The 72,089-nt window shown below is 45.9% G+C and overlaps 1 protein-coding gene across 1 annotated transcript; it reads left to right on the top strand.

Annotated features, from left to right (window-relative positions):
- Positions 1-15,887: 15,887 nt before the first annotated feature.
- Positions 15,888-63,720, top strand: LOC142246634 (uncharacterized). The gene is made up of 10 exons (XM_075319701.1): positions 15,888-16,011; positions 45,556-45,624; positions 48,052-48,166; positions 48,678-48,814; positions 50,759-51,130; positions 51,985-52,123; positions 53,260-53,360; positions 53,644-53,802; positions 53,919-54,045; positions 63,324-63,720. The coding sequence occupies exons 1-10, from the start codon at positions 15,888-15,890 to the stop codon at positions 63,325-63,327; spliced, it is 1,347 nt and encodes a 448-aa protein (XP_075175816.1). The 3' UTR covers positions 63,328-63,720.
- The last annotated feature ends 8,369 nt before the right edge of the window (positions 63,721-72,089 follow it).

Here is a 72,089-nt window from a genome sequence, read left to right as displayed (position 1 = left end):
ACCAGAGTCGTCTAAGACCACCGCTGGAACCTTAACCTCACGGACCCGCGGATAGGTTTCCAGGGGGTCAGGTTGTTTGGGTAGCAGATTATTGGGATCCGGGACATTGGGACTGGACTGTCGCAGGAAGGGGCTGCAACGGAGTAGGTTGAGCCTCTATTACCACAAAAACCGGTAGCGTCCCACCGTTGGGCGATGAACTCTTTATAATTCAGTAACGTTTAAGAAAAGTGCCTCCCCTGTGTGGGATGAAAGTTCTAGATAAAGAAATGTTAACCCTTTCTTACTTCTTTTATACAGTTTTGAAAAACAAACAAAAAAAAAAAAAACTAGGATCTGGGGGGAGGGAGGGTAGTGGAGCAAAAAAGGGGATAGATAGTGCAGATAGAGACAGTGAGATGGTAGGGGTCAATGAAGGATTGGGGGGGATGGGACATACAAGGAACGTAGGGAGGCTAGGAGTAATAAAGGTGTTAATAGGATTAAATGTCTACTGGCAAATGCAAGAAGTCTTGCAAACAAAATGAATGAATTGGAGACTCTTATGTCAACCATGGATTATGATGTGGTGGGCATTACGGAAACCTGGCTGGATGAAAGCCATGACTGGGTGACAAACATACAGGGTTATAGTACATTTAGGAGGGACAGGAAAGACAAAAAAGGTGGTGGGGTGTGTATATTTATCAAATCTAACCTAAAACCTGTGTTGAATGATGACATTGGGGGGAACTGCAACAATGTAGAGTCAGTATGGGTAAATGTACATGGGGAGGGGAATAATGGAATAATGGAAAAATGCTAATTGGAGTTTGCTATAAGCCTCCTAACATACCTGAACAAATAGAGGGTGAAATGCTGGAACAAATTGAAAAGGCAGCGAATAATAATAATCGGGTTCTTATTATGGGGGATTTCAACTATCCAGACATACAGTGGGACATAGAATCTTCTGGTTGTGCTAAAAGCTGTAAATTCTTATCTACCATTCAAGACCATTTCCTCTCTCAGATGGTAGATGAACCGACTAGGGGAGATAATTTGCTAGATTTGGTCCTGTCAAATAGACCGGATACAATTTCAGATCTACAGGTCCGGAAGCACTTGGGCACCAGCGATCATAATATGGTAAGCTTCAATGTAATATTCAATAGAACATTTCAAAGGGGAAATGCTAAAACCTGGAATTTTAGGAAAGCTGATTTCAACAAATTAAGGGAAGAGCTTAAATGTGTAGATTGGGACAAAGTCATGGTAACTGGGGATACTGAACATAAATGGGGAAAGTTTAAGGATATACTGCTAGAGTCCTGTAAAAAACTTATACCCTCTGGTAATAAAATGTCCCGGAATAAAAAGAAACCACTATGGATAAATAAGACTGTACAAAGTATAATAAAACAAAAACAAAGGGCGTTTAAAATCTTGAAGGCTGAGAATACAGAAATAGCATTTCAGAAGTATAAAGATATCAATAGGCAATGCAAAAAAGAAATTAAACAAGCAAAACTAGCTACTGAAACAAAAATTGCCAATGACATTAAAATAAATCCCAAAATCTTTTATAAATACATTAATGCCAAAAGGAAAACAAAGGATAGTATTGGCCCCTTAAAATATAATAACAAGTTAGTTATAGAGGACAAACAAAAGACTGAGATATTAAATAGGCATTTCTCATCTGTGTTCACCAAGGAACTGACTGTACCAGGCATCATTCAACAAGTGAAAAATCAAAGTTCACAACCCGATATAATTAATTTAACACAAGAAGAAGTATGCCTACGTCTGACTAAATTAAACATTGACAAATCCCCAGGGCCAGATGGCATTCATCCACGAATATTGAGTGAATTGAGCTCCGTAATTGACAGACCGCTGTATCTCATCTTTTTAGACTAGCTTGCAACAGGGTTGGTGCCTCAGGATTGGAGGATTGCTGATGTGGTACCGATATTTAAGAAAGGTAAGAGGGTAGATCCAGGCAACTACCGTCCAGTAAGCCTGACATCAGTAGTATGCAAAGTTTTTGAGGGCATTTTAAGGGATGACATGCAAAAATATGTTGCAGAAAATAATATAATAACTGACAGACAGCATGGATTCATGAAAGATAATCGTGTCTAACCAACCTGTTGGGGTTCTATGAGGGGGTAAGTGCAAACCTGGATATTGGTAATGCAGCTGATATGATTTATTTGGACTTTGCAAAGGCATTTGATACTGTATCACATAATAGCCTTATACTAAAGCTCCAGAAGCAAGGACTAGGGGAAACTATATGCAACTGGGTAAGGAATTGGCTAAAAGATAGGAAACAAAGAGTAGTCATAAATGGAACATTCTCTAAATGGGCCATAGTCAGCAGTGGGGTACCGCAGGGATCTGTGCTAGGACCAATTCTTTTTAATCTCTTTATTAATGACCTTGTGGATGGGATTGGTAGTAAAGTGTCAGTCTTTGCTGATGACATCAAACTATGTAGGATATTAAAAACTGACCTTGATAGTACAATATTACAAAACGATCTGGATCAGAAGTCAGAATGGGCAGATACTTGGCAAATGAGATTTAATGTTGATAAATGTAAAGTAATGCACCTAGGACGGAGTAATCCTATAACTGCGTATACATTAAATGGAAGTAAACTCGGGACTACAGAACAGGAGAAGGACTTTGGTATTCTCATTACAAATAAGCTGAGCAGCAGCACTCAATGTCAAGCAGCAGCTGCTAAAGCAAACAAGATTCTAGGGTGTATAAAAAGAGAGATTAGATCCCGTGATCCCAACGTATTGTTACCCCTCTATAAATCACTTGTAAGACCACATCTGGAATATGGGATTCAGTTTTGGGCTCCACATTTTAAAAAGGACATTCAGAAGTTAGAGTCAGTTCAAAGGCAGGCAACTAGACTACTACAAGGAATGGAAGGCCTCCCATATGATGACAGGTTGAAAAAGTTAGATATGTTTAGCTTAGAAAAAAGGCGTCTCAGAGGAGATCTCATTTATATGTATAAATACATGTGTGGTCAATATAAAGGACTGGCACATGACTTATTTCTTCCGAAGACAATACTAAGGACCAGGGGGCATTCACTGCGAGTGGAAGAAAAGCGATTCCGACAGCTAAATAGGAAAGGGTTCTTTACAGTTAGAGCAGTCAGACTGTGGAATGCCCTACCACAAGAGGTTGTAATGGCAGATACTATAACAGCTTTCAAAAAAGGGCTGGATGATTTCCTCAGTACACACAACATTGTTAGTTATAAATGACTTTGTGACCAAATGTAGAACTGGTGGAGGAAGGTTGAACTAGATGGACCTAGGTCTTTTTTCAACCTTAGTAACTATGTAACTATGTAAAAAAAATAAACCTCTGGTATCCTGTAGCTCGGGGATGAGCTACATTTAACCAAGGGGGAATGTGACGCCTAGCCTATCAGGTCGTCACAGGACATTGTGCAATCTGCCCTTCTGCATGGTGTCCATCTCCTCCTTGGTTACGGGTCCCTGGCCTTTGGTGTTGCTAAGAACGAGCCAATCAAAAACCCTAGAAACACTCTGCACCACCCCCACCAGACACTCCAATTTTGTAGCCTGAAGGGAATAGGGCCGCCCACTTGGGGGTTTGGTTAGGGAGGGTCAGGAGTGTTAGGAGTAGTCAGTCAGGTGGTGACTTTCGTGAGGAGAGGTCGCAAGTTGTTGGAGGAGGTTAGGAGCTGGGCTCCTCAGTTACTAGGTGGCAGATGTTGGTCTGGGCCTGGTAGGAGCTGGAACCCCAGTCGCAGGGGATCATGTCAAGGGGCACGGAACTGACGAGCAGGGCAGCCAGGCGGCCTTGAGCCATCTCCAGGCAGGGGCCAGGACACGGCGGGGTACGTTGACCCTAGGCCGGGAAGTAGCTTCAAGCGTCGTGGTAATTTACCCGACGAGGGCGAAAACTTCATGATTCGTTCTCCACTGGCTCCAAAATTGGGGTACTAGTGCAACAAGGGGATAGGATTTTCCCAATACACAGTCCAGAAAATCCCAAGCGTGAACCCTGAGAGCAAGCTCACTCTGTTAGCCATACGGGTGAGCGGGACCCGACTAGTTTCACACTACAGGGGCCAACCAGTAAAGAAAGTGCCAAGGAAAAAGTCATAGGCTAACAAGCAACACCATCGGGCACGGGATCCCAGCGTGCTCCCTCCCTGTTACAGTGGTGCTAAGAATTCTGGTTTACAAGTTGTCGGTGTCAGCGTTATTGGACTGAGTGAGTATGCCGTGACCCTTTCCTCCCAACGGCGCTCCCCTCTCACCACCACCAAGTCCCGGTGCACTCTCCCCATACCGACGGAGGAGTTAAACACCTAGCTGCCATACCATCGCCACTGGGCGCTCTCCACAGCAGCGGTGGTATCCCACTTTACCACACATCGTGGGTGGCGTCACGAACTCTATCAACAAAATCCCTTGTAAGTACTGCCCTTTCATTTCGAGTGTCCGCGCGGCCCCTCCCAGGTCCGGAGATCCCTCGAGCTACCGCGGATCCGGATCTGAGCAGCAGCCGGCTGATGGCGCTGGGGCTGTCCACAGGAGTTTTGGAAAGCTGAGTGGATACCACTGAGAGAACTGCAGTAGTATCAAGACCATTTGTTATCCAGCTTCTCTACAAAACCTTTATTCTCTCGCTTAATCATGGGTGGCAAATGAAAAATTAGGACCCAAGCTTTTGTCATGACGTCAAAAGTCAATAGCCCTTTTAAAACAAAAAAAAAATTCTTGTGTTGAAGACGCAATAAGCAAACCGTAAAACAAAAGATTATCACCTTCACAAAAATCTCAAAGTTTGCAACATAGAACAATAAAACACTGAAATCAGTTTTGATCACACTAGATATGAGAGGGCTGAAACTGGCACAATATTTGACCACCCTAAAGGCCTCGTTACACATAGCAATATCGTTAGCGAGATCACTGAAATGTCACAGATTTAGTGACGCAACAGTGACCTCGCTAGCGATCTCGCTACATGTGACACATAGCAGCGACCGCCCCCCGCTGCGCTATCGCTGATCATACCTGAACTTCCTGGTTCACTTTTTGATTATTATTTTCCCGCTGGGCAGCATGCATCGCTGTGTTTGATGCCATGACAATGACGAGAGACCTCATTGGCAAGCCTGGGTGGAAACACTACGCCTCTATCGAGGTCTGAGTTGTCAGAATAGCTGCTGTGTGACAGGGTCCCAACGACCGCCGAGGTCGTTATACGGATCACCGTATCGTTGCTGCGTCGTTAATTAGATCTGCCTGTTTGCCAGCTCACTAGCAACCAAGGAGCGACGTACCAGCGATCCTGACCAGGTCGTATCGTTGTCAGGATCACTGGAACGTCGCTACGTGTAACGGGACCCTTAGATTTGTGGCCAGTTTTTACGAAATCATCCATGCAGACAAAGTTTAAGAAATGCTTGACAAATGCTCATCAATTTAGAGGGCAAGAGTGAGCACATTCTCACCTATTGTGTTCAGATATAAATCAAATTGACGTTCTACATAGAAATGTATTATTAGCTCAGGGATGTTATCTACTGCAGCCATCGATGGGCAAACACTAGTCCAGGCTCCTGTCACTTTCATTAAGGCCTGCACTGGTTTATGATTCTATGGTTGTCTATCAAAAAGCAAAACGTTACAAAAAATAAATAAATAATTTGCAATAAAAAGGAAAATGTAATATCTTCTTGACATTAGGGCTAGGGCTATATGGTGACCTTGTTAACTTGGGGTTGCTGCAATATAAAAGTCAATGGGGGTCACATTGTGACACCTACACTACTGTGACAAGCAAGTAAAAAAAAAAATCAGCCTCGGTTGGATTTTTTGCGTCTTGCTTCACGCGGTCATGGAAGTGTAGGTGTTGCAATAGAATCTTATTCAGTTGTACAGTGCTGTGATATAACAGAGATACAGTGACCAAAGTCACCGTATAGCCCTAGCCTAAAGCTCACAGATAGACTTTCATCTGACTCACGCATTTCCAGTCTACCTAGACACTAATGTAGCACCTACCGGTATCCCTGTGGGGACACTGACTTACTCACCACCCTGGTCAGGTTCGTCCTCCCCCGCACTTCCCTGGCCATCCACGTGTGCTGCTGCATCTTTTCCCTCTCGTGGCCTGTGTACGCAGCCCAGGTCTCCAGGGAGTGTGCTTATGGCGCACACACCGGCCCTCCTCTTAAAGGGCCGGCACATCACTTCCTGGAAATGCCTCTTAGCCTATGGCTGAGAGGCACTATGTATTTAAGACAGCCTCCCATTAGGGGAGATGATTGCGCAACACCTTTAGTTAGTCAGTGTCCTGTTTGTCTAGGTAGTTGTCAGGTCCCGTTATCCCTGTGTCTGTCACCTGTACCTGAGTCTGCCTTCCCATACTTATCTGTCCCTGCCATGCTCACCATACCTGTCCATACCCACCTGCCTCAGACATTCTTCCTGTAGCTGTGTGCATCTGTGTCTATACCAGAGTCCGTCACCTGTCCTTGGGGTCAGCTGCCACAATAACGGTCACTGCCCTTGGAGTGGAACCTCGTGTCCGCCTCGTGGTAGGGACTTAGTTAATCCCCTCCCACTAATGGGTAAGCCCGGATCCCCCCTGTGGTCCACTAATCTCGCTTGTTGCCCTACACCGGCCGCAAGCATTACAACTAACATGTACTTGCATAAGAAGATTCATCAGCCATTTAGAATGGTAAAGGGTGGGCAAGCTGGGTAAGAACCATTAAGAGAGCTATAATGGTGTTGTAACTCAGCACCATAATCTTCTGCATCATGTGAATAAACTTAAGGGTTCGTTCACCAATCCCAGTTAAGCAATGGATTTTTGGATGGAAAGACCAGCTCTCTCCTAACACAACTACCTTTGCGGAGTGCATAAGCAGAGCATCTGTATGATATCTTACAATTTATACTGCCTATGTAACACTCTTCTTTTTTAGAAATATTAAAGGGGAGGAACCAATCCCACGAAATATTATGGATGTCTACATCGCCTCTAACACTGCTTTCTAGCCTGTGGTGTCCACATCGGCAGTTGTTATATTCCTCAGTGTAATATAGGATAATTGGGTTGGATAAGCGCTAAACCCAGGCATAAGCAATCCTGGAAGGTTTTATAGAAGTCAATCAGGCCAAAATTCTCTGAGAATTTAACTTCTGTAATTGTGAAAAAAAAATAAAGCAAAAGCACTACAAGTGTCAGCCCGTCAGAAGAAGCTCACAATAAGCGACAAGTTGACTAAGTCAGTGCCAAGTCCTTCTCTGAATTTACATTATGTAGAGAACTATGTATACATGTACAATACAATATGAACACATACTGTTACTCAACGTGAAGGCTTTGAAATTTGCTGGGGCATTATAAGTATAAAAAAAGGCTGAATAATTTGGAGCATTAACAGATTGATCTTTCCATTCAAAGACATTCCACCTTTATTTCAGTGCCTGCCCTATGAACCTGCTTTGAAGAAAATACAAAGACCCAGAATTTAGAGTTGGGCATTTAATTATAGACCTTTTTTTATGTCAAGGGGAGGGGGGGAGCCACGAACTATGAATACAATTACTTTCTCATTTGTACCAGCACCAGAAGGGTTAACAGAAAGACTTTGGTCTCTGCGGTCCTGCATGGTTTGTATTCTTTTGCTACTGGAGAGGTCTGTTCAAGGCATCTGCTTCCCTGGAAACAGCTTACATTGGATCAATCAAAGCCTTTTCTCCTAAAGAAAGGATCTTACTGTGAAGCCCTCCACCTCTCCTAATCATGCCATCTTAACCGGAACAAGAGGGTACAGCTGGCCATAGCCCCTTTAAAATGAAAAGATCACCCCAACAGTTGTCCCTATGTGTCCATACTTTATCATAACAGTCCTTGCCATGGTATAGGAGCGCGTGAATGTCCCGCTGGCTAATTTTTCTTAGCATCACTGGTATATACTCTAAATTAAAAGGGTCCATCCTAGTGACAATCGCCTTTCAACTCTGCAGGGGACGCTGAAAACTGGTGAAATACCGTAAGAGCCAAAAATATAAGGTCTGGGCTCATAATTAAAGCTATCATTATATTTATATCCTAGAAAGTTGGTTCTGATTTACTAAAAGAACGTGAAACTAGATGACTTGTTTTACCTTCACCGCCTTATTTAAAGGCAATCTGTCTTCGGGTTTTTGCTATGTAAGAGCAGCATGATGAAGAGGCTAAGAGCCTGGTTCCAGTTATGTTTGCTGGCCTGCCCGCTATCATTTTGATAAAATTAGTCTTTTCTTTGCTCCAGATTTAGCAATGCTCAGAATGCTGAGCCCTATATAACTCCACCCACAGCACTGATTGGCAGATTTCTGTGTACAATGTGCATTGGCAGAAAGCTGCTCATCAATGGTGAAGGTGGGGCAGAACCAAGAGGTACAAGATACCAAGTCCTGTAGTGATAATCTCCTGCTTATAAAACACTAATTATATTGAAACACAACACATCCCTAAAATCAGGCTTTCGACCCCTATATCATTCTGCTCACGGATTACATAGCAAAAACCTGCTGACATATTCCCTTTAACCACAAGTTTCTCACACTTCTGGCCGCAGATCTTCAGTGCATACTATCTGGTAGTTGAATTTTAGATACCATAAACATAAAGCCAGAAATAAAAAGTGAAGCCGGCTGGTAACTGGTCTTGTAGTCATCTAACATGGGCAAAACCATAAACACAGATACAGCACCAAAAGAACAAAATTGAATTGTCATCACAAAAGTAGCTGGGGTCAAAACAAGGAGCAATCAAGTCAACTACTGTGCTGGAAGAACACACTACTGAAATGTAGCTGTACTTCATAAGCATAGACTAGTGATGAGCAAGCACCACCATGCTTGGGTGCTCGGCACTCATAATGAGCAGTCGGATGCTTTTGACTTGCGTACCAAGTTTAATGGAAGTTGGGGAAACGTGAGCACTTTTCCTGAATATTTTCCGGAAAAATGCTCCAGTTACGCATTGACTTCCATCATACTCAGTACATGAGTTGAACCCATCTAAGCATCCAACTGTTCGTTACGAATACACATATTTGGCATCGCTACATTTAGGAATGTCCAATGTATTAAAATATAAAATAGTATAATCTGATAGGTAAACAGCATGACAGAAAAAAAAATTATAAACTTCAGAATTAATTTTTTTTGGCCACTGCAAAATTAAAATAAAATACAATAAGAGGCGATCAAACCATCACATCTATCCAAAAGAGGTATCAGTAAAAACATTAGCTTAGGGCGCAAAAAATAAGCTGTCATATAACCCCAAAGTCCAAAAATTGAATACGTTACGGGTCTCAGAATATAGCGCCAAGAGCAAATTTATATTTTTTTCACAAACTTTTTATTTTTTTTCACCATTTAAATAAAAGAAAAACTACCTATATTTGATATCTATGTACTCATACTGACCTGGAAAATCATACTGTAAGGTCAGTTTTAGCATAAAGTGAAAATGGCAAATAAACAAACAGTTCTGGAATCACACTTTCTTTGCAATTTCATTGCACTTGGAATTTTTTCCCGTTTTCTAGTACACTATATGGTAAATTTAATGGCTTCACTTAAAAGTACAACTTGTCCCGCAAAAACACAAGTCCTCATACAGTGATTTTGACGGAAAAATAAAAATGTTATGGCTCTTGGAAGAACGGGAGGAAAAAAACGAAGACGAAAAACAGGAAATCACAAAGTGGTGAAAGGCTTAAAAGAACATCTGAGAGCTAAAAAATTGTTTAAAAGAACTGAAGTCCTCAGTGGTTGATACCTTTTAATGGCCAACTGAAAAGATGGTAATAATAGCAAGGTTTCGAGACTACTCAGGTCTCTTCATCAGGCAGCTAATAAGATTTCTTTTGAAACTTTAGCCACATATTCCCAATCTTTACTAACTTATATTACTGTGCATGCTTAAACTATGTTGACACATCTGATACATTAGAGCCATTGTCTTCTTTATAATCCAGTAGCCAAATATAAAGTATATTATATTTCAACTTCACTCTGTATATAGCAAAAAAACAAGACCCATAAACATGTCTAGTGGATAATAAATAGTAAAGCAATAATAAATGCATAAAATGCATACATAATAAATTACTAATAATTATCATCCTCAGGAAATAAATAAGAACTAGTATAGAATTCATAGACACACAGTTAATGTGAACCTGTTACATTGTACATGCAGCCCAATCTGTGGACAGCATGGTATAGAGGAGAATCTCAGCAGAATGAGAAATGAACTGTTGGAAACGATGTATTTCATTCATTGAAATTGGTGTGTAGGCATATATGAGTCCAGTGGGTGGTCCTACACTATGATTGACAGCTAGCTCTGCATGTGCACTTTTGGAAAACTGTCAATCACTGAAAAGGAAACCACCTACTGGATTTATATATGCGTATATATACCAAGCATTTCCTTACATAAAGTGCAAATTGTATTGAAACTTTTTCCCTAAAAGTGCATATCAATCTGATTAGTTCCTCTTGTTCTGTAATACCCTGTTTTCCTGAAAGTAAGACCTACCACAAAAATAATCCCTAGTAGGCTTGAGTATGCTTAAAATATGAACCCTACTCCAAAAATAAGCCATAGTTGTGGTTACATAAAGAACTGTCTAAGCAGCTAAAAAAAGGTTTAAAAATACAGCAAGACTCTTCATCAAAGAAAGCAGACAGCCTCAAAAGAAAGCAGACAGCCCCAAAAGAAAGCAGACAGCCCCAAAAGAAAGCAGACAGCCCCAAAAGAAAGAAGACATTCCCCACCCTCCAAAAGATTACACTCACCAGACCCTAAACAATTACAGTTAGCAAGTGCCAATGGATGGGCTCTCACACAGAGATCTGCATCGCTGTCAGGTCCCTCGCCCTTCCAGTTGCATTAGGCTCCTTTCACATTGCGTTTTACCTTCCGCTCACAGGTCCCGTCGGAGCATCCGTCCGAACCGCCCCTCCCCCACTCTGCAAAGCGTGTGCCGGACGCATGCGCCCGACAGGGCCATTCACTGTTATGGAGCGCACTGCGTTAGCGTGTGCTCTGTTTTGTGCCATTTTTTGCATATATACGTTTCTGCAAATGGACACCCGAACGTAGTGGACTACGTTCGGGTGTCCGTCTGCAGAAACGTATATATGCAAAAAATATTTTGCGCATGCGTCCGGAACACGCTTTGCAGAGTGGGGGAGGGGCGGTTCGGACGGATGCTCCGACGGGACCTGTGAGCGGAAGGTAAAACGCAATGTGAAAGGAGCCTTACACTGCAGCTCTCACGAACAGATTGGGTACCAGTATCACTCCATGAAAGTGATAACTGCTTCCAGTCACCAAGGGGAGTTAAGCGCCATAGAACGAAGGTGGACCTGAAAGTGATGCAAATTTTCATTTGAGAGAACATTTACTTGCCAACTGTAATTGTTTGGGGTCTGGTAAGTGCGATTCTTTTAGGGGGTGCTAGCTTTCTTTAGGGGTAAACTTAGTACATACAGAATAATAAATATAAGCGGGTAATTTAAACCTTTGTAAATATGGCATGTACCCACCACTATAGAACTGGTGCTGCACCACAAGAATAGTTGATCAGATAAGAAAATATGTATCTGAACCAGTAATCGGATTACCATAAAATATTGATGTCCCAGGATGTGATTACATGATTATATTTGAATAAAAGTTGTTTTTTTTTGTTCAAGAATAAATGTGGATTGTTGTTCATGGGAAAATATAAGACATCCTCTGAAAATAAGCCTTAAGGCCACTTTACATGCTGCGACATCGCTAGCAATGTCGCTAGCGATCGCACCCGCTCCTGTTGTTTGTGCGTCACGGGCAAATCGCTGCCCGTGGCGAACAATATCGCTAGGATGTGTCAAACGGACTTACCTTCCTAGCGACGAACAACCTTTTTTTTAAGGAGGCTGTTCGTGCGGCGTCACAGCGACGTAAATCAGCTGGCCACCAATAGAAGCGGAGGGGCGGAGACCAGCCGCATTCACGTCACTCCCACCTCGTTGCCGGAGGACGCAGGAACGCTGTTTTTTTGTTGTTCTTGGGGTGTCACACGTAGCGAAGTGTGCTGCCTCAGGAACGACGAACAACCTGCGTCCTAAATGATCAACGATATTTGGGAAAGGAACGATGTGTCAACAATCAATGATTTTTGCCGTTTTTCGGATCGTTAGCAGCCACTCGTAGGTGTCACATGCAACAACGTCGCTAGCGACGCTGGATGTGTGTCACGAATTCCGTGACCCCAACGATATCTCGTTAGCGATGTTGTTGCGTGTATAGCGGCCTTTAGAGCATCTTTCGGAGCAAAAAATAACACCCCATCTTATTTTTGAGGAAACATGGTATCTTGCCTACAGATCAGATATCATTTTCAACATGAAAGGTTCACTTTAAATATTGATCTAAGACTATAGGAGGAATGAGGCTGTGATTTATACTAATCATTCCACATATACTGTAGTTTCATTTTGGCAGGACTTTCATGATTTTTGGACCATTCTATTAACATATAACTGAGGACTTTCATAAGAATGTAAACCTTGGTGGAGAGATCTCTGCAAGGCTCTATTGACCATAGGTGGAGTAGAAGGAGTGTTAGTAAAAGCATGTGAATGAAAACAATATTGTCTGCTGCACAATGAACAAAATGTTATGGAATTTGTGGACAAAGGAATCAAAATTCTTCTGTCTATAACACTACTTATCAGGTTCATATAAGGGGCAGACAGTTAATAACGTTAGGCAGGATCACATGGATAATTTTGAAGCATTCTGCATCTTGGACAATAGACTATATTATTGCAGAGATTTAGTTATTGATATATTTTCCACTGTTGGTAAATTAAGAAAAAATATAAATTATATAATAACAATATAATTTATTAAAATATGTGCTACTAAAAGAAGCAAGAAAACGGAATGTACTTACATTAAACAGTCCATCACATGCTGTGTCATGTCCATGTGATAAGGAAGTTCTGCATGTTAGTGTGAAAGAACACAGGAGGATGAGGGAAGCAAATATTAGTTTACGCATGGAAAGGATGGAAAGGATGGTTGACTGAGAAAGGGAATAAGTTAGGTTTATACAGCTGCAAATATGCAATCAGAAGCATCTGAAAAACAAGAAATTTCTTAAGATTGATGATTTCCTCCAACTATTTATTTTAGATCAATGAAGGTAGATAGATAGATAGATAGATAGATAGATAAAAAGAGATTGAAAAAATGTGAGTCTCACTTGCAAGACAGATGGTGAAAAAATGGATTTTGATCATCTTGGATTGATTAAAATTCAGTTTTTGGCACTATCTGAATTTTGAATGACGCCCTTATTTTTTGCCGATTGATACAAATGTGATAGGATGGATAGATAGATAGATAGATAGATAGATGGCTCATACAAAAAAAATTACCAGTACCTCCAAACAGAATAAAATAAGTGGGAATAGATGCAAGCTGTTATAACTGCATAATACACATACAAAAGAAAACAGCAGCACTCTGTAAGCACCAAGATTTATGTAACCATTAAAACTTGAACTGCATTACTGCTATATGAAATATAGTTATAAAAATGAAGGTACTTAGCACATAAATTGGCCAATTCATGAGAGCCCATTAGCCGCAGCAAGGCGTACTTCTTTGACGAGTTCCTAACCTAATATCGTGTCTTTCCTGGGCTAAAAAGCTACAAATTTATGGGTGTGTAGGATCCAGCATTAATCAAAAGATAGCCTTAAGGGGGCTTTACACGCTGCGACATCACTAATGCGGAGTCGTTGGGGTCACGGAATTTGTGACGCACATCCGGCCGCATTAGCGATGTTGCTGCGTGTGACACCGATGAGCGATTTTGCATCGTTGTAAAAACGTGCAAAATCGCTCATCGGTGACATGGGGGTCCATTCTCGATTATCGTTACTGCAGCAGTAACGACGTAGTTCGTCGCTCCTGCGGCAGCACACATCGCTATGTGTGACGCCGCAGGAACGAGGAAGCTCTCCTTACCTGCCTCCCGGCCGCTATGAGGAAGGAAGGAGGTGGGCGGGATGTTACGTCCCGCTCATCTCCGCCCCTCCGCTGCTATTGGGCAGCCGCTCAGTGATGTCGCTGTGACGCCGCACGGACCGCCCCCTTAAAAAGGAGGTGGTTCGCCGGTCACAGCGACGTCGCCGGGCAGGTAAGTATGTGTGACGGGTCTGAGCGATGTTGTGTGGCACGGGCACCGATTTGCCCGTGTCGCGCAACAGATGGGGCGGGTACCCACACTAGCGATATCGGGACCGATATCGCAGTGTGTAAAGTAGCCTTTAGACTGATGAGAAGAGTGCTCAGTCAGAAAAGCAGATAGTCAAAGTCCTCCAATTAATACAAAAACAAAAAACTGAAGAGCGCCTTCAAACAAAATAAAGCAAGTGTGAACAGGTGCAAGCTGCTATGACTGCATAATAAACAAAAAAATACAGCAGCATGCTGTAAGCTAAGTACCTTCATTTTTATAAGCATATTTCATATAACAGAAATGCAGGTCAAGTTTTATATGTTCAATGTTCACATATATCTTGGCACTTACAGAGTGCTGCTGTATTCTTTTGTTTTTGTACATAGATGATAGATAGATAGATAGATAGATAGATAGATGCCCTGTAATTACTAGTTCTGTTTACATGAGATATTGTTAAGTTGGTCAAAATCGTTATCTAGAAAGGAAGAAATAAATATATAACTTTTTTTTTTAAATATTTGAGAAAATAAAATGAAATCTAGAAGCTACATATAGTGTCTCATAGTGTCTGCAGGCAGTTGGAGCTATAAACCAAACAAATGTTATGGAACAAAAAAAGTATACATTCTATATATCCAGGCTGTCCCCACTGGAGGGTCATGAAGGCTCTCATTTGCTGTCAATCACTTTGGAAGTATTAGCATTTGCTGCTACTTTGGAATGTAAGCCTTGCAAAGAGCAAATAGTCTGCTAGTCTGGAGTTATTTAAATAACCAGAGAACACATACTGTTGTTGTGCTTGACCTTAAAGCAGTGGATTAGCGTCTCAATATTAGCTTACCATACCTAGTACTTAGGGCTGCCATATATTAATTAGAAAGCAGGAATTTACTAGCTGAAAGTGTGTTAAATACAATACCACTCTAGTAATAAACAGGGAATTGTAAGCAGTACATTCAAAGGTTCTACATAGATCAGCCCAGGCTTTTAATAGGTAGCAATGACACCCAATAACCAATAGTTGCTAATAACCTGCAACCTTTCTGTGTCAAAAACATTTTTTAATTAAATAATAATTGCTGCACTTATAATAAACAAAAGGTCATACCACACGGTAATCACATCACATAGAACGAATATGGAAAATAAAAACCACATTTTTTTTTCAACAAGATTATGTGCCCATATATATATATATATATATATATATATATATGTTTCCAGCATTGCTGCCAAGGTTAAAGGGGGTCCACGTCTCAGTGCTTAGACCACACACTGCATCAAATTGGTCTGCATGGCTGTTTTAACAGAAGGAAGCCTCTTCTATAGATGATGCACAAGAAAAGCCCTCAAATAGTTTTCTGAAGTCAAGCAGACTAAGGACATGGATTACTGGAACCATGTCCTTTGGTCTGATGAGACCAAGATAAACTTATTTAGTTCAGATGGTGTCAAGCATGTATGGAGGCAACCAGGTGAGGAGTACAAAGACAAGTGTGCCTTACCTACAGTCAAGCATGAAGGTGTGGGTGTCATGGTTTGGGGCTTCATGAGTGAGGCAACCATGAATGCCAACATGTACTGTGACATTCTAAAGCACTGCATCATCCCCTCCTTTTGTATTACAACACAACAGAGACCCCAAACATACCTGCAAGATGACCAATGCCTTACTAAAGAAACTGAGGGTAAAGGTGCTGGACTGGCCAAGCATGTCTCCAGACCTAAACCCTATTGAGCATCGGTGGGGCCTCCTCAAACAAAAGGGGGAGGAGCGCAAGGTCTCTAACATCCACCAGCTCTGTGATGTCGTCATGGAGGATGGAAGAGGATCTAGCCTCTCCTGTGAAGCTCTAGTGAACTCCATGCCCAAGAGAGTTAAGGCAGTGCTTGAAAATAATGGTGGCCAAACAAAATATTGACACTTTAGGCACAATTTGACCATTTTCACTAATGGGGTGTACTCACTTTTTGTTGCCAGACATTAATGACTGTGTGCTAAGTTATTTAGAGGGCACCAAATTTACACTGTTATACAAGCTGCACACTGACTACTGTACATAGCTATATCCTCAGCGTTCTCTCATGAAAATAAATAAAATATTTACAAAATGTGAGGTGTGTATTCACTTTGTGATATACTGTATATACGGTACATACACACACCCACACACATACACAAAAAACACACACGCACACATTTTATATATATATATATATATATATATATATATATATATATATATATATATATTGCACACACTCACACAGTACTGTACAAAAGTTTTAGGCAGGCATGGAAAACATGCTGCAAAAATTAAAGTGCTTGAAAAATAAAGGTGTTGATAGTATAGTTTCATCTACTAACAAAGTGCAAAGTGAGTGAATAGAGGAGTAGTCTAAATCCAATCAAGTGACCGTCTTTTGCCTACAAAACATCATCAGTTCTAGCTACACAAAGTCAGGGATTTTGTAGGATTATAGTCATCTGTGTGAGGAGCGAATTGTACCAAGCAGAGGATATTAATCATCATTTTACTTTATATGTCACTAAAAACAGAATCATTACCAGTTCACCAGTTTTTTGCCCTATAAGCTGTGGCCACCACCACTGGGCTCTTATATACAGCATTCTAAGCATTCTAACATGCTGTATATAAGAGCCCAGGCTGCTGGGTATAACATAAAAAACACTTTATAATACTCACCTAGAAGGTCGCTCTGGTGCACAACGGTCAGATGGGTGGCGCCATTGTCTGGGACCAGCGCCTCCCCTTTTGGCCATCTTGGTCTTCCTTATTCTGAAGCCACGGTGCATGACGCGTCTACGTCATACACAGCTCAGGGCAGAAGAAAGTGCACCTGCGCATGACCTCAATGCCGGCGCGTGTGTATGACATTTTTATGTTATACCCAGTGGCCTGGGCTCTTATATACAACATGTTAGAATGCTGTATATAAGACCCCACTGGTGGTGGCCGCAGCTTATAGGGCAAAAAACTGGTGACAGGTTCCCTTTAACTGAAAGAATTATAAGAGTTATGTAGGAGGCTTAAAGGGAACCAAACATCAGGATTTTTGGTATATAAGGTAAAGCCAGTGCAGTACTGGCACTATCAGGCATATTATCTACATACCATTAGTGGGCAGCTCGGATGTTTAGGCTTTCAAATCCAAGTTTGTGAAGTTTAATAATTCATCAGCTTTTTGACTGACAGTTGCACCTCAGCAGATAATAGCAGGGCGGGTTATGCACATGGATTAACGCTCCCCCCCCCCGCCTCCTGCTTCTCCCTCTCTCTGGCTCTATACTAATTTTACTTTTCAGTAAGCTGGCGTCGGAGTTGGCGCCTGCACATAGCGCTTGTCTCCGGTGCCAGCTTTCTGAAGCCTGCCTTACCCACTGCTGTTCTAATCTTCCGACTGAGATTGCGGCGCATGCGCCCTTGCATCTTCTGCTCTCTTGTGACTGCGGGTGCGCGCGCGGTCACAATAGAAGAGGAGAACAGCTGATCGGAGGAAACCATGCAGCCCCAAGACACCGTGCCAGCGCCAGGTTCAAGAAGACAGAAGACCATGATCGTGGAGCGGTGAGCGGGAGGAATAAAGATGGATTCTCTAAGTGTGTCTGTGTATTTATTTCTAATAAAGTATTTTTTCTGTGTGGTGTCTTTTTTTAACCCTTTATTACAGATTCTTAATGGCCGGGTCAAACTTGGCCTGACATTAAAAATCTCTGGCTTTATATCAGCTGGTAAAACAAAGCTAGTATTAACCCCTTATTACCCAGCGTGCCACCCGTCACCAGGAAGAGTTGGATACAGTGCCAGAAGATGGCGCTTCTATGAAAGCGCCATTTTCTTGGGCAGTTGCGGACTGCAATTCGCAGTGGGGGGCCCTGAAAGTTTGGGCCACCCTGCGCTGCGGATTCCAGCACCCAGCTGTCTAGTTGTACCTGGCTGGATACAAAAATTGGGCGAAGCCAACGTCGGTTTTTTTTTAATTATTTCATAAAATTCATGAAATAATTAAAAAAAGGGCTTCCCTATATTTTTGGTTCCTAGACAGGTACAAATAGGCATCTGGGGGTTGGGGGCAGCCGTACCTGCCTGCTGTACCTGGCTAGCATAAAAAAATATGGCGAAGCCCACGTCAGTTTTTCTTTAGTTTTTGGGCAAAAAAATTAAAAAAGGGCTTCCTGGATTTTCCATTGCCAGTGAAGATAACACCAAGCAGTGGGGGTAAGCAGCCAGTAGCTGCTTGGGTTACCCTTAGCTAGCAATAGAAAATGCAGCAGGAGCCCGCATATTTATTTATAATGAATTTAAAAAAAAATAAAAAATGGGCTTCGCCATATTTTTGGATGCTTATTATTTCATTTTTTTGTATAAATTTTTTGGTAAAAAAAATGACCTAGGGTCCCCCCCATTTTTAATATACAGCACAGGAACAGCAGCAGCTGCAGGCTGCAACCCTCAGATATCTGCTGTACTTTGGCGGGTTATAAAAAATAGAGGGGATCCCACGCATTTATACTAAGAAAAAAAATGGCATGGGATCCCCCCATTTTTCTATAACCAGCCAAGTAACAGCAGACATCTGGGGGCTGATATTATTATGGTGGGAAGGGCCATGGTTATTTGGCCCTTTCCAGCCTAACAATAGCAGCCCGCAGCCGTCCCAGAAGTGGTGCATCCTATAGATGTGCCAATTCTGGTGCTGAAACCGGCTCTCCCCGTTGCCCTGGTGAGGTGGCAAATTGGGTAATATATGGAGTTGATGCCAGCTGTGAATTGCCAGCTGGCATCAAGTCCTGGTATTAGTAATGGGTGGGCGTCTAGTAGACACCTCATTACAAATAACATTATTTTAAAGTAATACTTTTTTATTAGAACAAAATACCCCCTGACGCCACCCCTCGTTGACCAAGTTGTTAAAAAAATTATTGAAATGCAAAAGGTCTGCCATAATCCATTTAGACGTACCCCGACATTCTCCAAAGTTGAACCTGAAAAGACATAAAAATAGAAATTAGTTAAATAAACACAAAAGACGCCATCTTTCCAATTTAATTCCCTTTGACATCCATAATCCAGGTCCACCGCAATCCAAATCTGGGGTTCACCCCATACTCCTTGGCACATTCAATGGAGAACTAAAAGTCCCCCATTGATTGTGAGAGCAGCCTCTCACTTGCACCTGTGACGTTATTGCCCCTGCAGGTGCACACACACTGCTGTGAGTGCTTCCCTGTGGTGACCTGGCACTCATAAGGTGAGCCCAGGTCACCGCAGGGGCGTGCACACAGCAATGTGTGTGTGTGCACGCCTGCTGAGGCAATTACGTCACAGGTGCTAGTGATTTCATTCACCTGACCCCGTGACGACAGTGCCGCGTGATATCACTACCTGTGACCGGGTCTCGCAGCACTGATGTCACAGGGTCAGACAAGTCCATTGTGAACTCACCTCATCTGACCCCCGATATCGCTGGCAGGCTGCTGTCGGATTTTTCCTCTTCGCCCTGTGGCGTCCCGGTGTCCTGCCAGGCTGCTGTGCTGGCCCAGTGTTCTGGGGCGGCCCGGTGTCCTGGGGCAGCACGATATCATCTGCTGCAGCTAATAGGTAAGATCAGCTGTTCTCCAGTCCTGTTGTGACCGCGCGTGTTCCCACGGTCACAACTAGATCTGAAGAAGCGAGGGCGTATGCGCCGCCCCCTCTCAGGCACAAGAGTATAATAACTAGGTAATGCGGGCTTCAGAAAGATGGCACTGGAGATTAGCGCTATGCGCAGGCGCCAAGTCTGACGCCATATTACTGAATAGAAAAACTAGCATAGAGCCAGGTGGTGGGAGGGGGGGGGCGGTAATCCATGTGCATAACCCGCCCTGTTATTATCTGCTGAGGTGCAACTGTCAGTTAAAAAGCTGATGAATTATTAAACTTCACAAACTTGGATTTGAAAGCCTAAACACCCGAGCTGACCACTAATGGTATGTACAGCCTGTGCCTGATAGTGCCAGTACTGCACTGGTTGCACCTTTTATACCAAAATCCTGATGTTTGGTTAAAACAGCCAAGCCGTGCTATAAAAGGTGAGGTTGGGGAAGACCGTTTCATGTCACAGGACATACACCATGGCAAGACTGAGCCGAGGAACAAGGAACAAAGTAGTTATACTGCATCAGCAAAGTCTCACCCAGATTTCAAAGCAGACTAGAGATTCAAGATGTGCTGTTCAAGCTCTTTTAATAATCTGTATGTTTATACAGCGGCAACATATTTCACAGCGCTTTACATACATCAGCAACACTGTCCCCGTTGGGGCTCACAATCTAAATTTCCTATCAGTATGTCTTTGGAGTGTGGGAGGAACTTGTAGAACCCAGAGGAAATCCACCCAAACACGGGGAGAACATACAAACTCCTTGCAGATATTGTCCTTGTTGGGATTTTAATCCAGGCCCTTAAGGGTGCTTTACACGCTGCGACATCGCAAGCGATAGCACCCGCCCCGTCGTTCGTGCGACATTTGGTGATTGCTGCCGTAGTGAATATTATCGCTACGGCAGCATCACACGCACATACCTTTTCAGCAACGTTGCTGTGACCGCCGAACAATCCCTCCTTTAAGGGGGAGGTGCGTTCGGCGTCATAGCGATGTCACTACGGCGTCACTAAGCGGCCGCACAATAGCAGAGGGGCGGAGATGAGCGGCCGGAACATGTCGCCCACCTCCTTCCTTCCTCATTGCCGGTGGACGCAGGTAAGGAGATGTTCGTCGCTCCTGCGGTGTCACACATAGTGATGTGTGGTGTCGCAGGAACGACGAACAACCTCGCTACTGACCAGACAACGATTTTTGGTACATAAACGACGTGTCACAGACCAACGATTTTTAACTCTTTTGCGATCGTTTAAGGTCGCTCATAGGTGTTACACGCTGCAATGTCGCTAACGGCGCCGGATGTGCATCACAAACACCGTGACCCCGACGATATATCGTTAGCGATGTCGCAGAGTGTAAAGCACCCTTTAGTGCTGCAAGACTGGAGTGCAAACTGAGTCACTGTGCTGCCCCTAAAAGAAGCACCAAGAACTGATAGCAGCCAAGGCATGTAAGTGTGTGTATTTCTGTGCTTGGTGCTCATACTCAATGGTGAAAAAAAAAAATCGAGATATTTTGAAACCATTGTTTCCATTTTTTCCTCATTGGCATATCATTAATTCCACGACTTTTCCTTCTTGGTGTTCCAATTTCAATGCTAAAGAGTGTATAAATAAGATAGAACACAGCAGAAATACACAAAAAACAAGACTTTCAGAATAATGCATAGAATAAATTTATCCCAAATTTATCCCAAAACTATTTTAGAAAAAAACTGTATCAGAAATTCATCTTAAAACAAATCAGAAAGTTTATCTCAAACATAAATCAAAGCAATTTTTTGCTGAGAAAAAGCTGCATAATTTGAAATATTTTGACATTTCATCTGAAAAACACCACAAAGCCATCAAAGCTGTTTATGACTTTTTACGCCTGGAAGTAGATACAATTTTAAGAATTATGCAGGTAACAATTGCTACTGACATATGTTTGCAGTATTACCTATTGTCATTTTTTGTCTTTTTCTCAGCTATCAATTGCTTTGATATAGGTTTGAGATGAAGTTCCTTAAAATTTTTTTGATAAATTCTTAGAAGAGTTTTCTAAATATATTTTTAAGATGAATGTCATGGGTATGTCAGTCATATGGTTTCTGGCAATAGAAGGTCACAGCGTTTGGCTGCGCAAAATACTCCCTGACTTTCTATTGTTGCTGTTGTTAGTATTTATTGTACTACGTAGCTTTCCTGCTGAATTTTCATCTATTCCCTTTTAGGACCCAGTGGAGGGCTCCTTCTGTCCAGCTGCTGATTATCAGTATTCCCGTTGTGCTTAAATACTCCCATCTTCCCAGGACTGGTGCTGGTGATATTATTCAGCTCATTCAGCTCTGGTTGCAAGCAGATGGCTTGTACTTCTCTGTGGTATCATTGCTGAAACTTTGCTAAACTTTTACCTGAGTCATCTGTGGATAAGTAATTCATGCATGTTCCCCCTGTGTGTCCTCCTTGTGTCTTCTTTAGTGTTTAGTGGGATTGACAAAGAGCTCATTTCACCGGTTCCCTATTTAGAGTCCAGCACTAGGGATACCTAGGGTCAGGTATCTGGCTCGGTGCACAGGTGCACAGGTACTGAACCTATTTAGGGTGATGAGGCACCCCTCAGCTGTAGGTTTGGTCAGGGATCACCATCTTCCTCTTCCCTAGACACAGAGTTTCCCTTCCCTTTCGCCGTTCGCTTGGTACTTCCCCCTACCAAGCGTGACAATGAATTTCTTCAATTTGCTGTCTTTTATAATACACTTTTCATTCTTAAAATGGTGGTTTATTTAGGATTTATATAGATGAATTTCAGGTCTTAATTGATGTAGTTACGCTGTGGAACAACCTTTACTTTATCAAAAAAACTAAACACAGCAGTTAATGTTTTTAATACCTTGACAACCCATACTAAAATAGTTGGGTGCTGGCTCCCACCCCTATGATGGACATTTTTTTCAATGTGATTTTTTTAGGTACTGTCTCTGTACACACGAGATTGGCACAGGCCAGGATTGTACTACAAAGTCAGACTTGTGCCATAACAAATGGGATTTGTGCTAGCTGTGATTCCGGCAATTTAACTGCCAACTGATTCTAGACATAAGCGGGCTACTTCTGTCACTCCATTGACAATACCATGAAACACAATGGTAGGGTACCAATGGGTTGTTATGACAGCCAGGCCCTAACAATAGAAAAAAAAGAAAAGATAAAAGACAAAAACTAAGGGGCACTTTGCACACTACGACATTGCAGCTGCGATGTCGGTGGGGTCAAATTGAAAGTGACGCACATCCGGCGTCGCAGGCGATATCGTAGTGTGTAAAGCCTTTTTGATATGATTAACGAGCGCAAAATCGTCGTAATAGTATCATCGGTGTAGCGTCGGTCATTTCCATAATTTGGAATTGACCGATGTTACGATGTTGTTCCTCGTTCCAGCAGCATCACACATTGCTGTGTGTGAAGCCGCAGGAGCGAGGAACATCTCCTACCTGCGGCTCACGCCGGCTATGCGGAAGGAAGGAGGTGGGCGGGATTTTTACGTCCCGCTCATCTCCGCCCCTCCGCTTCTATTGGCCGCCTGCCGCGTGACGTCGCTATGACGCCGCACGACCCGCCCCCTTAATAAGGAGGCGGTTCGCCGGCCAGAGCAACGTCGCAGGGCAGGTGAGTGCATGTGAAGCTGGTGTAGCAATAATGTTTGCTACGCCAGCTATCACCATGATTTCGCAGCTGCGACGGGGGCGGGGACTATTGCGCTCGGCATCGCAAGCATCGGTTTGCGATGTCGTAGTGTGCAAAGTGACCCAAAGTCTCTCAAGATGAATATCATAGAAACAAAATACTCCAAATTGCAGAATTGCCGATTTTTTTGCATTCACCATTGTTGATCAACACTGAAGCGAGTGATTGTCTGCAGCTAGCATATATCCATCCAGACAGTACAGGATGAACAGAGACAAAGTGATGCTTCAGCATCACTCTGAACAGCAAATATGCTGTGTTCCTATGAAGGCTGGCACTCTGCCGGTATTCACAGGAAGTGAGTCATGAAAGTGCCAGGGATCATCAGCTGAGCCCACACTGTCATGGCAACCCATTGGCATCCTATGATTGTGTCATGTGGCCACCGATGGCAATCCCCGCTGGAGCACATTAGATTGCGCTGTTCGAGTTCTCTGATCCACCCATGCCTGTTAGCTGCAGAGCCCACATCAAAGGGAGAAAAGAGACCTAGGACATATATATACATCCTAGGTATTTAAGGGGTTAAGGCATTCTGGATATTTAAAAAAAATGTATAGATGCCGGCCTTTAAACGGCCATAAAGTCTTAAAGTCTACTACCTCTTACCTCTGAGGCCGCTTTAACATTGAACATCACTCCCCTCAAATGTTGGGCCCCAAAGAAGCCAGTATTTTCTGTTGTTTATACTGCATTAACATATTTCAAATCAGTACTCAATGATTGTCCCCATTTATTTTGGTCCTCCTGGGGCTCACAATCTTTAAAAACACTAGGGCCAATTTAATAAAAAGCCAATTAACCTATCGGTATGTTTTAGGAGTGTGGGAAGAATTTGGAGTACCCAAAGGAAACCTATGCAAACACAGGGAGAACATGCAAACTCCATGCAGATGTTGACCTTGGTCATGCCTGCTATCCTGATAATTACACCAGTGATTAGATCATTTGTATAATGCTCTGCTAAATCAGAAAAAGACGCATTAGTTTTCACATAAAAGCATCTGCAAGATTTAAGGCGCTAAGCGACGGATACTATTTATTTAGAAATTGTTCAAGAAGGCCCCTTAGAAAGCAGTTACAGAATCATTACCTTTAATTAAAATTCTAAAAACATTTATATATTATTACATATACATATACACACGTATATTTTATCCTCTTATTTCAGAACATCTTTGTCCCTGCTATAAAAAAAATTAATTTGCACTATACTCACCATCCCCTGGTCCAACACTAATTCTCTGCCCGTGTTCCTGGTGTTTGGTATTGGCTTCTTAGCTGCAGCACTGACGTTAGTTTGACAGCAGTCAGAGCTCATGGTTCTGAGGGGGTCACGGATTTGCTGCCGCACGTTGAAGTGATGTTAGCAATGTAGACAATATCGCCACTGGGAGCAGCTGCAGAGATTCAGCATTGGACCCAGGACCAGTGAGTAAAGCCCAGTTTGTTTGTTTTTTTAAAATAACCAACTGTGCATACGGAGCATGATTTCACTACCTCATTGCATAGACTTACACACTCCTTCCTTATTCTTTTTATATGGCACATTAACATACATGCAAAATTATGGCAAAAAGAAAGCAGAGGGGTAAACTCTTTTACAGTGTCAGAAAACCTTTATGGGCGGTGCAATAGCTACTATTAAAAGCGCTATGAAATGCAAATCATAAATGTCCACTCTTGCTCCTTAGCAGAGATGAGCGAACCTTTCAAATTTCGGTTCGCTGAGCCTAACCGAACAAACGATACGATCGCTGAATCAAACTCTGAACCTTTTCGAACCCCATTGAATTCAATGGGACACCGAACATAAGGCGTAAACACCTATACGGGGTCAAAAAGCTTCCAAAACATCACCACTGTTTTGGCATAGCCATTAGCTTCCTAAGCTATTGACATAAGAAATATAGAGGTGGATGAGAGACAGGTGAAGGGCTGGTATTCCCATACACCTCCCTGTAGAGATAAGACACAACTTGGAGACCCACTTTGGAGTCTTGATATTTAAAAACATTAAAGGCAGACAGCAGGACAGCAGAATCAATTCCCACCATGGAAGTATGGTCCATGTACACACAGGATGTGGGCTGCCATTTCCATTTTAAAAAGTGAGCACACAGCGACTGTGCCTTCTGCAGCAGTGTATCCAAGCCATAATAGTGCCCAAGAAATTTCTGTACAACCAGATTAATCCATGCAGTACACATGTTGTAATGTCGCCCAGGCGTAGTGCCGCCACCAGGTTTGCACCATTATTGCATATGGCCTTCCCTGGTCCATGTTTAGTGGAGGCAGCCATTTAGCATATTAATTTAAGCACTACCTCATTGTGTTGACTTATTCACAGGATGTGGCCTGGCATTTTCATTTTAAAAAAAATCAAGAGATGCATGAGTGACAGGCGAAGGCCTCTTGCTCCCAGAACCCTGGCAATACAGACAAAAAACAATTTGGAGACCCTACTTGGAGTCTCCACATTTCCAACAATTAAGGTCAGGCAACAGGAAAAGTGGCAATAATTGGCCCAGACTACAATTAGTCCAACATAACAACCTGGATGCTTGGGACTGGCCCTGTAACAAGGGGTGAACCAACATTTCTACCTTCACCAGAGACATTAAGATGACAGATCTTGCTCCCAGAACCCTGGCACTAAACCATCGCCTAGTCTGCACAGTCTGGAACTGGGGTAGCAAAATCATTGGACATCCACGACTTGTTCATCTTTATGAAAGTTAGGTGGTCTACGCTTTTAGGGGACAGCCGGATGCACTTATCCATCAATACACTGCCAGCAGCGCTGAAGACACGTTCTGAGCGAACGCAGGTAGTGGGGCAGGCCAAAACCTCCAAGGTGTGCCTGGTGAGCTCAGGCCACTCTTGAATTTTTGGACACCAAAATGTAAAAGTGCAAAAGGGTGCAAGCCCCCCTTATGGCATCAATGTTGAACTCTAGATACTCCTGCACCATCCTTTCCAGTCATTCACTATGTGTCAGACTTTTGCTCTATTCTGCTGGTGCCTGCGCACCCAGGCCGTAATAGTGCCCTAGAAATTGCTGTACATCAGGTTGATCCATGCAGTACATATGTGATGTCATGCAGAAGTATTGCCGTCACCAGTTTTGCACCATCATCGCACACGGCCTTTCCTGGCTCCAGGTTGAGTGGACACCTGGATAGTGGTCCTCAACTTTGCAGCTGTATGACTGTGTTTTCCAATGCATAGAAAATTAAGCACTGCCTAATTGTGTTGACCTACACACAGGATGTGGCCTAGCATTTTCATTTAAAAAATCAGGAGATGAATGAGTGACAGGCGAAGAACTCTTGCTCAAAGAACTCTACCACTACACACAAGACACAACTTGGAAGCCCAGATTGGTGTCTTCATATTTAAAAACCTTTCAGGCAGACAGCGGGACAGCAAGGCAGTGACATCAATCCCCCTCGTCCCCATTTCCAAATAGTCTGTTTGCACACCAGCGAAGTACGGTCTATACAACAGGCAGGATGTGACCTCGGTGTCTCACATAGGTCAAAAACACCAAGCCTGGTCACTTCAGCAGAGGTGTATATAGGCTTTCCGGCACCCAGTGCAAGATTTTAATTTGGCGCCCCCCCCCTCATGTGACCAATTATTTATATGTGATTTGCACACTTAAGGTGGCTTTGCACGCTACGAGATCGCTAAAGCGATCTCGTTAGGGTCACGGAGTTTGTGACACACATCCGGCCGCTTTAGCGATGTCGTTGCGTGTGACACCTATTGTCGCAAAAACGTTCAAAATCGCTCATCGGTGACATGGGGGTCCCTTTCCAATTATCGTTGCTGCTGCAGTAACAATGTTGTTTGTCATTCCTGCGGCAGAACACATCGCTATGTGTGACGCCGCTGGAACGACAAACATCTCCTTACCTGCATCCACCGGAAAAGGAGGAAGGAAGGAGGTGGGAGGCATGTTCCGGCCGCTCATCTCCTCTCCTCCTTTTCTATTGGGCGGCGGTTCAGTGACGCTGCTGTGACGTCGCTGAACGAACCGGACCCTTAGAAAGGAGGCTGTTCGCCGGTCATAACGACGTCACTGCACAGGTATGTGCATGTGACGCTGCTGTAGCGATAATGTTCGCTACGGCAGCGATCACCACATATCGTTACAACGACGGGAGCGGGTGCTATCGCGCTCGACATCGCTAGAAATTGTAGGAAACGTAGGAAGAAAAGGTAATTGTCTCAATCAAGTATGAAAATCACATATGAGTGGAGAGGCCATGTGGTGTCTGCTGGAACACACGTACTTACCTTCCAAAGGGGGAGGGACGTTCGGCGTCACAGCGACGTCACATAGCGGCCAATAGAAGCGGAGGGGCGGAGATGAGCGGGACGTAAACATCCCGCCCACCTCCTTCCTTCCACATTGCCGGCGGGATGCAGGTAAGCTGTGTTCACCGTTCCCGGGGTGTCACACGGAGCGACGTGTGCTGCCTCAGGAACATTAAACAATCGGACGTTCGATTTTTAGAAAATGAGCGATGTGTCAACGATGAACGAGAAGGTATTTCTGCTCGTTCATAGCTGTCACACGCTACCATATCACTAACGATGTCGGATGTGCGTCACTTACGACGTGACCCCGCCGACATCTCGTTAGATATATATCGTAACGTGTAAAGCCCGCTTTAGTAAAAGGGTTGTCCAATCTCACAATTTATGTATTGTTAATTGTGTACAGGATCAGAACTAGTAACAGCACCAAAACCCCCAGAGGTATAGAAATACATAAATAGAACCCTCATCAATACAGAAACACAGCATCACAACCACCAGCAGCACAGAAATTCATCATCAGAACCACCAGCAGTACAGAAATACATCCTTTTTTCCCCATCAGTTCAAAAACACAGCATCAAAACCCTCATCAGTATAGAAATACATAATCAGAACCACAAGCAGTACATGGTACATCAATTGTAATGTCAGCTTAAGCGGGCTTTACATGCTACGACATCGCTCAAGTGATCTCGTTGGGGTCACGGAATTTGTGACGCACATCCGGTCGCTTTAGCGATGCCGTTGCGTGTGACACCTATGAGCGATTTTGCATCGTCGCAAAAACGTGCAAAATCGCTCAATGGTGACATGGGGGTCCATTCTCAAATCGTTCCTGCAGCAGCACGCATCGCTCCGTGGGACACCGCAGGAACGAGGAACCTCACCTTACCTGCGTCCTGGCCACAATGCGGAAGGAATGAGGTGGGCGGGATGTTACATCCCGCTCATCTCCGCCCCTCCGCTTCTATTGGGCTGCGGTTCAGTGACGCTGCTGTGACGTCACTGTGACGCTGAACGAACCGCCCCCTTAGAAAGGAGGCGGTTCGCCGGTCACAGCGACGTCGCAGGGAAGGTAAGTCCGTGTGACGGGTCCGGGCGATGTTGTGCGACACGGGCAGAGATTTGCCCGTGTTGCACAACCGATGGAGGCGGGTACGCACGCTGGCGATATCGGTACCGATATCGCAGTGTGTAAAGCGGCCTTTAGACATATACACATTTGAATTGCAGGAATCTACAACTTCCAGTACATCCTTAAAGGGAATCTGTCACCAGGATTTTATCACCTAATCTGAGAGCAGCATAACGTAGGGGCAGAGATCCTGATTCCAGTGATATGTCACTTACTGTGCTGCTTAGTGTAGTTTTGATAAAATCACTGTTTAATCAGCAGTAGATTATCATTACAGGACTGCTTGGCATGCTGCCAGGTAATCCAGCATATTCATCAGCTATGTATGACTGCTAGATCTGCAGCAGAGAAAACATTGATTTTATCAAAATAACAGCAAAGACCTCAGTAAGTGACACATCACTGGAATCAAGGTCTCTGTCTCTACATTATGCTGCTCTCAGATAGGGGAGCAAAAGCTTGTGACAGATTCCTTTTAACAATGGTAAGGAGATACTTGGTAGTTATCAATCATCATTTGACTGCGGACTATACAGGAACTACAGTAAGGCCTCAGTTCCACTTGCGTTTTGCACGGACGAGTGCAATCTGATAAAACATCGAATTGCACTTGCACCAGTGTAAAACTATGGGGCAGTGTCCATCTGTGATTGGTTTTTCATAATATATTGGCATGAGAAAAGAATTGCAGCATGCTGCGTTTGGCAGCAAATCTCAGCTCACACACCCATACAGGTCTACGGGAGAGTGTGAAACATCGCACTGCACTTGGATGTCATCAGAGTGCAGTACGATGTACACAGAGACAGGCCGATGAGAAGGGGGAGAATTACCCCACCCCTTCCTCTTGTCTGTACCTGTGATCCAATCATAAGATCGGATCACAGTTGCATGACACTCAGCTCAGGCTCGCAGCAGAGCCTGAGCCAAGGGTCATTAGCATATCGCATCTGATGCTCTCGCATGGGAAGCAATGCACAAGTGGGACTGAGGCCTAATGATGAGAATTAGTCAGTATCACAAATAAAGGCTAGAGCCTCATTACCGTATGGCATGGTGGGGGGATAGACAGTTCTGGGGGTATACAGCACTGGGATGGGGGGATAGACAGTTCTGGAGGTATACAGCACTGGGGTAGGGGGATAGACAGTTCTGGGGGTATACAGCACTGGGGCGGGGGGATAGACAGTTCTGGGGGTATACAGCACAGGGATGGGGGGATACACAGTTCTGAGGGTATACAGCACTGGGGTGGAGGATAGACAATTCTGGGGGTATACAGCACTGGGGTCAGGGGATAGACAGTTCTGAGGGTATACAGCACTAGGGTCAAGGGAATAGACAGTTCTGGGGGGGATACAGCACTGGGGTCAGGTGATAGATAGTTCTGGGGGTATGCAACACTGTGGTCAGGGGATAGACTCCTCTGGGGGTATACATCACTGGGGTGGGGGGGTAGACAGAACTGGGGTATACAGCACTGGGGTGGGGTGAATAGAGAGTTCTGGGGGTATACAGCACTGGGGTGTGGTGAATAGACAGTTCTGGGGGTATATAGCACTGGGGTGGGGGGATAGACAGTTCTGGGGGTATATAGCACTGGGGTGGGGTGAATAGACAGTTCTGCAGGATATACAGCTCTAGGGTGGGGGGATAGACAGTTCTGCAGGGTATACAGCTCTGGGGTGGGGGGATAGACAATTCTGCAGGGTATACAGCTCTGGGGTGGGGGGATAGACACTTCTGCATGGTATACAGCTCTGGGGTGGGGGGATAGACACTTCTGCAGGGTATACAGCTCTGGGGTGGGGGGATAGACATTTCTGCAGGGTATACAGCTCTGGGGTGGGGGGAACAGACAGTTCTGCAGGGTATACAGCACTGGGGGGACAGGAAATACAGCTCGTCGGGATGTTAATGCTTCATCTGTGGGTTGAGCCTAGAATGTATGGGCTCCTTCCAGGTTAGTGAGCATGACCAGCTTCATGACAAATTAAGTCATACCTGGAAGGAGCCCATATATTCTAGCATCTACCTTCATCTGTGGGAGTGCTGTGCACGCTGCGTGTTAGCTCCGCCCACAGATGAAGTTAGACCCTACATGCAGCGGTGAAAGCTGCGTGCAGGGGGGGAATGTAAGAACCAGCAGCCAGGGAAGTGCGGCTGCCGACATGAGCGCTCCGGTCCCTGGAATTCGGCCCAGGGGCCGCAGCATACATCACCGCCCTTCCTAACGGGTGCCCGGCCCTGGCCGCCTGGGAGACTCAGTGGTGCATTAGTCGGCCCGACAGCACCCCCCCTGACACTGCGCCCAGGGCAGATGCCCCGCCAGCCCCCCCCTAGATACGCCTCTGACTTCTGTAACAGCTGAGGTTCTCTCACTCATACCTACTGTAGCGGGTAAAGAAGTGGAAGTTATGCGGTCGTAGACATGTGTGAGAATAGTTTCCATGGTGACGCAGGAGGAGGAAGAAGCAGCAGTTGCGGTTGATTTTGTGGCCGGTGGTTGGGTAGGCCCGGTAGTAAGCATTTTAGCACAGTAATGTTCCCACAGTAAAGCATGTTGATTGCACATGTGCCAGTTCATACATGTAGTACTCAAATTATTTTAATTTTTGCCTCTTCTGACTCGTTGTTTATGTGACGCCCTGGACTAGCCAGGTAGTCACAGACATAACACTATACACACCCCTTCCCCTAGACAGTTACACCAGTCAAACAAAAACCCTTGTTGCCTCCCTCCAGGGTCTGACGTCCACACCAGGTGGGGCGGAGCCAGGCAGTTGGCCCCACCCACCGAGGAGTTCACAGGCCTGGAGGCGGGAAAAGCAGACATTAGTTTTGGAGGTGAAAGTGAGAGGCCAGAAACTGTCGGTGTCTGGGTAGGGGCCCAGACACAAACAGCAAGGTTGGCAGATGGTGGTGGCCATCTGCAGGAGTTAGTGAATCTCTGCAGATCCGTAGGACCGGGGTGGGGCGTTGGCCCGCTGGTACCGAACTGGGGAGCGGAGTGAAACTAAGCACACAGGCAGGGCCATCGGACCCCGACCAGGCTTGGAGCCGCCGACAACAGTCAAATCCGAGTGTGACAGGAATCCCAGGGGTTTCCTAACAACCAAGACCCGACAGAAGGCAACAGTCCACACCGAGAGGATATACAGCCACCGCTATAGGCTAGAGATCCAAGGGCCAGTGCCTGCGGGCAAAACGGGCTCCTACGGCACCTATACGCCGGGGAGCGGACTACCGGTGGGCAACCACAGGAGTCAGAACATTCTAACAGGTGCAGGGAAAGACAGCCACCATCAGCCGTCCGGGGAGAGCACAACACTACAGCCGGCTGCGGGACCCGTCCATCCAGCCGTTTGGTTTACCAGAGACTCTGTCATTGATTGTCTGAGTGAGTACACCAGTGCCATCCGCACCGCGCCGCGCTGTCCCTGCAACCCTGCACCCCCAGCCATCCAGCCTCCTCGTATCACCACCGGGCCCCGGGATCACCAAACCCTACCCACGGAGGGGACAACATTCTAGCTGCTCCCTACCATCCTTCCCGGGATCCCCGTAACCAGCAGCTGTGGTGCTAATAATCACCACGAACCGTGGGTGGCGTCACGAACTATCTCCCAAAACAAACCACCCCCTTTTCACTCGTGGACGAGGAGCGCTGCTCTAGTCCCCGAGTCCGGCCCACGCTCAAGCCACCGAGCAGCAGCAGAAGCCCCGGACCCGAGCATGGCGAGCGCATCCCCTCCGCCCACGACATTTACAACACTGGCGGATAAAGAAATTTGGATCATCCTTTGTGCTCTCAAAAAATGCCCAGGCTAGGCAATCCTTCCTGCGAACTGCATACCCGCGACCGCTGCTGGCCACAGCCAGAGTTGTGGCTGAGGATGCAGTGCTTCTCATGGTTGCATCACTACGTGTTTGTGTGGTAGTTGCCAACATAACTTCCTCGGCTTCCTCCTCCTCCTTATCTGCTGAGCTACACAGCGGTGTGCTTTTGGGTTCACACCAAGTGGGATCTACAACTACAGGCTCTATGTTGTCCCACTCCTCTTCCTGACCTGACCTCACATAACAGTGCACGTGCGGTCTATGTAAATGGACCTTTAGGCAAGGCTCTGTCTTGCTATGTACCAGTCTGTCACTCATTTAGTCATACAAACTCCAAATAAGAAAAAAATGCAATTCCGCAAGGTATAAAAATACATATGTATTAATATAAAACCGTTGATATTTTACTAAGTATGCATTGTTTTAATTTTACATATTAATAAATATGTAGTTTTTATATCTTATGGGCTTGTATTTTTTCATCTTGGGTGTTTGTTAAACACTAATGAATATAAGTCATAACGTCTGGATTATGCTTATGGGTGGATAACTCATTTAGTCATGTTGATTGTATATATTTTCTAGCTGTTATGTATTGTTATACTAATGTAATGTAAATTCTTTTACATGTATAAAACCATGGAATTATGGGCAGTGTCGAAATAATTATTAATAATAACACTAATAAAATGACTTTTCATCTAATGAAAGTGTTCTTAATAACAACATTTTATTTGGGAATTGCCATGTGTGTAATTTCAGAGCACGTTGAGCAGATCTACTTTGAAGTTTCTCTTACAAATTTATAACTAATTTATGCATGCTTTCAAGTTTTAAACAATATTTGAACATTTTCCCACAAAGCAGGATGAAGCCACTGCACATCGGAACTGAAGAATAAATGACATCCTGATCTCAATTAGCAGCTGACAATAAAGCATATTTTAAGTGTGTATATGCAGTGACTAATTTGATCTCACTTCACCAGCTGTGCCAAAGTGGAAATATTGTTAAAACAGATGAATTGCAAGAACTTAAAGGGGTTATCTGGCTTATTTTACTTTTTTTTATTATTTCACTATTGGGCTACATTGGGGCAGGTAAGTAGATAGTGACCACTTACCTGCCCTGCTGTCAGCCCCTCTCCCTAAGCTCAGAGGGGTCATGTGACCGCTCCTACTGTGATTTTGCTACTTCCGATCATTTTATGTCAACAGGGGCAGGACATTGTTGACATGCAAATCAGCCACTGCATGTTGCCGCCCTGCTGGGCAGGTACAGTGCGGCGGAGTCCACGCCCCCCTCTCTGTGAACCGCTATCTGTGCCCTGTATGCAAGGTCAGACTGGGGTGTCTGGGGCCCACCAGGGGAAATAACTCTAGGGGACCACCCTACAGCTACATGCAAATATCTATTAGCTGCTATGCCCGTTATAGTTTAGCGCTGACTGTAAAGCACAGGCGGCTCCTGCACAACTCCTGTGCACACACACAATAACTCTGTATAATTACAGTAGTTTGCAGTAATGGGATCTTTGGTGACAAGTTATCACCGATCCACAGGTTCGGTAGGTGATAACTTATTGATCAGTGGAACCAGACCAGTGGAAACCTCACCGATCGGGAGAATGGGGAACTTTTATACCTGACAGGGCACTTATATGCCCATTATACAATGCAGCAACGGCCGGTGGGATGTGTGACCGCAGCTCCATTTATCCAAATGGGGCGGTCAGATAAAAATAGGCACAGCGCTCACAGCCACTGAGGGAATGAATGGATCAGGGGTCGAGTCGGACATGAGCTCCAGTGTAATGGGGGATAGAAGTTGCACATTTTGCCGATCAGTTCGGGTCCCAGCAATCAGAGCCCACTGATGAATGAGTTATCACATGCTTAGGCCACGTTCACACTGTCAGTATTTGGTCAGTATCTTACATCAGTATTTGTAGCCAAAATCATTAGTGGGTGAAAAATGCAGAAGCGGTGCCCATCTTTCTATTATACTTTTCCTCTCATTTTACTGATTTTACAATTCCTGGTTATGGCTTCAAATACTGAGGTAAAAAACCCACCAAATACTGTGTGCACGTGGCCTTAGTAAAGGAGATTACTTGTTTTCACTGGAGAACCTCTGTAAGTGCATATTTGCTGCAGTGCAATAGTCACAGGACAGCGAGGAGTTAAACATTCAAATATATAACTATTGGAAATAAAGAATTTTCCCCATATTGATAGAGAGAAAAAGTGACCTCCAGACACAACACAATCCACTATTCAAGACCAATAATACCACATACAAGGGAGAAATACCGCCACACCGTGACCAGACAACATATTACCACCACATAGTGACCAAATACAACCACATACAAGGGATAAATACCGCCACACCATGACCAGACAACATATCACCACATAGTGATCGAATACAATCACATACAAGAGAGAAATACCGCCACACCATGACCAGATAACATATTACCAATACATAGTGCTCAAACACAACCACATACAAGAGAGTAATACCGCCACACCATAATTAGACCACATAGTAAACAAATATTACCACATACAAGGGAGAAATATCACAACACTATGACCAGACTACCAAATAATACTACATACAAGAGACAAATACCACCAAACAATGACAAGACCACATATTACTACTACACAGTGATGACTACTACAAGAAATGATCATGAATAAAAACCACAATACTAATAACATTAATATTACCATCACTGCCATTATACACAGGAGCTCTGTAAATAGTGTCAGTGTACAGGTAATACAGTGATCACAGATGACTTTATAAACAGGAGATCTGTATATAGGTAATACAGTGATCACCAGTGACACTATACACAGGAGCTCTGTATATAGTATACAGTGTGTGTACATGTAACACACTGACTTACCAGTGACGCCTCTAGCTGAGATTATTCATCTTCACTTTTCCTCTTTTTTCAGCACTGACCGTCATCAGTTCTTCCAGCCAGAACATGCCTCTGCAGAAAATAGCACAAGTCACCTATAGCCGATCACTCCCAGGGCACATTCCACACTGTATCCCCAATTTCTACACTACATCAGAATTTTATTCCCCCAGTATCCTCAAAATGAACCTATATTTCAACAGTAATAATGCCCCCTAATTTGCCCCTACAGTAATTATGCCCCACGTGCCACCATAAACCAATAATGTATGTCCCTCATCATGGCCCCTTTTATTTAATAATATCTGGGGGAACAAGTGGAATCAGAAGGGTTGTTAATTGCTTTCTGCACAAATTATCCCCCCACACACTGCTCCTCTCCAAAATAGGGCCACAATGTGCCCCTTTCCATAATGTACCCCCAAAACTTGCCCTTTCTATATTATCTCTCTGCATAAATTTCCCCCGCTCCTCAGTATACTATGCTGCCTTTTACAATTCCCTTCCTAATTGCCTCATAATGACCCTCATTTCTGCATAAAGCCCCCACTGCCCCATAATGTCACTTGTAAAGTAATACCGCTCCTCCCCCACCAAGGCCCCCTCATCTCAAATTACCGTATATACTCGAGTATAAATCAAGGCCCCTAATATAACCACAAAAAACTGAAAACTTATTGGCTCAAGTATAAGCCTAGGGTGGGAAATGCAGCAGCTACTGGTAAATTTAAAAATTAAAAATAGACCCTAATAAAATGTAATGTGCCCCCATCCCTGTGCCGTGTAGCAACAGGATCCCCCCATCCCTCTGTCGTGTAGCAACGGGTCCCCTAATCGGTGGGCTGTTGTCTTCTATGATGGACTTTGGGTGGGACAGGATCTCTAGTCCAGGCCTCAATCGTTTAATTAACTAGTTCCACTTGTTTCTGGTTCCTGGCTTCAGGGTCCGAGTACCCCCCTTTGTGCTACAGTTTCCGGGTCGGTTCCCCGTGTCGGTACCGGCAGGCTACAACCCTGGCCCGGTCCACCTCGGTTCAAATGAGCTGTCTTCCCGTCTCCTGTTGACGGAGACCACCGTCTGCCTCCTAGCCAAGGCACCAGGGCTTCTACCCTGGCACCGCTCAACTTAGACTTGACTGCTGGCGCTACCCCTAGCTCCAGCCCACACTCCTCTCCAAACTGAACTCTAAAAAAAACTGTCTTACTTTCCCGCCCCCGGGCTGTCTAGACCACTGGGTGGGCGTGTCCAAACCGCTTTGTCACGCCCACTGGTGTGTCTATCTTTCCCTAAGGGGGGTGACTAGGGTTTACTGGTTGGCTGTGTGTTTCCTAATGAGGGAAGGTGTTATGCAGGGGCCTATTTGTGACTACCTGGTTTTGCCATAGCAACGGGCTCCCCATCCTTGTGCCGTGTATCAACGGGCCCCCCCATCCTTGTGCAGTGTAGCAACGGGTCCCCCATCCTTGTGCAGTGTATGAATGGGCCCCCCCAGCCTTGTGCAGTGTATGAATGGGCCCCCCCAGCCTTGTGCAGTGTATGAATGGGCCCCCCAGCCTTGTGCAGTGTATGAATGGGCCCCCCAGCCTTGTGCAGTGTATGAATGGGCCCCCCAGCCTTGTGCAGTGTATGAATGGGCCCCCCAGCCTTGTGCTGTCTATGAATGGGCGCCCCAGCCTTGTGCTGTGTATGAATGGGCCCCCCTTCCTGTCCCCTATTATGCCATTGTTCACACACACGTTATTCTCACCTTTCCTCCGTTCCTGCGGGGTCCTTACCTTATCAGTCCGCAGGCTCATAGACCCCTCGTTGATCCCGTCCTCTGCACGGAGCCGCCGCCGCAGGATGCCATCATGGCTTTACTGCAGTTAAATGCTTTGCGGTGCCGTAAAGCATTTAACTGCAGTAAAGCCATGACGTCACCTGCAGCGACGGCTTCGTGCAGAGGACGGGATCACCAAGGGGTCTGTGTCCTGCGGTCAGAAAGAAGCAGCTGGAGGCACCGCGGGAACGAGGAGGAGAGGTGAGAATATATACTTTTTTTTTTCATCGGCTCCTAGTGAGCGCTTACCTGCAGCCCTGCGCGTCCTCGTCTCTGCTGCTCCAGTGTGATGACGGCTGCTGTGTCGGTGCGGGGCTGAGGAACTCCTCCGCCTCAGTCCTGTCACCGGCCGCACTGTTCAGATGTACGTACATTTGAATAGCGGCCCGGTCTCCAGGACAGGTCTGGGACTTCCGCAGTGCAGGACCTACGGTGATATCACATAACTGTGATGTCACCACAGGTCCTTCTGCAGCCGAGCAAACTGTAGCGATAGTACAGAACTTGTGCTATCGCTGCAGTTTGTGATTGATGATTGTGTGATCATCAATCACACTGATTGATGACAGTGTGATTGTGATCTGGGGGCCCTCAGAGCTTGGGAGGGGGCCCTGCCTAGTCTGCCACACATAACGCCGGCCCCGAAAAACCGGCGGCCCCACGGCACTATACACTGCCCTGCACTATATAAAGCACAGGGGCCCACTGAGGGCCCGGGGCCTACCGGGGGATTCCCCGCTACCCCGCCGGGCTAGACCGATCCTGTATATATATATATATATATATATATATATATATATATATATATATATATATATATATATATATAAAAGTAATAAGTTGAGAATGCAGGCTGCTGGCTGTGCGTATATATAATAAAGAGGATGCTGGCTGTGTATATATAATAGACTGTCTGCTGGCTCCATATATGTAATATGGAGGCTAGGGGCTGTATATAGTGTATACACAGCACCATACTGTACACACACATCCACACTATATATGACTCGCCCATCCCAGGGCTATGGGACACCCGGTGTAGGGCCGGACTAGTCCGGGAGTAGTCAGTGATGGCGGGCCCGACTCCGTGACCCTGGCGGGGTCAACTAATATGGCAGTTATGGTGGTGTTAATTATAATAAAGTTTTTGGAAATATTCGTGACACCATCTGTGGATTGCGGCTATGGGGCCGCCGCTGTTGGATGGGACCTCCGGGGCTGATGGATTAGCAGCTGGGATGGTTCTGCTCCCCACAGGTGGAGCAGTGACCCGGGGCAACCATTGGTGCTTGTAAGAGTCTATGGTGCTTTTGTGAATGGTGCAGTGCAGGCGAAATAATGGAGGCAACACCAGGGGGTGCAGTTTCAAGGTTTTACTCACTGGTTCGTGTCTGTCGCGAACTGGTGGCCCACTGGTGTGCTGGAATCCCCTGTCAGGGACCTCCGCCGATCCCGGGTAGTTCTGGAAGTAAATGCCTGTGCACCCTTTTTGTTGTGTCTCTTTCCTCGGCTGTCTTCAAGCCTTGACCTCTCTGGATAAACCTGTCTCGGCCTCCACCATAGGTTCTGGACAAGAAGGCTTGCCTGGATGGAACTGTGCCCTATCTATGATCTATGGTGGGATGTGGCCCTGGGCGCTTGCAACCACCCTGGGCCTTCGGTGTTTACTTTGGAAATGGCTTTCTTTCCTTGGTTTCTAGGGACCGTCCCTGATGCAGCCTGATCCCTCCACCCGATGTCCCAGTGGAACAGGCCATGAGCTTGAAAGCCTTTCAGTGGCCCTGGAATCCTTTATTTCTTGGTCTGTGGTGTCACCTGGGCCTATCTGGGCCCCAGGGTCTCCACCAGGAAGCTTCTCTTTCTCTGTCACTTTTTCGGAGGTATCTACCTCCCCCTCCTTCTCTCTCCAACTACTCCAGACTAACTGAACTTGACCTTCCTGCATCTGCTCTACCCTCTGTTCACTCCTCCTACTTTCCCAGTTGCTAGGCCCCACCCTATGGGAGAAGAGATGGGTCTTACGCCCCCCCATCATACAGCATGAGGGTGGCTGCCATTATCTCCGGTCCCAATATATGCCTAACAATGGGTGTAGTGTGAATTTTGCCTGTGGACCGGCGTTTACTCCTTTCCTTACCCAGGATGGGACATCACACCTCTGGCTGATGTGCAATGTCTCTGTGGCGACGGAAGCCTCAGGGGCGCCACATATACATATAGTATATACAGATGTAATACGGACTGTAATGTGCACCTGTATATACAGTATGGTGCTGTGTATGGGCCAGAAGACAGACACACACAGATTAAACTCAACAGCCGCAGGCAGCTCTGACGCTGAAGACAAAAGGTTCAGATGGAGTCCTGGTGCTCGGTGGTGATCAGAGGATCCTCTCCTCGCGGCAACATGCTTCGTCTTCCGGGACGGTCCTGTCTGTACTGCACATAGCAGCCTCTTTAGCGCATGCACATTACAAACTTCACAATAATGAACAGAGGGACAGAGGGTGGGCTGGCAGTGTCAGAAGTCACTGATGATGTCACACATGACTGTCCCCCTCTTCAGTGCCCATACCTAAGTAGCTGTGGCTATCGCTGGGGCACCGGGGCTTAATAAAGCTAAGCACCATATTTTTTGGCCTATAAGGGTGCTTTCACACATCCGGCATTTCACCGGATTGCCGGATCCGTCACACTCCAGTACAGTGCAATAAAGTATAATAGCATCGCAGCAAGCTCCAGTCACATGCTGTCATGTGACCGGAGCATGTGACCGGAGGTTGCCGTGATGCCATTGTACTTTATTGCACTGTACTGGAGTGTGATGGATCCGGCAAACTGGCAAAATGACGGATGTGTGAAAGCAGCCTAAGATGCTCTTTACCATAAGACGCACCGCAGGTTTACACAGCAGAAATAGAAAAAAAAATACATTTTTCCTATTAAAACTTCCCTGGCGGTGTAAAGGGGATCGGTCATTATTACTAATTTTAATTTACTAGGGTAGAATAGGGAGGTAATAAATCTATTATTAGTGTCTTTCTGCAGTGTATATATTATAGACACACGGCTTTGCTACATGCCCATAGACATACAGAGCTCTGCAAAATGGCCACAGACACACACGGCTCAGCTACAGGCCTATAAACACACATGGCTCCGCACGGGCCCATAGACACACACGGCTCCACTATATGTGTGGCGCCCCTGAGGCTTCCGTCGCCACAGAGACATTGCACCTCAGCCAGAGGTGTGATGTCCCATCCTGGGTAAGGACAAGGGTGCATGCCGGTCCACAGGCAAATTCATACTACACCTATTGTTAGGCATATATTGGGACCGGAGATAGTGGCAGCTACCCCCATGCTGTAGGCTGGGGGGCCGTAAGACCCATCTCTTCTCCCATAGGGTGGGGCCTAGCAACTGGGAAAGTGGCAGGAGCCAACAGAAAGTGAGAGTAGAGACAGGAAGTTCAAGTTCAGAGTAGTTGGAGAATTGGAGAGAGGAGTTGAAGAGAGGGAGGTAGTTACCTCAGCAGAGTGGAGCGAAAGTAACTGAAAGAGAAGTTTCCTGGTGGAGATCCTGGGGCCCGGCTAGGCTCAGGTGACACCACAGACAGTGAAGAAAGGATTCCAGGGCCACGGAAGGCTTTTAAGCTCGTGGCCTGTTCCACTAGAACATCGAGTGGAGGGATCAGGCTGCAATCGGGGACGGTCCCCAGACAGAGGGAAGAAAGACATTTCCAGAAAGTGACACCAAGGCCTACGGTGGTTGCAAGCGCCCCGGGGCCACAACCCGCCGTAGATTCCCTGGGAAGAGGGCAAGATTCCATCCAGGCAAGCCTTCTTGACCAGACCCTATGGTGGAGGCCGAGACAAGTTTATCTATAAAGGTCAAGGCTTTGAAGTCAGTCGAGGGAGGAGACACAAACAAGGGTGCACCGGCATTTACCTTAACAACTACCCGGGATCGGCGGAGGTCCCTGACAGTGAATTTCAGCAATCCAAAGGCACCAGTTTGCTGCAGCCCTGGATCAGTGCGTAAAAACCTTGAAACTGAACCCCCTGGTGTTGCCTCCTTTCTTTCGCCCTGCACCGCATCCATTTCCAAAGCACTATAGACTTTCATAAGCACCAACGGTTGCCCCGGGGTACCGCTTCACCTGTGGGGAGCAGAACCATCTCAGCTGCTAATCCATCAGCCCCGGAGGTCCCATCCAGCAGCGGCGGCTCCATAGCCGCAATCCACAGGTGGCGTCACGAATATTTCCACAAATTATAATTATTATCACCACCACCACAATTGCCATATTAGTTGACCCCGCCAGGGTCACGGAGTCAGGCCCCGCCACCACTGACTACCCCCGGACTAGTCCGGCCCGGCACCGGGTGTCCCATAGCACTGGGGTGGGCGAGTCACATGCCCATAGACACACGCGGCTCCGCTACAGGCCCATAGACACACACGGCTACACTACAGGCCCATACACACAAACGGCTCAGCTACAGGCCCATAGACACACACAGCTCTGCAACATGCACATTTAGACATAGCTCTAATACATGCACCAATTAACAAACACAACTCTGTTAAATGCTGCACATTTAGACACACACACACTATACATTACCCCAAGTTCCTGATCGTTGCAGAGCAGGAGAGGAGACACTGGGAGCTGCACGGAGGCTGCAGCAGTAGAACATCTACAGGACCTTCCAATTCACCCGTCATGTGATCAGGCACATGACCTGAAAGCTCCTGCAAATACTCACTTCACGTCACCTGCTGGGCTTCAACAGTCTCCTTTCATCTCCTGTGCAGTTTCTTCTCCTGCTCTGGAACAATCACGTAGATCAGTGCAGAGCAGCAGGGGGGAAGGCAGCTTTCTGTCAGCACCCGGGCCCCCCTTCCGTGCTTCTGCTCACCAAGCCCCCTGATGGCGACCCTGGCATGAATTCATTATAACACACGTGGCCGAGCACAGTGAACTGCAGGCGGCCGTGTCTCCTGTGCTATAATGCGGACAGCTGACACTGTCTGCGCATGTAAATGTGTCAGTGCTGTCCCCGAGGCATCATAGTACAGGTGACAGGGCCACGTGGCCATGTTTGTGTTATAATGACATTATGCTGCAGGCAGCCATCCTATAGCACCCGGGAGAGCAGCCCAGGGGGCAATTGCCCTCCTGGGCCAGTCCACCCCTGTATATATATGTCCCCCAGCCTGTCCACATCAGGGCATGGGGAAGAGGGGAGGCAAAACGCCATAATTGGCGCACCTAACGTGATGTGCCACTTCTGGGGTGGCTGTGGGCTGGTATTTTTAGGCTGGGAAGGGCCTAATAACCCTGAACTTTCACATCCTGATAATACCACCCCACTGCTGTTGTCTTTATCTTTGCTGGTTCTCAACAATAGAGGGGAACTCACGTAGTTTTATTTATTTATTAGATTTAACCAGGTAAAATACCCTTTAGTGCCACATACAGTTAGGTCCAGAAATATTTGGACAGTGACACAAGTTTTGTTATTTTAGCTGTTTACAAAAACATGTTCAGAAATACAATTATATATATAATATGGGCTGAAAGTGCACACTCCCAGCTGCAATATGAGAGTTTTCACATCCAAATCGGAGAAAGGGTTTAGGAATCATAGCTCTGTAATGCATAGCCTCCTCTTTTTCAAGGGACCAAAAGTAATTGGACAAGGGACTCAAAGGGCTGCAATTAACTCTGAAGGCGTCTCCCTCGTTAACCTGTAATCAATGAAGTAGTTAAAAGGTCTGGGGTTGATAACAGGTGTGTGGTTTTGCATTTGGAAGCTGTTGCTGTGACCAGACAACATGCGGTCTAAGGAACTCTCAATTGAGGTGAAGCAGAACATCCTGAGGCTGAAAAAAAAGAAAAAATCCATCAGAGAGATAGCAGACATGCTTGGGGTAGCAAAATCAACAGTCAAAAAGGCCTGGGCGTCCACGGATGACAACAGTGGTGGATGATCGCTGCATACTTTCTTTGGTGAAGAAGAACCCGTTCACAACATCAACTGAAGTCCAGAACACTCTCAGTGAAGTAGGTGTATCTGTCTCTAAGTCAACAGTAAAGAGAAGACTCCATGAAAGTAAATACAAAGGGTTCACATCTAGATGCAAACCATTCATCAATTCCAAAAATAGACAGGCCAGAGTTAAATTTGCTGAAAAACACCTTATGAAGCCAGCTCAGTTCTGGAAAAGTATTCTATGGACAGATGAGACCAAGATCAACCTGTACCAGAATGATGGGAAGAAAAAAGTTTGGAGAAGAAAGGGAACGGCACATGATCCAAGGCACACCACATCCTCTGTAAAACATGGTGGAGGCAACGTGATGGCATGGGCATGCATGGCTTTCAATGGCACTGGGTCACTTGTGTTTATTGATGACATAACAGCAGACAAGAGTAGCCGGATGAATTCTGAAGTGTACCGGGATATACTTTCAGCCCAGATTCAGCCAAATGCCGCAAAGTTGATCGGACGGCGCTTCATAGTACAGATGGACAATGACCCCAAGCATACAGCCAAAGCTACCCAGGAGTTCATGAGTGCGAAAAAGTGGAACATTCTGCAATGGCCAAGTCAATCACCAGATCTTAACCCAATTGAGCATGCATTTCACTTGCTCAAATCCAGACTGAAGACGGAAAGACCCACAAACAAGCAAGACCTGAAGACTGCGGCTGTAAAGGCCTGGCAAAGCATTAAGAAGGAGGAAACCCAGCGTTTGGTGATGTCCATGGGTTCCAGACTTAAGGCAGTGATTGCCTCCAAAGGATTCGCAACAAAATATTGAAAATAAAAATTTTTTTTTGGGTTTGGTTTATTTGTCCAATTAGTTTTGACCTCCTAAAATGTGGAGTGTTTGTAAAGAAATGTGTACAATTCCTACAATTTCTATCAGATATTTTTGTTCAAACCTTCAAATTAAACGTTACAATCTGCACTTGAATTCTGTTGTAGAGGTTTCATTTCAAATCCAATGTGGTGGCATGCAGAGCCCAACTCGCGAAAATTGTGTCACTGTCCAAATATTTCTGGACCTAACTGTAAAAGGCACTATAGGGTACAAGTGTATAATATGTAGGGGGGACATTATATAGCTGCAGGATATCTATCTATCTTATCTTTCTATTTTATCTTTTCTATCATTTTTTGTTTAGATTTGATTGCTTTATTATTTCTGCTTTATTATTTCTTAATTTGATTATTCATTGTTTCTCTTCCTTTTTCTTGGTTGTGAATTCTACTTTGTGCCTTACATGGTGGCCTAGAAGTATTTAATTTATTCAACTAGCAAGAATGTACATAGAGTATTAAAATGCATTGTATACACACGTTATACGGATAAAACAATCGCACACTCGCATAGCACTCGTATGACATATGGAATAACACACATGACACTCGTCCCACTTTTCAAGATATTGGAGCCATTATTTATACTCTAGTGTAAGTGAAACCTGAGGAAAACATCCAGAGATGGAAGCAGCTGCTCCATGTTTAGTGGTTGAGCCCCGATTATGACATCACCCATGTGTAGCCACGCCCCCCGTGATGTCACAGCTGGATTTCAATTGTGATGTAGCGGAATCTTTGTGTATATAATGAGTGATGTTACAGATTGAGGCTTTGTCTGGAGAGACTCATTGTGCTAACTACACGATTAGTGATTTTCCTCCATACTAAAATGCTTTTTAAGCTATTTCTATTACTGATTTTGCTATTAGCGCCTGTGGAAGGTGCTCCCATCGGAAACCGCAACCAGCGGTCTATACCGGAGAACAAGATCCAGGGAGGTAAGTGCATTACCAGATATACACTGACTATGGGGTAAAGAGGAACCGCCATTTTAATTTTTATTTCATATATCAGTAATACGCATGGAAATAAGCGACTTTGTAATATTTCTTATTAGAGATAATCTGCTTCTTTCTCATTCTCTCTGATTTTTCACTCTTAATTCACTTTTAAAATCTTTCTTCAGTGAATACAAATTTCCCATTCCTGAGATAGGAGGTGACAGTTGGTGCTTTTCATATTCTATGGAGGGAGGACGAGCGAGTGGCCGACAGACATTCTGCTGCAAGTTCTCCTGACCGTAAGGTACAGATATCCATAGAAGGTTATGAGAACCAACTGTCATCTCCTATCTCAGTAATGGGAAATTTGTAGTCACCGAAGACAGATTTCACCTCAGAATAGATCATTTTGAGAATGAAAGATCAGAGAAGTAATAAGCAGATTTCTATGTGAAGATATTACACAGTTTATCTGGTGAAGGGTTACACTCACATAGCACTCGTATGACATATGGAATAACATACACATGACCCTCGTCCCACTTATTTATACACTGGTGGCAGTAAAACCTGAGGAAAACATCCAGAGATGGAAGCAGCTGCTCCATTAGTGAGTAAGCCCCAATTGTGCCATCCCCCATGTGTAGCCACGCCCACAGTGATGTCACAGTTGGATTCCAATTGTGATGTCACAGAATTTGTGCCTATAATGACTGATGTTACAGATTGAGGCTTTGTCTGGAGAGACTCATTGTGCTAACTACACAATTAGTGATTTTCCTCCATACTAAAATGCTTTTTAAGCTACTTTTATTTCTGATTTTGCTATTAGCGCCTGTGAGAGGTGCTCCCATCGGAAACCGTAACCAGCGGTCTATACCGGAGAACAAGATCCAGGGACGTAAGTGCATTACCAGATATACACTGACTATGGGGTAAAGAGTAACCGCCATTTTAATTTTTATTTCATAAATCAATGATACACATGGAAACAAGCGACTTGCAAGACAAGCAAAGCTTTTTACAAATTTGTAACTTGGTTTAAGAGCAATGCTTTGCAAGAAGAGCAAATACTCACTGTGCACACTTCCAGTTCTGTCCTTTCACCGCGCTCTGACCCGCTCTGGAGGTAACTTTCTGTACATATTTACTGTATACCATTGTACAGTACAGTATATACTATATAACATGTCCATCAATTTGCATTTGTGGATACAGTACTGTACTTTCTTTCTGCTAACCAGTTCAGCACATTGCTTATACTGTACCTCCCGCTCACCAACAATTTTATTGTAAGCTAAAGTGCAGTTTAATTTGTTTTATATGTTTTTTACTGCACTGTACAGTATTTTGTATTAGTGACTGTAATAATTTTATATGAATACAGTACATTATTTTGTATTACTGTAATAAGTTTGTATAAATACAGTAAATATTTTTGGGCTGTGTAACAAATTGTCGGTGTTTCAATTATTTCCTATGGGAAAATTCGCTTTGATACAAGAGTAACTTGGTTTAAGAGCTCACTCCCAGAACCAATTATGCTCGTAATCCAAGGTTCCACTGTATTTCTTATCAGAGAAAATCCGCTTCTTTCTCCATCTCTCTGATTTTTCACTCTTAATTCACCTGTAAAATCTGTCTTCTGTGAATACCAATTTCCCATTCCTGAGATAGGAGATGACAGTTGGTGCTTTTCATATTCTATGGAGGGAGGAGGAGCGAGTGGCAGACAGACATTCTGCTGCAAGTTCTCCTGACCGTAAGGTACAGATCTCCATAGAACGTTATCTCAGTAATGGGAGATTTGTAGTCACTGAAGACAGATTTCACCTCAGAATTCAGCATTTTGAGAATAAAAGATCAGAGAAGAAATACAAGTAAAATATATCTTTGTACCGTGTTAGCCATTCCTGCATCACACAGCGGCCTTCACAGACCATCTCCCAATGGCGTATTCAGAGGGTATCCTGTGTCCTCCATCGCTATGGGACATTGTAGCCAATCACTAATGCCTCTAATCCGTGCCTCCGTTACACCAGCTACCTGGCAGGTCTATGGTAAGGCTTGGGAGGAGTGGTGTTCATTAATCCAGGGTAGGCCCGTTCATAACTGCGACTGCGCAAGAAGCGAAGTGACGACGGAATTTTTGCTTCGGCTCAAAGAACAAGGGGCGTCGGGCACATCGGCAAAACGGCATTTATCGGGGATAGCCTTCTTTTTTCAATTAGCAGGGTGGGTGGACGTGACGAAGTTCTTTGTCATTAAGCAAGCCATTAAAGGCTGGAAAAGGCTTCAACCGAGTCAGGAATGTCGTCGCCCTATGCCAGAGAAGAAATAAGCAGATTTCTATGTGAAGATATTACACAGTTTATCTGGTGAAGCGTTATCTGATCACTTACATCCTTTCTTTTTCTCTTTCAGGGGATAACATCGTCCTTCCCAATAATTCTCAGGATCTGATGGTTATTATTGCTATTGTGGCCATTGTCTTCGTCCTTGTGATAACGGCTGCTGCCATCTCTACCCTCATCTATAAGTAAGTATAGTAAGGAATGATTTATGGGCCACACTGGAGTCTGGAGAAGAAATGTCTCATCTTCAGGTCACTCCAGTATTGGGGACATTTACTGTATGTGTAGAGTAGAAAACCATGTGCAGGACCCAGGTCCAGAGGCCATGTCAGTGCCCGTGGCCCCCGGAACTGAGCGCTGGGGACTTCCTGCTCCCTGTTGGCATGCTTCCTCCCCAATACCAGGACATGTGCCGCACTTCCACAGAGGACATTGTGGCTCTTCACAATCAGAAGAGGCATCTGGACCAGGCCCCGCTCCAGTGCAGACTTCTAGGGTCTCTCCAGTCTGGAGCCCGGGAACCTGATGGGGCAGATTAGACTTTTATGTAGATAATGAAAAATAAATGTTGATTGAAGTGACAGAATGGTGATAATTCTCCTGATAGGAACATGTCATGTAAAACGTGTTATTACCCTGTGCAGAAATCACTTTCATTATAATTTACAATATGACTTCAATTTTACCATTTTACAGACTTTGGAAAAACAACAAATCCAGAAGAGATGAGGAAGGTCTATGGCACGCCGACAAAGATAGTGAATACTATGACGCCGATTTTTACAGCCTGTGGCATTCCTACAAAAAGCGAGAGTGCCGCGGCAGACCAAAAGGTAAATACATCTTTACATATCTGACATTGTGTCACGGCCGGGGAAGGGCTTCACAGGTGTGGGGGGCTCAGGAGCCGAGCTCCCTCCACATGCGGCAGGTACTGGCCATACTCTATAGCTGGCATTTGGGGGACACCTGAGCTGAGCTCCCTCCACACATGGCAGGTACCGGCTATAATCTATAGCTGGCATTTGGGGGGCTCAGTAGCCAAGCTCCCTCCACACGCGGCAGGTATGGGGTACAATCTACAGCTCAGGAGCAGAGCTCCCTCCACACGCAGCAGGCACCGGCTATACTCTATAGCTGGCATTTGGGGGGCTCTGGAGCCGAGCTCCCTCCACACACGGCAGGTACCGGCTATACTCTATAGCTGGGATTTGGGGGGCTCAGGAGCTGAGCTCCCTCCACACACGGCAGGTACTGGCTATACTCTACAGCTGGCATTCATCTTTTGCAGCCGCAGCTAGAGTCCAGTTCCCAACACAGCTACTAACCATTTAAAAGCTTGGTCTTCTTGTAAGGTTCAGCCAAACATTGAGCTCCATAGGGGAACAGGGTTATCATTAGATCTTGCAGTGTCATGGTATTACAGGATATAGTATAGGCAATTAAACCATCGCAGGTTCAAGTCCCCCGAGAGGACGAAGAAATATTGTAAGAAATAAAGACAAGAAAGATTTTAACACATAAAAAATAAATACAAATTGAAAAGTTCAATTCATCCCCACTTCTCCTCTGTTAAAAATACAGAAAGGAAAAAAATAAAAATATACGTATTTGGTATCGCCACATTTGTAATAGTCCGATCTACTAAAATCTAGAATTAATTACCTAATCAGTAAATATTGTAAAAAAGAAAAAAAATTAAATAGAGAGAATTGCATTTTTAGTTCTCTCAGTTCACAAAAAAAATGTAGTAACCTTCAATTAAAGCACAAAACTGGTATCAATGTAACCGGATGGACGTAGACAAAAGTGTAAGAACTAACAATTCCCTATTCCTGAAAGGGTTAATCTCTATATACATAAAGGCAGTTATTGCCGGCTTTAATATTACATGGAAGCAGTCCGGGGCGTCCATTACTGACACTGGGGACATTCTGGTTTGTTTCTTTCAATATATCAAAATGTATTTACCGTATTTTTCACATTATAAGATGCACTTTTCCTCCCAAAATTTTGGGAGGAAAATGAGGGGTGCGCCTTAAAATATGAATATAGCTTACCGGGATGTGGAGAATGGACTCCAGGTGCTGTCTGTGCGGATAGCCGACTGCGTCGCTGTACGGGCGGCTGTCTGTGTGGGTGGCCAGGTGCCTCTCTGTGCGGGTGGCCGGCTGCTTTTCTGTGCGGGCAGGTGGACAGCTGGGTGCTTCTCTGTGCGGGCAGGTGGACAGCTGGGTGCTTCTTTGTGCGGGCAGGTGGACAGCTGGGTGCTTCTCTGTGCAGGCAGGTGGACAGCTGGGTGTTTCTCTGTGCGGGCAGGTGGACAGCTGGGTGCTTCTCTGTACGGGCAGGTGGACAGCTGGGTGCTTCTCTGTGCGGGCGGGCAGCCGGCTGGCTGCCTCTCTGTATGGGAAGCTCCACACAGCCACCACAACTTCCACTGCCAGCACAGACCCACCACTGCGAGCGCAGACACCACCAGCACCACTCTTGCCTCCTGTGACTCTACTCCACCACCGTTGCCACCCCCTCTCCGGTAAGACAACACTGGAGTATAAAAACGGACCTTATTTTTTTTAACCATTTTTTATCTCTAAATTTGGGGTGTGTCTTATAAAACGAAAAATATGGTAATAGAAAAACAACATTTTAGGAAAACAAATAATTTCCAAATCCAAATACCGGCAGTGAATGAACCTGAGACATAAAGGAAATTGTCTACAAGAAACACAGAAGCTTTATTTTATTAATTTTTATTTCAATATTCTGTGTTACAGGAGAACATGAGAAGAAAATAAAGCTTATTGCTGATCATTCTCCTAATGGACCCAAGACGGAAAATGGAGATGTCCTTGAAGAAACCAAGATCTCTGTGTCTGGCCCCCCTGAAGTAATAATCGGCATGCCAGATGAGGATGTGGTCACCGCCTCTGGCCCCCCTGATGTAATAATCGGCATGCCAGATGAGGACGTGATCACCGTCTCTGGCCCCCCTGATGTAATAATCGGCATGCCAGATGAGGACGTGGTCACCGCCTCTGGCCCCCCTGATGAAATAATCGGCATGCCAGATGAGGACGTGGTCACTGCCTCTGGCCCCCCTGATGTAATCAGCATGCCAGATGAGGACGTGGTCACCGCCTCTGACAGTGAGTTTATTTTATCTTCACTTTGAGCAATTTCTTTCAGCATTTTTTAAAGCGCTGGTGTGGCGCATTTAATGTAAGTCCCTGCCCCATTCTTATACTCTCCCTCTGGCGGCTTCATCATTTTTTGTCGCCGCTCAGAAATTATGCAAGTCTCTCATTGACTTACATTGAGTTGTGACCTCCAGTGCGCTCCATGAAATACTGGAGCTACCGATGGGAGAGCCACCGGAAAAAGATGAAGATGGCGGCAGGTGGGTATAAGACACAGGGTGGGGGACTTACATTTAAAGCCCCACCCCAGCGGAGAGAACAAAAAGGGGTGCCTGAATCAGTTTCTTAATATTTTCTGGGTCTCCGCCAATGAAGTAGATTCGTTGTCCAATAAGTTAACAGCTAATCTTATAAACAATGGACCTAATTGGCGCCTATTACCTCTCTGTTTTTTCGTGTTTTTTCCATTTTTTTGCCTAATTTTCATTTTGTTTTTCACCTTTTGTAAAGTCTACTTTATATGTGTTTGCCTAGTTTTTATGTTCACCATTGGGAGCCGGGTTTGTGGTTTCTAGATATTTTTTCTGATTCATCAATTATCTATTATGTTCTCCAGTCCCCCGGAGATATTTTCTGTTTGCCTGACATTGTGGCGCAAAATTTGCATCATTTTGTAAAGCGTTCAAAAAGTGGCAAACCAAGTCACAGGCCAAAAAAAAAGGCTTTTTGTTTGTTTTTCAAAAAATGTATGAACCACTTGCGCCATTTTCAAGAAGGTGGAACGAAAAACCCTTGACAAATACCAGGAAAACAAAATAAAAAATATGACACAAATAATGTATCGGGTCTAATGTGTTTTACAGAACATGAAGAGGACATAGTAAATATTCCATCTCCTCCTCCGCTTCCAAGTTACAAGACACTTTTTGGACAAGGAACGGACATGATTGGATCAGAAGGCTCGATGTCTGACGACAAAAAGGACCGTGACCTCCAACCACGGTAAGTTCTCACCACTTATCTGTATGCATATTTGTATACAGTGTGTCCACCCATATCCTGTCCACCGCCATTAACTTGAGAATGGTGGCAGCTATAGACATAGAAGTGGTGTCTAGGTATAGTAAAGTATCCATGCGCTACACAATGAAACCACCTATAGTGCCACCTGGTGGAAAACAACGGAGTTAGCATTTTTATTTCGAAAACGGAACTAGATAAAGAAAAAAAGTGAATTACAAAGTAGTAGGGCATCATCAATTCAATACAAATCGACACCTTGCATACAGAAATGCTATGATTAGAACGTGTAAAACCTTCAAGGCTGCGGACGTGAAGCGATACCTCATGGAGACCTTCCTACAAGTCAGTGGGTATGGTGGCTGCATGGAGTGGCCTCCACGCTTACCTGACCTGACTCCATTAGACTTCTTTCTGTGAGGTCACATCAAACAGCAGGTGTATGCAACCCCTCCACCAACATTGCAGGACCTACGACGACGTATCACAGATGCTTGTGCAAACGTTTCACCTACCATATTGCACAACATGCAGCAAGATACAGTATGCTGTCCAGAGTCCAGATTTGCATTGCAGCTGACGGTGGCCACTTTGAGCATCAAAGTTAAATGAGCGCTATATGCGTGACCATCAGTCAATGTTTTGGAGGGGGTCATTGGTTTCATATCATAGCATTTCTGTATGCAAGGTGTCGATTCGTATTGAATTGATGATGCCCTGCAACTTTGTAATTCACTTTTTTTCTCTATCTCATTCCATTTTCGAAATAAAAATGCTAACTCCGTTGTTTTCCACCAGGTGGCGCTATAGGTGGTTTCATTGTGTAGCGCATTGCTATTTTAATATACCTAGACACCACTTCTATGCCTATAGCTGCCACTGTTCTCAAGTTGATGGCGGTGGACAGGATATGGGTGGACACATTATATATATATGTATATATATATATATATATATATATATATATATATATATGTTTTATGAATTATGTAGATGCAATAGATAAATAGTTAATGGGCTACATTAGAAATTGGGTGCTTTGGAGCTAAACATTTGAACATAATGAATTTATTATCTAGAGTAGGTCTTCTCAAACTCTTCTACTACTTCCCCTTTAGACATACCCAAGAAATGCCCGAGCATCACCAGGAATATCTAGACGGTGATTGGGCCTCGCCACCTGTAATGGACGGCTGTGATGTGGTCACCTCCGCTGACGGTAAGTTAATTTTATCTTCATTTTAAGCAATTTCTAATATTTTCTTGGTCTCCCACCCCCGACTGGCAACATGAAGTCATTTACTTACACTGAGGACATTCTGGTTTGTGTCTTTGCATATTCCAAAATGTAGTTAATGGAGAATCACCATTTTAAGAGAAAAGAAGTCTCTGAATCCAAATCCCATCAGTGAATTAACCCGAGACATAAAGGAAATTTTCTACAAGAAACACATAGAAGCTTTTTATTTTATTAATGCTGATTTCAATATTCTGTGTTACAGGAGAACATGAGGACAATATGCTTACAATTGTTGATGATGCTCCTCATGGACCCGAGACTGAAAATAGAGAGATCGTCGAGGAGATCAAGATCTCTGTGTCTGGCCCCCTTGATGTAGTAATCAGTATGCCAGATGAGGACGTGGTCACCTCCTCTGACGGTAAGTTTATTTTCTTCACTTTGAGCAATTTCTAATAATTTCTGGGTGTCCAACCCCACACCGGGAATGAAGTAGAATCAATGTCTATTAATATGTATAAACATTGTGTTTTACAGAAGAAGAGGAAATTGAAGATTCTCTACCTTTTCTAACAAGGATCCACACTTGCCAGTGTGTAAACATGCCCGCCAGGGTACAACTTTTTTTCTACTTCAAATCAGAGAACGGAGACCTCCTGCCCTGGTAAGTTCTTATGACTTTGTATCCTGCCTATATGTTTTATGATATATGTCAGGGGTCTGAAACATGCGGCCTGTGGGCCGCATGCGGCCACTCAGGCTGCTTCATGCAGCCCCCAGGCCCGTGCCCCTGTTTACTATCGCGGCCAGTACATGGGCCGCAGCCACTGTCTGCACTTTGTTAGATGAATGTTTTGCCGGTGTGCGCTCTCAGAGTCAATGACTCTGCGCTCTCGCGCCGGCAAAACAATCATCTGACATAAATCACTGTCAGTGGCTGCGGCCCCTGCACCTGTCGTGATAGTTAACAGGGGCACGGGCCTGGGGGCCGCACGAAGCAGAGCTGAGGCAGCCAAGGGCGCGGGACAGGTGAGAAGAATGATGTTTTGTGTGTGTGTGTGTGTGTGTGTGTGTGTGTGTGTGAAGGATGGCACATTAACCCCTTAGCGACCTATGACTTACGGGGTACGTCATGGTTCCCTGGTACTTAAGGACCCATGACGTACCCAGTATGTCATGGCGAGTATGCATCAACAAGAGAAAAGAATGTGCGAAAAAAGTGGGATCACCACAATGAATAAATATACAAAAATATCTTTATTATAGAAATAGGCACAAATACCAACAACCGATTAAAATCAATTAAAAAAGCAAAACAGCTTATGGGAAACACACATACTGAGAGTGCCAATGGTCTGACACCCAAAGAATACCTCACACCCTCAGAGAGCCCCAACCCCACAAACATATAATAATGCAATGATTCAAGACACAGTGTCCATAAACTGGGACCACCAAAAGAGCAGATGGAAAATGCAAAATCAATCAGACAGATCAGAGTCCCAGTAGATGCCGTGGTGGGTTGGCAATGCAGCAATATCGCCACCAATAAGCATGATTTAAAGCAAAAATAGCCCATACAATACCACCTACGGATGGACACACAACGGGGTGCAGGCAAGGGGTGGAGGGGTGAGGTATGAGCCCCACGCGTATCGCTACAAACAAGGTGTAGCTTCCTCAGGGGAAATGTGCAATGATGGAAGCAATGTGCCTTTTTATTTAGTACAACATAATTAGAACATAATTACTAAATTGCCTACCAGCGTGTAGAGAAAGAGGCAAGGGAAGGTTGCTATGGAAATGGAAGACGCCCGATGGAAGCTGCCATTTTGCCACGTGATCACAGTCATGTGGATGGGAACGAGCCACAGGAAGTATAGTATGCGCATGCGTTAGCAACACCAAATAGCAGGCGGCGTAGATAATCATGCTAACAGCGCAAAACATCGTAGCCGGCGCATGCGCAATAAGCAGATGCTGAGATAGATGGTCCCCACACATATTCCACCAACTAATGTGAAGAATACCACTAGTTGCGCAAATATCGTAACCGGCGCATGCGCAATAAGCTGAAACGCTGAAACGCCGAAAACAAGCAGAATGCCAAGATAAGTTGTTACTGCGCATATTCAACCACCCACGAGCTATATTCAACCGGCTACGCCGGTTACGATATTTGCGCAACTAGTGGTATTCTTCACATTAGTTGGTGGAATGGCAAAATGGCAGCTTCCATCGGGCGTCTTCCATTTCCATAGCAACCTTCCCTTGCCTCTTTCTCTACACGCTGGTAGGCAATTTAGTAATTATGTTCTAATTATGTTGTACTAAATAAAAAGGCACATTGCTTCCATCATTGCACATTTCCCCTGAGGAAGCTACACCTTGTTTGTAGCGATACGCGTGGGGCTCATACCTCACCCCTCCACCCCTTGCCTGCACCCCGTTGTGTGTCCATCCGTAGGTGGTATTGTATGGGCTATTTTTGCTTTAAATCATGCTTATTGGTGGCGATATTGCTGCATTGCCAACCCACCACGGCATCTACTGGGACTCTGATCTGTCTGATTGATTTTGCATTTTCCATCTGCTCTTTTGGTGGTCCCAGTTTATGGACACTGTGTCTTGAATCATTGCATTATTATATGTTTGTGGGGTTGGGGCTCTCTGAGGGTGTGAGGTATTCTTTGGGTGTCAGACCATTGGCACTCTCAGTATGTGTGTTTCCCATAAGCTGTTTTGCTTTTTTAATTGATTTTAATCGGTTGTTGGTATTTGTGCCTATTTCTATAATAAAGATATTTTTGTATATTTATTCATTGTGGTGATCCCACTTTTTTCGCACATTCTTTTCTCTTGTTGATGCATACTAGTTCCTTAATGTGCTAAGTGGCTTTGATCCCTTCATATTGTTCATTAATCTGTTTTGGTGCCCTCCCCTCCCACTGTTGTACACAGTATGTCATGGCGAGATCGCGGCCCCGGAGCCCCGGTGGCTGCGATCGCTTTGCATTGCAAATAACTTAGATTCGGGGAGGAGGGGACCTCAGGAGGGGTGGTTTCTCCTCCTCGGACCTACGGAGGCTGTGATTGGCTGAGCGGCATTCGTCAGCCAATCACAGCCGCTGTAATGTTTCAGCCATTAAAAATGGCTGAAATATTGAAATCCAGCCATATCAGTGCAGCTGTAGCACCGATCATTGCCTGGAGCTGGGTGACCTCAGTTTCACCTGCCCCCAGCTCTGATTGGAGAGAACGGCCTTGTCACCGATCTCTCCAATCACTGTGGATCTGGGGCCGGAGACCACCCGCTCAGCTTCACTCCGGCGTCTGTGGAAGGTGAAGGGAGCGATCGGTAAGTTATAGCGCCCCTGCCCCCTTTCAGCCGCCGCCAATGCCCCCCCCTACCTGTCGCGGGCGGAGGAGGGGACGCTGCGCTCTCCCACTGCTCGGGTCCGGCTGCTGCTGCTGCTAGGTGGTGGCTCGAGCGGTGGGCCGGATCCCAGGGACTCGAGCGGCGTTCCTCACCCGTGAGTGAAAAGGGGGTTTGATTGTGGGGATTTGATATTGTCCGTGACGCCACCCACGGTTGTGGTGAGGTTGGTGACACCACCGCTGCTCTGGACGGGGATGCCGGGAGCGATGGCAGGGAGCAGCCTGGATGTTAGTTCTCCCCTCCGTGGGTAGGGGGTTGGTTGTCCCGGGGCCCGGTGATCGGGTAGGGATGGATGGCAGGCCGGTTACGGGGCCTGGCGAGGTGCAGGGTCGCGGGGGCAGCGCTGTGCCGCACGGCACGGTGGTACTCACTCAGCCAATGATGCACACAGAGTCTCCGGTAAAACAAGCGGCTGGATGGACAGGTCACACAGACGGCTGCAGTGTTGCTCCTCCCGGCAGGTTGATGGTGACTGCCTTTCCCTGCACCTGTGTAGTGTGTACGGTTCCAATGGGTTCCCACCGGTAACCCGCTCTCCAGCTTGGATATGTGCTGAGGGAGCCCCTTTTGCCCGCAGGCTCTGGCCCAGGGAACTTTAGCCTTGGCGGTGACTGTGTTTCCCTCTCACGGTTGGACTGTTGCCTTCTATCGGGACTTGGCTGCTGGGAAACTCAGGAGGTTCCCTTCGCTAACGGATTTGACAAATTGCATGGCGACTCCTAGCCTTGTCGGGGTCCGTAAGCCCCTGCCAGATGGTGCTGGCTTCTCTTTGCGTACCGGTCCGGTACCACCGGGCCACCGCCCGTCCACGGTCCTTACGGCTAGCTCCAATAGGCCTCTCCTGCAGACGGTCACCACCGTCTGCCAACCTTGCTGTTCCGTCCGGGCCACACACCCGGACCAACTTCAGACTCCTCAACTGCCACTTCACTTCCACCACTCTTCTCCACTGCAAACTATCTGCTCTCTTTTCTCGCCTCCAGGACTGTGCACTCCTCGGTGGGCGGGACCAACCGCCTGGCCCACCCCCTGGTGTGAGCATCAGCCCCTGGAGGGAGGCAACAAGGGTTTTTGTTTGACTTTGGTGTGCCTGACCGGGAGTGTGGGGTGTGTTGGTGTAGTGCTTGTGACGTCCTGGCTTGCCCAGGGCGCCACATTCCCCCTTAGTAAAATGCAGACCGTCCGCGGGCTGCCCGTCCATCACCGGTTTTATTTTCACAACTGAAAAAGATAAACGGTAAAACATATAAACACATTTTTTCAATCTTCCCACATCGGGAGGCACATACTTAAACGTTGCTAACGGTAACGGCTTCCGCTCTCTCCCACCCAAGCAACCTGGCCCTGATGCTGCCCCTAAGCAAACGGGCAGGCACCCCTTGACCCCAGTCCAGCACAAGTTACCCGAGCGGGTTCTGTCCTTTTCAGGGGACCCACGTCCATGGGGAACCCCTGAAACCCCCGGAGGATCGCCACCGGTTGCGGTAGTGGCAGGCCTGGGCCATCACTTCCCTCCAGGCCCATCCTCCAAATCAGCCTCTCCGGAGGCGGTAACGGTTTAGCCAACATTTTTTTTTTTTACATGCCACTAAGTTTGTGGTTGCCCTGCCAGTTCTCGGGCTTGTCCGTAGCAGTTTCTATGCATTGATTGCAAACAGTCCCCACGGGGACAACAGTTGCCGGCAACGACCGGTGCAAATCAATGTTGAAAATCAGGTAACTTCTTCGGTAATCATTCACTTATCATTTTCAAAATTTCACAACGATACTTTGGTGGTCCCAACGGGGACAACTGCAGCGGAGCTCCGCTGCCATCACTCAGACTCTTCGGTGTCGGCTGGGGGAGGGGACGTGGTGGACACCTGGGCCTCTTGGCTGCCCCTCAACTTTGCATCCAACGCGAACCACCCCCTCTCCCTGCAGTGCCGGGTGTACTGCACCAGGTCTCCTGGCATCAGGTTGCGGCCTGGGTGCTCCTCCGGCAGGTGGGCGTTGACATCCCGCCGGGCTACAAAGACTTCGGCCTCCAGGCCCGGCTCATAAATAAAGCCATAGCCCCGGCGGACATCAAACCGCCTCACCTGCCCTTCATACAGGGGGCCCCAGACACAGAAGGTCGCTTGCCGGAGGCTTTCTTTTTCCCAGATCGTGCGGGCCACCAACTCTGCCTTCTTCCTCTCCCTTTGCGCGATCTCCGGGCCCAGCGGTGTCGGCTCCCTGTCCCAATACGGGGCTGCTGCGAGCTCCGGCGCATGGGTCGGGTCCCGCGAGACCTTCTGGACACTGCCCACCACTGGTGATCTGGGTGGAAGGTCCCGCGGTGACTTGGCCTGGGGTGCTGCCCTGCAGCGGCAACCTGGCGCAACCTCAGCCGAGGTGTGGGGGATGGGCACAGGGGTCCTCTTCCGCCGGGCCTCCTGCACGGAGCGGCCCGTCGGCTCCGGCTCGGGGAAAGTCTCCGCAGACATCTCCGGTTCAGGCTTCGGCACCTTCCACGGTAGCTGTTCTGGACAATCATGGGCTCCGGCTGCAGGCCGATCCGCCTGGGCGGACGTGCGGGGTACCGCTACCAGTTGTGGTGATAGCGGGCCTAGTGGCGGGGGGCGCGGCAGCCAATACGGGTAGTGGGGGAGGTAGCTGGGCGAGCGGGTATGGACCGGGTCCCTCGGCCGCGATGACCAACCCACTAGGGGCACAGGGGCGTGGATCACTCACCCTCCCTTCCGAAACTCCCTCTTCCTTGCGTCTCCGCACGGTCGCCACAACCTCCGCCATGTCGGCCTCCCACTCCTCCAGGAGGAGCTGCATTTTGACCTGCAGCCGTTGTTGGAGCTGAGCGGTCCGGACCTCCACCAACGCCGCGGTTCCAGGTGCGGGGGCTACGGTGCTGCGGGACGGCATAAACATGGCTCTGGCGGCCTCTTCCAGGAACCAGCAACAAGATGGCCGCAGGGTCCTGGCGTCTCTGCTTTTATAGCCGCGGGCTACATGCGGCCAGACGCCATCAGTCCCCCTTAGTTTCCTTCCGGTACCTCCTCTACGGGGGCGGGGTTTCAGCCTTCGCGCTTCTACTGCTCGAGGAGACGCTCGAGCGGGAATCTTTCGCGCCCAAGATGGCAGCTTCACAAATTTTTCGGCCAGACACCTCCGGCGGTCACAAGGCGCACCTCTACCTGACGGCAGAGCGGTAAGATCCTGTTCGTGACGCCAAGTTGTCGCGGGTGGAGGAGGGGACGCTGCGCTCTCCCACTGCTCGGGTCCAGCTGCTGCTGCTCGGTGGTGGCTCGAGCGGTGGGCCGGATCCCAGGGACTCGAGCGGTGTTCCTCGCCCGTGAGTGAAAAGGGGGTTTGATTGTGGGGATTTGATATTGTCCGTGATGCCACCCACGGTTGTGGTGAGGTTGGTGACACCACCGCTGCTCTGGACGGGGATCCCGGGAGCGATGGCAGGGAGCAGCCTGGATGTTAGTTCTCCCCTCCGTGGGTAGGGGGTTGGTTGTCCCGGAGCCCAGTGATGGGGTAGTGATGGATGGCAAGCGGGTTACGGGGCCTGGCAAGGTGCAGGGTTGCGGGGGCAGCGCTGTGCCGCACGGTGGTACTCACTCAGCCAATGATGTACACAGAGTCTCCGGTAAAACAAGAGGCTGGATGGATGGGTCCCACAGATGGCTGCGTTGTTGCTCCTCACGGCAGGTTGATGGTGACTGCCTTTCCCTGCACCTGTGTAGTGTGTACGGTTCCAATGGGTTCCCACCGGTAACCCGCTCTCCAGCTTGGATATGTGCTGAGGGAGCCCCTTTTGCCCGCAGGCTCTGGCCCTGGGAACTTTAGCCTTGGCGGTGACTGTGTTTCCCTCTCAAGGTTGGACTGTTGCCTTCTATCGGGACTTGGCTGCTGGGAAACCCAGGAGGTTCCCTTCGCTAACGGATTTGACAAATTGCACGGGGACTCCTAGCCTTGTCGGGGTCCGTAAGCCCCTGCCGGATGGTGCTGGCTTCTCTTTGCGTACCGGTCCGGTACCGCCGGGCCACCGCCCGTCCACGGTCCTTACGGCTAGCTCCAATAGGCCTCTCTTGCAGACAGTCACCACCATCTGCCAACCTTGCTGTTCCGTCCGGGCCACACACCCAGACCAACTTCAGACTCCTCAACTGCCACTTCCCTTCCACCACTCTTCTCCACTGCAAACTATCTGCTCTCTTTTCCCGCCTCCAGGACTGTGCACTCCTCGGTGGGCGGGACCAACCGCCTGGCCCACCCCCTGGTGTGAGCATCAGCCCCTGGAGGGAGGCAACAAGGGTTTTTGTTTGACTTTGGTGTGCCTGACTGGGAGTGTGGGGTGTGTTGGTGTAGTGCTTGTGACGTCCTGGCTTGCCCAGGGCGCCACATACCCATTACTACAGCATGGGGACATTACTATAGAATAGGGACAAGGTGGGCACATGAGTATAGAATAGGGACAAGGTGGGCACATGACTACAGGATGGGGACAAGGTGGGCACATTACTATAGAATAGGGACAAGGTGGGCACATGTCTATAGAATAGGGCAAGGTGGGCACATTACTAAAGGATGGGGACATTACAAGGATAGGTATAATACTATTGGATGGGAACATTACTATATAATGGGGACAAGGCTGCGGACATTACTACAGGATGGGGACATTACAGTGATAAGCATAATACTATTGGATGGGGACATAACTATAGAAATGGGACAAGGCTGGGGACATTACTAAAGGATGGGGACATTACAAGGATGGGCATAATACTATTGGATGGGGACATTACTATAGAATGGGGACAAGGCTGGTGACATTACTATAGGATGGGGACTAGGATGAGCACAGTACTACAGGATAGGGACATTACTACAAGGGGACAAGGATGAGAAACATTACTATAGGATAGGGATAAGGCTGGGGACATTACTATAGGATGGGGACAAGGATGGACACATTACTACTATAAGATGGGCACATTATGATAAGATGGGGACATTACTATAGGATGGGACAGTACTATAGGATGGGGACAAGGTTGGCACATTACTATATGATAGGGACATTACTGTAGGATGGGCACATTACTATAGAATGGGACAACTATATGATGGGGACAGTACTACAGGATAGGGAGAAGGCTACAAGGGGACAAAGATGGGGAACATTACTATAAGATGGGGATAAGGCTGGACACATTACTACGGGATGTGCACATTACGATAAGATGGGGACAAGGCTGGGGACATTACTATAGGATGGAGACAAGGATGAGCACATTACTGTAGGATGGGGACTAGGATGGGGCACAATACTACAATGGGGCAAGCATGGGCACATTACAACAAGATGGGGAATATTACTAAAAGATGTTGGCCAAAATTTCTATATAGTGATAATAGTAACACTATTAGTTACAAGAAAAAGATAAAATGTAAAAAAAAAAAAAGCATGACATTTTTTTTACCATCAAATTTTTTTTTATATTTTTTATATTTAAACAAAGAATGTGCACATTTATTATAATAAACAAGTGAAAAATGTTCAAAATCAGTGATCCAAAGGTGTGTAAAAAAAAAAAATATATGGTACCAATAAAAATGTCACTTTCTCCTGCAAAGAATGCGGCCCCCAAAATTATTTTTTTCCTCTGTGCGGCCCATACACCCAGCCGAGTTTCAGACCCCTGATATATGTTATGTTTTAACATAAATTGAAATTGACCACTTTTTCTACTCATTCCTCATTAGACACACCGAACTAATACTTGGGCGTCACCAGATAAATCATGGATGGTGCCTGGGCTTCACCAGACAGACCATGGGTGGTGCCTGGTCCTCACCCAACAGACCATGGGTGGTGCCTGGGCCTCACCAGACAGACCATGGGTGGTGCCTGAGCCTCACCAGACAAACCATGGGTGGTGCCTGCCCCTCACCTGACAGACCATGGGTGGTGCCTGGGCCTCACCAGACAGATAGACAGACCATGGGTGGTGCCTGGGCCTCACCAGACAAACCACGGGTGGTGCCTGGGCCTCACCAGATGAACTATGGGTGGTGCCTGGGCCTCACCAGACAGACCATGGGTGGTGCCTGGGCCTCACCAGACAGACCATAGGTGGTGCCCGGGTCTCCCAAGACAGACCACGGGTGGTCCCTGGGCCTCACCATGCAGAGTTAAAGCCCATACTAATATCAAAAATATTTCTCAGTGTTGTCTTATAAACCCAATATAATAATATAATGTTAGAATAACTGCTAAATGACCAACGATGTTTCCAAATTAAATATTGCTGCAGTCATAGAACAGACTGTGCAGCACACGATCACTTCTAGGGAAACTGTGCACCCAGCTGCCTCCAAGGGAAGCCTTACAAGTGAGAGGCGCTGATCTAGTGGATAACATAATCTTCCTGGCTGTCCTGCTCGTTATTGTATACATCCATGTATTTATATTATCCCTAACTATTTTCCTTATTTTTGATCATGTATTACAGGTGAGGCAAAGCGAGGTCTTTAAAAGGCAGATTCCGGGCTCGGTCTCTGCCTCCACCCACTGGATGTGACATTTACCGGACTTTCCGCAGTCAGATGTAGTCACAATACAAGTGACTTTCCTGCTGCACCTAGAGACAGATTCCGGGCTCGGTTTCTGCGCTCACCCATGAATAGGACTTTTATTGGATTTTCCGCAGTCAGATGTAGTCACAATACAAGTGACTTTCCTGCTGCATCTAGAGGCAGATTCCGGGCTCGGTTTCTGTGCTCACCCATGAATATGACTTCTACTGGACTTTCCGCAGTCAGATGTAGTCACAATACAAGTGACTTTCCTGCTGCATCTAGAGGCAGATTCCGGGCTCGGTTTCTGCGCTCACCCATGAATATGACTTATTGGACTTTCCGCAGTCAGATGTAGTCACAATACAAGTGACTTTCCTGCTGCATCTAGAGGCAGTTTCCAGACTCGGTTTCTGCGCTCACCCATGAATAGGACTTTTATTGGATTTTCCGCAGTCAGATGTAGTCACAATACAAGTGACTTTCCTGCTGCATCTAGAGGCAGATTCCGGGCTCGGTTTCTGTGCTCACCCATGAATATGACTTCTACTGGACTTTCCGCAGTCAGATGTAGTCACAATACAAGTGACTTTCCTGCTGCATCTAGAGGCAGATTCCGGGCTCGGTTTCTGCGCTCACCCATGAATATGACTTATTGGACTTTCCGCAGTCAGATGTAGTCACAATACAAGTGACTTTCCTGCTGCATCTAGAGGCAGTTTCCAGACTCGGTTTCTGCGCTCACACATGGATATAATACTGGACTTTCCGCAGTCAGACACGTTCACAGAAAAGTGACTTTCCTGCTGCATGAAGATGCAGTTTCCGGGCTCGGTCTCTGCTCTCACCATTGAACATGTAAAGCCCAAGGGAAGGGCTCTCCTTTAGCCATGGTTCCCTAAAGGTTTCCTCCACTGGGGGTTTTTCCTTTCCTGAGTGCTGAAGGATGACTCTTCATGAGTCAAGGCCCCCTATCATCATCATCATCATCATCATCAGGGCCACATAAAATTTCCTGACTTCTAAAGGAAAATTCTATATTACACAATTTGAATGAAGTAAATAAAGAAGTCAGCGTATATCATGTGTATCTGAGTATTTTTATAGATGTTGTTGAAGCATTTTTGTACCGGATCACCAAGGAGGACATATTGTGGGACGAGGCAGTCTTAGGGCTACTTTGCACACACAGATAAATCTTTGGCAGATCTGTGGTTGCAGTGAAATTGTGGACTTACTATTCCATTTGTACACAGCCACAAACCTGGCACTGATTGTCCACAATTTCACTGCAACCACAGATCTGCCGCAGATTTATCTCTGTGTGCAAAGTACCCCTTAGTCACGAGCTCCTGTAGAGAAGAACACACACCAGTTTGGGAGCATAAACTATTCTGATAATTCCCCTATGAGTAGGTTTCCTATACCATTTACAGATAAATGTAATACTGCATGCAACGTTCCATTGGAATTTTCACCGCCCCCCCCCCTTCTCAGAAATGTGATAACTTTTATGTATCATGCCTTTCGCAAAATACTGCCCATACCACAGTTTTCTCAGAACATTGCATATGAGATAAGAAAATATTAGACCAGATATGAAATCTTCAATATTCGACTATAAGACTAGTTAATACAAAAAATGTAGAATGGAGAAAAATATTAACCCTTCTATTGAGTGTCCGTCTTTCATAAATGGTGTAACATCTACCACTGGGTTAGTTGGTATCCACATACACATAGGGGCTTCTGTCTCATTGGTCTATATTAATCATTACGGGCCTTACTTTCTATGTGCTTCACCCATCCACCCTCAATGTGGACACCTACAACCCACTAGTAATGGTCGCCCATCATCTAGGGTCTATAATAAACCAGAAATTATTCCGTACTGGATCTCTTGACACATATGCTGTTCAATAACTTGGGTAATATATGCAGTATATAACAAAAATGAGTACACCCCTCACATTTTTGTAAATACTTTATTATATCTTTTCATGGGACAACACTGAAGATCTGACAGTTTGATACAATATAAAGTAATCAGCGCACAGCTTGTATAACAGTGTAAATTTGGTGCTCTCTCAATAAAGAGTATCTTTGATAATCCACTGCTGGGAACAAAAGTAAGTACACCCCTAAGTGAAAATGGGCAAATTGTGCTCAAAGTGTCAATATTTTGTGTAGCTACCATTATTTTCAGGCACTGCCTTAACTCTTTTGGCACAAACCAAAGAGAAAAAACTCCTAAAAACAATTTTTTATTCTAATCAATATTAAAATTATAGATATAAAATCACTGCTCATTTAAAATAACTACAGTGATATATTATAGTGAGTGTAATAGGGTGATAGACTCGATTGGTGGGGACAGTGTAAATAGTTTCCTGTTCTCAGGGTAGGGGCAACCTTAATAGTTGCGCTAGTTTATTCAGATACAGCAATACGTGGTTCAGGGGATGACCTATCTCTCCCTCCCTTTCTCCTACCTACCAACGGAGGTGTACCATGAATTATTGGGTACCCCCCGCTCCACGTCGTCTCTCCCTAGTATCTCCCTTCAAGCTAGTTGCTCAGATCCGGGAGACCCACCACCAAAGAGAATATGTGCAAATAGTTACAGTACTTAGAGATAATTTAGATATTTTTTATAAAAAACTTTTTCTAGATATTAGATGGATCTCAGATCAAAAAAGAGTTCTTATATATACATGGATATAAAGTCCCAGCAGGGAATGGCTTATCTGCCGAGACCATCCAGTATTTAGTCCCAAACTAAGTTTATATATACATATGGATATAGAGTCCCAGCAGGGAATGACTTATCTGCCGAGACCATCCAGTATTCTATCCCGACGCGTTTCCCCCCTATATTTTTTCTAGGGGTTCATCAGGGGACTGATCCGGATTAGATCTCTTATATCTTAATGACTGATGGTCGCACCGACAGTGTGGCATCAACCGCCCATCGTAGGGGCATTCACTCCGTAGTGAGACACTGCTCTCAATATTCTGCAGGTCCCATCACATCAACTTATATCTAAGAGAGTATCAGTCACAGACACAGCGTGGCATCCCTCGCCCATAATAGGGCACTCAGTCTATAGGGAAAAGACGCCGCTTCTACTGTCCCGCAGGTCCATTGGTATCAGCCAGCATGTCACACATGTGTGAAATGCTGGCTGATACCAATGGACCTGCGGGACAGTAGAAGCGGCGTAGGGGGGAAACGCGTCGGGATAGAATACTGGATGGTCTCGGCAGATAAGTCATTCCCTGCTGGGACTCTATATCCATATGTATATATAAACTTAGTACTGAGCAACTAGCTTGAAGGGAGATACTAGGGAGAGACGACGTGGAGCGGGGGGTACCCAATAATTCATGGTACACCTCCGTTGGTAGGTAGGAGAAAGGGAGGGAGAGATAGGTCATCCCCTGAACCACGTATTGCTGTATCTGAATAAACTAGCGCAACTATTAAGGTTGCCCCTACCCTGAGAACAGGAAACTATTTACACTGTCCCCACCAATCGAGTCTATCACCCTATTACACTCACTATAATATATCACTGTAGTTATTTTAAATGAGCAGTGATTTTATATCTATAATTTTAATATTGATTAGAATAAAAAATTGTTTTTAGGAGTTTTTTCTCTTTGGTTTGTGCTACAATTACTCCTATCAATATATGGTAGTTTTGGTTATATATAACTTAACTCTTTTGGGCATGGAGTTCAGTTGAGCTTCACAGGAGCCACTGGATCTTCTTCTATCCTCCATGACACCCCTGTACATTATGTTTGTACGTAACATGGACATCCTATTGGATTTAGAAGGCAACAGTGAAATGCTTAAAGATTGGACATGAAAGTCTGCAACTTCTGATATTGGATCTGTTGACATGTTCTTGTGCTGAGTTTGGTTCTGGATCTATGAAAATATTCATAATTTGTAAAAATTACATGACCATGTTAATAAAGTATTGTGTCGTCTGAAAAGTTAAGGGTTACTACATTTGTATTTATGTTAGGAGCATTGAAGGGTTTGTTCGGGTGTGTAATAAAAATCTACAGTCATTTTATGTGACTGCAAAGTTGTGAATCCTCACAGTACGCACAGTGTATGCTGTCAGAATTCTCCAATTCTCCGGTGCTGCCTCGGGGAGCGAGCTGTCACATTATCATTAAATGTGCTCATCCACACTCAATATTGGTGAATTGAGAAAGACCGTGAACGTCTAGTCGAAAAGTGGCAGAAAGTATGCCTATCGCATACTTGCGATCACATGGCTGGTAGGAATCGCTAACGGCATCGGAGAATCCTGACAGTAAGCACTGCTACAAGAAAATCTATTTACATATCTGTCAATCGACAAAAACTAAACTAACCAGCACCTCCTGAAAAACTGAGTCACATGTGAAAGCTGCCATGACTGCAATACATACAAGTAAACAAACAAGATCAGCAGCAAAGTACACCCCAACATGTATGCAACAAGTGCAGCAGCAACACGGTAAGTGCAACTAAATATGTGCAAGCATTGACTTCACCTTTCACATATGCCTTAGGGTTAGCCAATTAATTTTCCCAAGGGGCCACAGAAGAGTCCATAACTGTTATGGAGAACAAACCAATAGGCTGAAATTAATTTTGCTCAATATTATTATTAATATATTAATTATAATATTTCATATTAATAGTATCACACGATATAGAGCAGAATTAGTAATTAAGTATGCGGACACCCCCTCTTTACCATATGAGGCCATACACAGTCCCCTTTTGTACAGTATGAGTCTACAAATAGCCCCCTATATACAGTATGAGCCCCCACAGTCCCCAAATATACAGTATGAGCCCCCACATAGCTGTCAATATACAGTATAAATCCCAGCATAGCCGCTCTATATAGAGTATGAGCTCCACACATAGCCTTCTATTTACATGAGCCCCACATAGCCTTTTCTCTATACAGTATGAGTAGCCACATACCTTCCCTATATACAGCATGAGCCCCCTCATAGCACCTAAAGACAGTGTGAGATTCCACATAGCCTCCTATATACAGTATGAACCCCCATATAGCCTCCTATATACAGTATGAGCCCCCATATAGCCTCCTATATACAGTATGAGCCCTTACATAGCCCCTATATACAGTACGAAACCCCCAGATAGTCTCCTAATATAGCATGAGCACCCACATAGCCTCCTATATACAGTATGAACCCCCACATAGCCTCCTATATACAGTGTGTGCCCCCACATAGCCTCCTATCTACAACATGGGCCCCCACATAGCCCTCCTATATACAATATGAGCCCCCATATAGCCTCCTATATACATTATTAGCCCCCATATAGCCTCCTATATACAGTATGAGCCCTCACATGGCCCCTATATACAGTATGAGACCCCACATAGCCTCCTATCATAGTCACACATGGTGATTAGTGAAAGAAGAAGCTGATGTCTCTGTCCTCCGCCAATATATTCACTGCTATCTGCATCCTGTGTATTTAAATATCGGTGACATCGGAACGCATGCAGCGGAGAGCATGGTGCTGACATGTGCCACTTTTTTCAGCCCCTCAACTGTTTTGGTCTGCGTGCCAAACTGGAACAGCCATAGGGCCGGATGTGGCCTACTTTGCACAGGTATGCCTTAGTGCACTCAGTCCACTGCACCACTTGTTTTTTGCACTCGTTTAAATTTGAGTTATTTTATCAGGAAATGCTGGTCATTTTTTTTTCTAATATATGTGAGGGCAGAGAGTGCCTTCGTATTTGGCTGCGTATCTCCTCTCATCTGTCTAAAGCCTCATTCAGACAACCATTTTTGAGGTTTTTCTGTACCTGAAAAATATACTGATTTTCATCGGGTTATAGGATCAGATCAGTTTTGGATGTAACTAGTCCAGTCATGGCGAACCTTTTACAGGCCGAGTGCCCAAACTGTAGCCCTAAACCCAATTTTTTTTCCCGAAGTGCCAACCAATCCTATTATGTAAATAATTGATTTTAATCTTACCTTTGCCGTCTTCTCTTCTCTTCAGCAGGAGGCATCACGCTCATGCTTACCACACATTGAAGCTGAGCCCCTGCCCTTTCCAGACACAGCAGTTGATCTTTCTGGAAAAAATTGCAGCATATTAGACAGAGATTTTAGCCTGGAATGCAATCAGATGTCACCCTGTAATCCACATCTACATTTCAATGTCTGAACATCTTGAAATCCCATAAAGACGTACGAGTTGCTCCCCTCCCCTTTCATTGTGTAGTTCTGTCCCCCTTCCTGGCCACTTCCTGGTAAACATGTCCCCCATCCTGATATATATTTCCTACATTCTGGTATATTTGTCCCCATCATGGCCCCATCCTGGTAAATGTACCTCATCCTGGTAAATGTACCCCATTCTGGCATATTCCCCCATGCTGGTAAATGTACCCCATCCTGACATATTGCCCATCCTTGTAAATGTTCCCCCATCCCGGCATGTACCCCATTCCTGGTAAATGTCCTCTATCCTGGTAAATGTTCCCAATCCTGGTTAATTTACCCACATCCAGGTAAATGTACCCCCATCCAGGTAAATGTCCCCCTTCCTAGCATGTACCCCCATCCTGGTAAATGTACCCTATCGTGGCATGTTTCCTCCATCCTGGCATGCATGTTTCCTCCATCCTGGCATGTATGTTTCCTCCATCCTGGCATGCATGTTTTCCCCATCCTGCCATGCATGTTTCCACCATCCTGGCATGCATGTTTCCGCCATCCTGGCATGCATGTTTCCTCCATCCTGGCATGCATGTTTCCTCCATCCTGGCATGCATGTTTCCTCCATCCTGGCATGTATGTTTCTCCATCCTGGCATGCATGTTTCCTCCATCCTGGCATGTATGTTTCCTCCATCCTGGCATGTATGTTTCCCCCATCCTGGCATGTATGTTTCCCCCATCCTGGCATGTATGTTTCCTCCATCCTGGCATGTATGTTTCCTCCATCCTGGCATGTATGTTTCCTCCATCCTGGCATGTATGTTTCCTCCATCCTGGCATGTATGTTTCCCCCATCCTGGCATGTATGTTTCCCCCATCCTGGCATGCATATTTTCCCCATCCTGGCATGTATGTTTCCTCCATCCTGGCATGTATGTTTCCTCCATCCTGGCATGCATATTTTCCCCATCCTGCCATGCATGTTTCCTCCATCCTGGCATGCATGTTTCCTCCATCCTGCCATGCATGTTTTCTCCATCCTGGCGTGCATTGTCCCCCCCCCCCATGCTGGCAAGCAAGTTTCCCCCCCATCCTGGCATGCATGTCATCCCCCCCCCCATGCTGGCATGTGCATTCCCCCACCCCATGCTGGCATGTGTGTTCCCCCACCCCATGCTGGCATGTGCGTTCCCCCACCCCCACCCCATGCTGGCATGTGCGCTCTCCCACCCCCACCCCATGCTGGCATGTGCGTTCCCCCACCCCCACCCCATGCTGGCATGTGCGTTCTCCCACCCCCACCCCATGCTGGCATGTGCGTTCTCCCACCCCCACCCCATGCTGGCATGTGCGTTCTCCCACCCCCACCCCATGCTGGCATGTGCGTTCCCTGGCTGGCGCTGGCACTGGCCCCCCATCCCCACCTTGGCACAGCACGAGTTATAAAAAAAAAAAAAAGCAACACATAACTCACCTTCCTGCACACACTCCCCCGCTGCGCGCCGCTGGGTCCTCAGTTCCCACATGGCCAGAAGACGTCATTACGCCTGCACCGCTCACTGACGCTCCTCCGTCTCCTAGGCAACACACCTGCAGCCTGGGAGAGGAAGAGTGTCAGAGCGAGGAGAAATGTCTCCTCCGCTCCAACACAGCTTTGATCTGCCAGCGCGATCACACCAACAGATCAAACTGGCAGGATCAGGCGACAGCACGCGTGCCAGCAGAATGGGCTCTGTGTGCCCCTGGTGGCACACGTGCCATAGGTTCGCCATCACTGAACTAGTCCATGTACTCAAAGAGTTTTTTTGGTCACCTCTTTCTAATTGGCACCAAAGTTGATCTAGATCAAAATATAAAGGCAATAAAGGCCCTCCATGTGTTTCCTCTACGCATGCGCATCGAAGCACATTTCTTCCTTATGCGCCTGCGCAGTGGTGTATCTAGGCTTTCCAGCACCCGGGGCAAGAATTCAATTTGGCGCCGCCCCCTCTTGTGACCAATTATTTATATGTGATTTGCACACTTAGTCATCTGATGATGAGCTGCTATTAATAATTCTCTCGATGTATAAAGAGAAATATAGGAAGAAAAGCTAATTGTCTCAATCAAGTATGAAAGTCACATACGAGTGGAGAGGCCATGTGGTGTCTCCTGGAACCAGCGAGCAGAGCTGAATCCTGACAGGGAGTATATTACACGAAGTTATGATTGGGCTACAGTGCTTAATTTTATAAGTAAAGGGCTTCTCCAGGTTTGAGATAAAAATCTGCAATCACTCTACGTGTCAATCTGACTGCAGACTTCTGAATTCTCACACAGCACACTGTCAGGATTCTCTGATGCCGGCGGTGAGAGTGGGAGGTCACGAAACTGCAAGTATGTGATTTACATACATGTGGTCATATGGTGATTAAACATGTGTGGGCTCGCTCAATGAAAATGAATTTAGTGAGGCTGGACACGTCAAATCAGAAT

The sequence above is a fragment of the Anomaloglossus baeobatrachus genome, chromosome 7 (assembly GCF_048569485.1).
Source record: "Anomaloglossus baeobatrachus isolate aAnoBae1 chromosome 7, aAnoBae1.hap1, whole genome shotgun sequence".
In the NCBI taxonomy this organism is placed as follows: Eukaryota; Metazoa; Chordata; class Amphibia; order Anura; family Aromobatidae; genus Anomaloglossus; species Anomaloglossus baeobatrachus.
Note: the sequence above shows the minus strand (reverse complement) of the source record. Positions and strands in the feature narration are given on the sequence as shown.

Excerpts from the sequence above, each read along its gene's own strand:
- LOC142246634 (XM_075319701.1), top strand. The coding sequence starts at position 15,888 with ATGAATGCCAACATGTACTGTGACATTCTAAAGCACTGCATCATCCCC. Across the intron at positions 51,131-51,984 it reads CGTGGTCACCGCCTCTGACA|AACATGAAGAGGACATAGTA; the intron begins GTGAGTTTATTT and ends TGTGTTTTACAG. Across the intron at positions 53,803-53,918 it reads CGTGGTCACCTCCTCTGACG|AAGAAGAGGAAATTGAAGAT; the intron begins GTAAGTTTATTT and ends TGTGTTTTACAG.